This window comes from Andrographis paniculata, unplaced genomic scaffold (assembly GCF_009805555.1).
Source record: "Andrographis paniculata isolate CXL003 unplaced genomic scaffold, ASM980555v1 Contig77END, whole genome shotgun sequence".
Taxonomy (NCBI): domain Eukaryota; kingdom Viridiplantae; phylum Streptophyta; class Magnoliopsida; order Lamiales; family Acanthaceae; genus Andrographis; species Andrographis paniculata.
Genome location: NW_026137614.1, coordinates 2983130 through 3055218, shown reverse-complemented (window position 1 = coordinate 3055218; position 72089 = coordinate 2983130). Strand labels below are relative to the sequence as shown.

Genomic DNA, 72089 nt, shown 5'->3' with positions numbered 1-72089 from the left:
GAATGGAAACAGAAAAAGGCAGCAGGAGAAAAGCAAGAAGAACCATATGCCAAAAAAAGTTGGAGAAAAATATTGTTCCAACATTCTCCCCCTTTTTGGCATATGGGACTTCGCCCAATGTGCAGGAGAATCACTCCCACACCAAACCAATCAATCCAAACAAAAACAGCAGTAAGTTATCAATTTGTTACAGGCCAGCAGAAAACAAACACAGGCTACAGGCAGCCTGGCAAACAAAATGAAATAGTCAGTAGCAGGAAACAGTAGCAAAGCAGCAAACACACCAACACCATGCACATCTCATGCACATCTCTCCCCCTCGAGAGCAGATGCCAAAAAGGGATGGACGAGCAGATCAGAGAAGCGAAGGGTCCTCCCCTTCATCAGCAAGTACAGAACCAATCTTCGGCATGAGGTTGACCGCACGGATGATTTTCTGACGATGCTCTCCCAGAGTGATGCGGATGGCCGCTTGTTCTTGCACCACTTCTTGAAGAATTCGTCGGGCTTCAAGAAGCTGTTCGGTCGCATTTCGGGGGATGTCGTCAGTAATGTCGTTGTGCAGACTGAGAATATTCGGTTTGGGCTGAAACACCTCCAGGTTGATGACGTCTTCGGCAGGATCCGGAACAATGCCGTTCTTTTTCAACAACAGTGTGATCAAGGCAGGATACGGTAGGTTCGTACCTTCCGTTTTCTGACCGCGAGAGAACTTGACCATTTTTGACATCACAATAAAACCAAAGTTAATGTTAGGACAAAAGCGATCAATGGAATACATTAGTTTACCCATTTCAGAACCAATAGTGGTTCCATTGCTGGTTGGAAGAATGTTCTTGGCGCAGAGACGGAAAAGACATTGAAATCTCAGTGAAAGCTCAGAGGCACTGAGTCCTTTTCTACCAAAGTCCACTGACTTGCGTGAGGACAGAAACAGGGCAACATCTTTCGTGGAGTCTTTCAGAAGATCAGAGGGAAGCTCTTCAGGATTGTCAAGAGGGAGCTTTAACAGCTTGTTGATGACCCGCGGGCTTAGCTCAAAAACCTTGCCACGCACATAAACTTTATGAAACCAGGGAGAGTCTTGATCTAAGACATGAGCAGAAAGGTTAGCGTAAAACTCCTTGACCAATTTTGGACAGTACTTCCGCAATTTGACAGCCCAGTGAAACAATCCTTTCCGGCGCAGATAATCGGAAAAACCAACCTCCACATGCTCATTGCTCGTGAATTTCTTTTCAATCACAAATTTTCGGTCGGCGAGAATGTCGTACTCAAACACTTCAGCAAGATCATCAAAGTGTGTAGTATCCATAGCTTGTTGTGCAGTAACAGAATGAGATCCGAGAGCCTTCTGACGAGTTTTGGACTTCTTTCCCTTTATGACTTTCTTTGAAAAAGATCGTTTGAGCCTTTTTCGAAAAGACCCGGGAACACCAGCAGACGACTTCCTCTTTTTGGAGGGTTGTCTCTTTGACGAGGATGGAGTAAACTCAGCCTCCATTGCCTGTTCTGCAGAAGGTTGTTGTTCTGATGTCGCAACAACCTCTTCACTACCTTCCATCATTTTTCCAAGTAACGGAGAATCAGGGACTGTGTTTGGTCCAGACGTTTCGGAAGATGACTCCTTATCTTGAGAAGGAAGCTGACTCACGACCTTGTCAATGAGAGCATCAAGATCTTCAGAAGAAGAACGAGGCTCAAGATTTGTACCTTCTGTTTCAACACCATGAACAACTTGTTCCGTAGGAACTTCTTCTTCAGCAACCACTTCATCTATCTGTGTGTTAGGGACCTCATGTTCAGCGACGTGTGGTGGAACAACTTCCTCAGCATCACCAGCATTTTGAACTTCTTCAGTAACCAGGGGCTCCTCAGCAACCTTTTCGAGTTCTTCAATGGGGGCTTCGCCAGCGACAGTTGGAGGCTCTTCTTCAACAGAAACTTCATTTCCAATGATGATACCTTCATTTGGACAGACATTTTCCTCTAGAACCTTCGATTGTTCGTTCAAGGACTGTAGGGTTTGAATAACAGTGTCGTCCTCTGCTTCCTTCAGATTTCCTTCGGCCAGTGGCGGAGGATTATTAATCGATTCAGAAACCTCCATGGGTTCGGGAGAGGGACTAACAGTTTCACTTCGACGACCACGACCTCTGCCTCGAGTCCCAGCACGCCCACGTCTACCACCTTCGGCTCCGGCGCGACGAACATTCCCAAAACGTGTTCGAGCCATGATTTTTCGCAAGAGAGAAAAGAATGAGGGAAAACCTTGTGACTGGAGGAGGTTATCTCCACAAACGACAACTGCCAAAGGAAATAGCCAGGGTAGAGAGACGATCAGAACACGCCTTTGAATATTCAATTACGAATTCTCCCCCTTAGTCAATCAATTCCCCAAAAAGCTGTCTTGACACAGTAGCTGCAGCGTTGCAGACAACTTTAGGTCACTTCATCTTCTGCAATTTAAATCCCTCTCTCTGGAATGATCCTTATCACCACGATTCCCAAAATCCTATTTCCAGAGTATTTAATTTCTCCCCTTACATATATAAATACATATATATATATATCTATATATCTCCAATATTCATCGATGAAAACATAATAAATTGGAGATAAATAATTTTTCACTTATGCAGTGAAATTCAGAGAGGGCATGAACACATACCCAAGTTCCTCCTTAACTTCTCGAATCGGTCTCCATCCAGAGGCTTTGTGAGAATATCTGCTTTCTGTTCGATTGTTCCAATGTGTTGCAGATCACACACCCCATTTTCTACCAATCTCGAATAAAATGATATCGAATGTCGATATGCTTTGTCCTCCCATGCTGAACTGGATTCTTGGAAATATTAATAGCACTTGTGTTGTCACAGAATAGAGTGAATGAATCCTGAATAATTCCATAATCATGCAGCATCTGTCGAATCCACAACAATTGAGCACAACAGCTTCCTGCAGCAATGTACTCAGCCTCAGCAGTGGATAGAGCAATTGAATTTTGTTTCTTCGAACTCCAACTCACAATATTGTCCCCGATATAGAAACATCCACCAGTTGTGCTTTTCCTATCATCGCAACATCCAGCCCAATCTGAGTCCGTGAATCCAATAAGATCAAGACTAGATCTGTTCGAATACCACAGTCCAAGTTCAGTCGTCCCTTTGACATATCTGAGAATCCTCTTAGCAGCCTTCAAATGAGATTCCTTAGGAGCTGATTGGAACCTTGCACATACGCCAACACTGAAAGAAATATCAGGGCGACTAGCAGTCAGATACAGCAAACTCCCGATTATACTTCTGTACAATTTCTGATCAACAATCTTCCCATCATCATCCTTGGATAGCTTATCCTGTTGTCCTAAAGGAGTCCGGACAACCTTTGAATCACGAAGGCCAAATTTCTCAACCATATTCTGAGCATACTTCGATTGACTCAAGAAAGTTCCATCTGCTAGCTGCTTAACTTGTAATCCCAGAAAGAAATTGAGCTGACCAATCATACTCATCTCAAATTCAGCTTCCATGAATCTCACAAATTCGTTCTTCAACGATTCAGCAGTTGATCCAAACACGATATCATCTACATATACTTGAGCAATCATAAGATCTTTTCCTTGCAGCTTGATAAATAGGGTCTTGTCTGTTGATCCTCGAACATACTTCTTTTCAAGCAGGAAATTGGACAGCCTCTCATACCAGGCTCTTGGTGCTTGCTTAAGACCATAAAGCGCTTTCCTCAGTCTGTACACATGATCTGGATGAAAAGGATCCTCGAATCCCTTTGGTTGTTCAACATAGATTTCTTCTTTAATCCATCCATTCAAAAATGCTGTCTTGACGTCCATCTGGTAGAGAGTAAATCCCAAGGAACATGCAACAGATACCAGTAATCTCACTGCTTCAATACGTGCAACAGGAGCAAATGTTTCATCGTAGTCAATGCCTTCGATCTGTGTGTACCCCTGTGCAACTAACCTCGCCTTATTTCTGGTAACATTCCCTTTTTCATCAGATTTGTTCTTGAAGATCCACTTAGTTCCAATGACATTCACATCAGTTGGTCTTTCAACCAGATACCATACTCGATTCCTTGTGAACTGATTCAGCTCATCTTGCATTGCATTAATCCAATATTCATCCTTGAGGGCATCGTCTACTGTCTTTGGCTCAACTGTGGAAATAAAGCAATTCATCCCAGACAAATTCTTAAAGTCAATTTGTTTACCTCGAGTTAATCTTCCTCCTTTTGGATCACCAATGACTGCATCAATTGGATGGTTTTGTGGAACTCTGGAACCATATCTTCTTGTTTCAGTATCAGATTCACTCTCTGCAGGTTGTAAGTTGGTTGTGGCAATATCGGTTGAACACTCTGGTTCTGACCAATCAAATCTGACTGAGCTCTCTGCAGCATTGTCACCAGTCTGAGGCACATCATTCTGAGTCTGAGGAACATTCTGAACATCTGGATGACTCTGAATTACTTTGGTGGGAGTGGCTTCATCATCATCATCATCACTCGGATGTATGGATTTCTTTTCCGAGAGGGCATCATCAAATATCACATTCACAGATTCCATCACCTTTTTTGTTCGATTGTTAAAAACTCTGTAGGCTCTGGAATTCAGAGAGTATCCCAAGAATATACCTTCATCTGATCTAGCATCAAACTTATGTAGTTGATCTCTGTCCTTCATAATATAGCACTTACACCCAAATGTATGAAAGTATGAGACATTTGGTTTCTTTCCAGTCCAGATTTCATACGCTGTCTTTTCTGTGTGGGGTCTGAGATACACTCGATTAATCACATAGCAAGCTGTGTTAATAGCTTCAGCCCACAAATATTTGGCAACTCCCTTGGCATGCATGATTGACCTTGCCATTTCCTGTAGGGTTCGATTCTTTCTTTCCACTACTCCGTTTTGTTGTGGAGTCTTTGGGGCAGAAAATTCATGCTTAATTCCCAATCCATTGCAGAATTCAGCAAACCTGCGATTCTCAAACTCCTTTCCATGATCAGTTCTCAACCTGTCAATCTTTGATTTCTTCTCATTCATAAGCCTTGTACTCAATTTTTCAAAGGCATTAAAGGCATCACTTTTCTCACGTAGAAAATCTACCCATGTATATCTTGAAAAGTCATCAACACAAACCAGGATATACTTCTTACCTCCAAGACTGCAGACATCGACTGGACCCATGAGATCCATATGCAACAGCTCCAGACAGTTGCTGCTGAAACGTTGTTCCAGTGAGGAATGTACAGCTCTCTTCTGTTTTCCTCTCGCACAGTCACCACACGTAGTAATCGGAATCTTTGAAAATTTGGGTAATCCTCTGATAGCTCCAATTTTGCTAATCCTCAATAGATTCTGTGGATTAACATGACCCAATCTGGTGTGCCACAGCATAGATTCATCATCTTTCAATATCAATGCTTCCATTTGAGGATAGTCCAGCAGGTAACAATTGTTCTTTGATCGAACTCCAGTCATCACGCATTTTTGTTCAGTATCATATACTTCACATGAATTTTTCGTGAACTTCACATGTAAGTCATCATCACAAAGTTGACTGATGCTGATCAAGTTTGTACTCAGTCCTTCAACATAGTAGACTTTCGACAACTTTGGAATCCCTACTTTTTCAAGAGCGCCATATCCACTGATTTTTCCTTTTGCACCATCACCAAAGATAACATCTCCACTTCGGTCTTCAACATAATTTTTCAGAAGTTCTTTTTGATTAGTCATATGTCGCGAGCAACCACTATCAAAATACCATCGATCTGCCCTGGTAGACTCTTGACTTGACAGAATCACATTGCATTCCTCCTGTTTCAGACTTTCCTTAGGCATCCACACCAATTTGACTTTGATGCTATGTTTCAGACCTTCTGTAGGCCATCGAATGTGTTTCCCATTGATAACATCCTTTGCCAGTTTGAAACACTTCTCAGCTGAATGACCAGGATACATGCAGTACTTGCAGTCAGTAGGCTGTAATAACGACGATCTGTCATTCTGAGTTCTTCTGCGATATCTGTTCCAATTTCTGTTTTTGCTCTTCTTTGGATTCTGTTTCTTTACAGATACTGAATTCTTCTCTGGAAATTTGACATCAGTTAACAAACCACCACGCACAAATGTAGTTGGTTTACTTTGAGAAGATTCACAGAATCCCAATCCTTTGTGATCACCAAATGGTTTACCAATCGAAAGGACTTCATCTAATTTTTCCTTTCCTTTCCGAAGTCTATCATTTTCATCCTTCAACTTCAAATTCTCTGACTTCAACTTCTGTGATTCAGCAGATTTATCATCAGCAATCTTTCTCAGTTTTTCAAGTTCATCCTCAAGTTTTTCTTTTTGATCTTCCAGACGATAGATTGTTTCCAGCATCTCCTTGTTCTTCACTACAGCTTTCTTCTGTTCGATTACCATTTCCTCATAGGCTTCAATCAACTCTTCAGCATCAAGTTCCCTTGACTCATCAGCAGCTTTCGGGTTGGATTCCTCATTTCTTTTACTGGTTTCACCAGCATTTGCCATAAATGCCACCACTTCATCACTTTCTGTCTGTTCCTCACCTCCAGCAGATTCACCATCTTCATTGTCACTCCATGTGGCTTGATAAACTCTCTTTTCCCTCTTCTTTACTGTTGGACACTCTGATTTAATATGTCCGACTCCACCACATCCATAACAGGTAGGTTCTTGAACCGTCTCTGGTTTTGCAGACACCACAAACTTCTTCTTAAATTCCCCATCGAATCTTTCTTTTGGCTTGTTGTATGTAGTTGGTTTCTGCTCAGGGTATTTTCGTTGAGAACTGGATGTTCCTCCTCCCTGATAGCTATTTCTGTTCTGAAACTTCCCAAACTTCAGCTTGGTAGCTCGTTTCTCACTAATCATTCGTGAAAGTTTACGGCTCAGCAGTGCCATTTCTTCATCAGACTCTATCATCTTCAAGTCTTCAGCATTTAGAGCCATGCTTTTGGGTGCTTCATCTTCGATATAGTTCATTTCATAGCTCACCAACGTACCATACAGTTCATCCAATGTCATATTTCTCAGCTTTGGTGGTTCATCGAGCATAATCACTTTCGGTCTGAAATTTTTTGTGAGACTTTTAAGCATTTTCCTCACCAGTCTCTTTTCTTCGAAGTGCATTCCAAGAGCTTCAGCTTGATTCACAACATCCATGAATCTGTTATGATAATCAGCAATCGTTTCATCTTCATTCATCTTCAGTCCTTCAAACAAGGTTTCAACATGATCCAGCTTTGATTCTCGAACTTGTACAGACCCTTCGAATGCATTTTCCAGGATGTCCCATGCTTCCTTAGCAACTTTGCAGTTGGATATCAACTTCGCTTGAGTTTCATCTACAGCATTAAAAATCGAAAAAAGGGCTTTCGAATTGGCGATTGCAGCCGATTTTTCATTGAGAGTCCATTCTCTTTTCGGTTTCTTCACAAGAGAGACGTTATTATCTTCATCTTGGATGGTCTTCATGGGATGAGACCATGCAGACTCAACAGCTTCAGAAACATCTTCACCTTGTTGCATCAGAAAAGCTTCCATCTTGTTTTTCCAACTTCGATAACTTGTTCCATCAAACAATGGAGGTCTCGATGTAGATCGACCTTCCTTACTCATCTTTTCAACTGTGAAAGAATCTACTCAGCAACTTAGAGAACACTGCTCTGATACCAAATGTTGGGATGGAATAAGTGCTACCCCGATAAATTCTTGTACACTTTTCAAAATGGGCCAACTCCCGAAGCGTGGTAAAATCACAGTTGTAACATTATCTTGTCAACGAAATAAGGGCAAAATCCAAAGCAATAAAAGACAAGATATTTGGTAACCCGGTTCGGTTATAACCAACCTACATCCGGGGGATTCCAATCCAGGAGAAGTTCACTAATCAAGGTTGATTATGAACTAAACAGCCCAAAACTCCTATATCCCATACTATGACGCAAACCACCTAGGAAAATCCCTCCACAGGTATAAGTTGTCACGAACTCGTACTGACAACTAGCAAATAGCAGGGTTGCTCAGACTTTGGACGAATCTCCTGATCGGATTTCCAATCTCTTCTTCCTCCGACGATGTCTCCGGCAAGTAAATGTGACAAGCACTCTTTCAATGCATGGAGAAGGGAAGGGTTGAGGTTGAGAGGATTTAACTTACTTTCTCTCACAACAGTTCTCTCTCTCTAACCTATGCAACAACCACAATACTTCCCACATAACAAACCAAGAAGCAGCCAAACAAGGCATACAGGACAAACTCAATTAAAACCCTTTGCACGAAAGTGGAATGATGTAATCCTGCATGAATTCTGTCAAAGGTTGACCACCCCAAAATTCATTCTTTTTGTCTCTTCTAAGGTTCCCAAATCGAGAAGAGTAGACCATCAGAGTTGCAGGCAGTCTGTTGAAATGACCTGAATGGAAACAGAAAAAGGCAGCAGGAGAAAAGCAAGAAGAACCATATGCCAAAAAAAGTTGGAGAAAAATATTGTTCCAACAATAGTATTTTGATAAATTAATATAAAAGTGAAGATAAACTGAAAATGAAATGGGACTACATATGAAAAATAGTTATTTACGTAGGACATCTTTAAATGGTAAGTAAGACAATACATGTAAGACGATTGAAGTATATTATTTCAATTTTGGTGTTAGCATGTAATATAATTTTATATAGGAAAATATATTATTGAGTTCATTATAATAATCATATATATAGCACAATAAATAAATTTTAAGGTACATATTTCTACATAATATATTATTATAAAATATTCTATGTACACATGCATTGTCCCATTTATTTATTGTATTGACTTTGGTCAAATTACATCATACTAATTTGATCTAAGTCTTGAAAACATCGCCCTGAAGTATATATATTGAAAATTCTAATATGGTTAATCAATCATATTTCAAAATATATATATATATATATTAATTCTATATTTTTATTTAAAAAATTATAATATTTTTTATATATGGAACACTATGCATAATACATATATACATTGAAGTATTAAATACTCAACTTTTTATTTTTTATACTTCCTCCGTCTCATAGCAAAGTATCCATTTTTTCATTTTAATATGTTCCATAACAAAGTATCTATTTCTTTTTTAGTAACTGTACTATCTAGCTAACATTACAAATACTCTTATAACTTACAATATATTACACAAATGTCATTATATTTATATCACACATATTATTAAGGTTATTTTAGTCGTATCTACTTTATTTACTGCTCCATCTCAATATAATATTAATATTTCTAAAATTACGTGCAAAAAACAAATAAATATCTAATTATTGGACGGAGAGTACTATTCTTGAAAACTCAATTTTCCAAAATCATTGTATAAACAAAGCATAATAATGTTATTGTTCGGAAGAGTTTAAGTACTTATTAGAATTAATCAATATTGTGATCAAGAATAGTTGAAATATTGATGAGGACTAGTTAGTATTGTGTTGATCAATTCTAACTGAAACCAGCCCTAAAATTTAGGACTGGCAAAATTTCAATTTTTTTTTATTTAATATTATCTTTCGATTTCTCCAAATGCAATCAAATAAACTAGAAAAAAGAAAAAAATAGCTAACAATTAAATTTTTAGAGAAATATTTAAAAAATAATTAATAAAATTCAATAATTTCTACTAAAAAAAAATTAAAAACCTAAAAGTATAATTCAACTATTATTGATTTATGATATGTATTATCCACACATATTAGTTGGATTTTCAATATAATTAATGTTCAATGTAACATAAACATTATTTCGATAATAACAGCCTATTGTCTCAATTCGACCATGCGATTAATGTTTATATTTATTTCATTATTTTATCTTTATTTATTTATTTTGTCTTTATCTTAATTTTTATTAAAATAAAGTATTTATTAAAAATAAACGGATATTAATCCGGACAATAAAAAAAAAAAAACGTATTTTATTTTCTTTATATATTTGAAGGCCGATATATATTGCCCACTGTTTTCTTTCGTCTTTTTCATATTTTATATTAATAATTAATTACCCCTTATAAAAAGAAAATAAATAAATAAAGAAAATAAATAAATAAATAAATAATGATTATGATAAGATATGATATGATAGTGATGCATGCATGAAAATGGAAGGCATATATATATATAGCTAATGGGATAAATAAAAAGTGTTGTTCAGTCACAGCAAAACCAGCACGGCTGACGCAATACCCCACTTTCCATTTTATTTTATTTTATTTTATTTTATTTACATAAATTTCTGATTTTTCTATTATACGTGCATATATATATATATATTTAGGGTAAACTGTTTTTTTAAGTATCGTAACTGACCCTTTATTATTTTAGTCCTGTAAGTGAAGCTTGACGCAAATTAGTTTTATAAGTGAAAAATTTTCGTTGTTTTAGTCCTCCGGCGCCGGAGATGCCCGCGTGGCTCGCCGGAGGTGACGTGTCAGCGACACCTGACGGACACGTGGATTTTTTTTAATTTTTTTAATTTTTTTAATTTTTTTAATTTGACCAAATAAAAAAATAGAAAAAAATACAAATAAAATTTAAAATAAATTAAAAATAAGTTTTAAAAAAATTTTAAAAAATGAAAAAATAAATAAAAAATCCACGTGTCCGCCAGGTGTGCAACACCCTGGCAGACACGTCACCTCCGGCGAGCCACGCGGGCATCTCCGGCGCCAGAGACTAAAACATCGAAAATTTTTCACTTATGGGACTAATTTGCTACATGCTCCACTTACGGGACTAAAATGATAAAGGGGTCCAGTTGCGGGAGTAGAAAAACAGTTTACCCATATATTTATGGTAAAAAGCATGAGCAGTCACTTTCCATAATAATAAGACTAAAATAGCATGGTTCGCCTAGTGTAACTTTTCTGTCGGACGTGGTTTGCAGGGTATTAGGTTCGACCGGGAGTTTACTCAATACGTACTTTCGGGTAGCGGCTATGGGTTCTCACGTCATCAAAAAAATAAAATAAAATAAAATAATAAGACTAAATGGTACAAAACTTACATGTGATTTTACAAAATTGCATTAAATCCTTCGTAGTTTTAAAATTGCATCAAACTCCATCGAGGTTTCATAAACTTTGGGTTTACTCCCTTGGCGGTTCTTATTTAATGGAATTTGACCTAAATGCTCTCAAATTTCAAAAAAATTTTAATATTAATTTTTAAACTCCTAAAATTACAAATATATTCATTTTTTCTAAAATTTAGATTAAAAAAATAGTAAATATACTCAAAATTGGTTATTTTTTTATATTTTAAGAATTTATTTTTTACTGTGCTTTCAAACTAAATATTAAGAAAATAAATATATTTATAATTTTAGTGGTTTAGAAATTGATATTAAAAAATTTATTTGCAGCTTGAGCGCATTTAAGTCAAATACAATTAAATAAGAACGGCCGAGAGAATTAAACGCAAAATTTATGAAACCACGAAAGAGTTTGACAATTTTAGAAATATGAAAAAATTTGAAGTAATTTCGTGAAACTAAATGTGAGTTTTGTGTAATAATAATAATAATAATAATAATATATTTTAATTGACCTGATTAGGAAGCTAATGGAAGGCATGTTCGAAGCCCGGCAATACCTGGTCCTGATGATAGACGTAATTATGTCCGGTGACGAGCTTAAGATATAATAGGTGGAAACCACACCCTGCTCGATCATAAGTTTTTCATATAATAATAATAATAATAATGATAATAATAATAATAATATATCTTTTATTTTTTATTTTTGTTCATTTTATATAATTTATTAATTTCTTCGTTCTATATTATATATTTGATTTACTTTAGACACATAAATAATTGTAAATTAAAATTAAGATAACTAATTAGTTTAATTAAAATTAAATAAATTTTAAATTAGAAAATTTAAATTTAGATTAAAATGTAATTATTTTTCAAAAAAATAAAATACCATAAAATGTGAGATGAACAGAGACAGTATGGATATAATAAATGAAAAGGAGAGAATATTTTTAATTATTTATTAAAATTTTTGTATTTAGAAAAATAGAATTAAAGTAATAGAGAGAAAGTAATAATAATAATAATAATAATAATGGCCATTGGTGTAAAGTTGGGAGGTGACGCAATTTGTAGGGTTTAATATAAGAGCTGATTTTTTACATTTTATTTTATTTGATCAACGGTTGACATTATAAAATTTGGAAAGAAAAAGATTCCATTTTGTTTTGTGCGTATCTGAAAGAGAGAAAGGACAAGACAACCACCATCATCATTACTGTTCAACTTTATTTACATTAAAATTAGCACATTTGGGTACAGAATTTAAATAAATAAATATTTTATTAAAAAAATACTTTTCAGATATCATGTTCACATTGTCGTTTCTGTCTGTTTCACATACCATATCACTTTTTTTTTTTTGAAAAATGATTACATACTTTAATCTCATTTTAAGTTTTTTAATTTTATTTTTAAACTAATTAGTTATCTTAATCTTAATTTATAATTATTTATATTATAGGATAATTATTTTTACTAATACATTCTTAATTATCTACTAATTACACCCCTCCTAAAATATCGTGTCTACGGTGTAGCAAACACGGTATCTAGGACGGATGGAGTAATAGATAGTTGAAGTATTTTTAAAAATATAGTTAGAAATTAAAATAAAAAAAATATATAATAAAGTTAAAGGTATTTGTTGTAAATAAATATTGAATAAAGGGTAACAATTAAATATTGATTTGTTAAATTTGTCAAAATTAATAATAAAATAAATTTAACGGACAAATTAAAAATAAATGAGAATAAAATTGGTGGAGAGAGAGTAAATAAATAATCATTCATTAGATTTACAAGGAAATCTCTTAGCTGTTAAAGTTCCTTGGATTTGCATTTTAAATTATAATTCCTCCGTCACAATTCAATATATTATTTTATTTTATACTATAAAAAATTTAAAATAATAATATTTTATTTATTAATAAAAATATGTAAATTAAATTTTTATATTCTTTTTATCTTTGAATGTTAAAAAAATAATAATATTTTTATAAAAATTATTAGTATTTTGCTATTATTTCTACTATAATTAAAAATTGATAATATGAATAAGAAATATGAAAAATAGTAAAACTAAAGTATATTGAATTGAGACAAGAGAGAATATTTTTTATCATTCAATTTATATGATTTTAAATGAAAATAGATTATTTTTATTTAAAAAAAATATAGTACAAAAATATTGCATAAATTAAATTAAAATAAAATAAAAAAAAAAATCAAGCTCAAAGAATTATCTAGGTTTCATTATATATTCACTATGTTGTTCCAACACCATTTTTTAATTATAATTCCTAAAAATAATAAAAAATATATATATAAAATACTTTATACAAATGTAAAAAAATGAATAAATATTTATTGTAAAATATTAAATATTTAAATTAAAAACAATATATTATATATTTTTGATATAATTCTCCGTACCATATAAAAAAATTATTTCATATAAAAAATATTATGTGAACAAAACCATTACTTCCTCATATATAATTATATTTTGTGAGGAGTTAACAAATATTATATTCCAATAATATTAATTGGTAAATATATTTTGTGTATAAAGATTTTTTTATTTCTATATCTTTTAATTTAATTTAATAGTATTTGTGTAAATAAATATAAACTTGAATTTATTTATAATATTTAGTATTAATTTTTTATTTGATAGATACAAATGACAAAATAATATACATTTAGTGATATTCTTTAGTGAGAAGATCATTTCATCATATAACAATATATATTTATTTATTTTGGACATGTAAACTTAAGATTGAACAATTTTAAGAAATAATTATATATATAATATAGTTTTGAAAATTTGAAAATATTTTAATAGTAAAAAATTAAGTAAATTATGTATTGAATATATAATAGTAGTATTATATATATATATAAACGGAATCGTGACGATTATCTGAATTAGTACATATAAAAAAATACAAATAGCATATATTTATATTTCACAGTAACATGCTAAGTGAAATAAGAATATGTGTTATATGTTCATACTTAAAATATATGTTGTATGAAAGTATGTCATATGATGAAATCAACTGTTACGTATCTTGTGTGAGACTATATTATGTGTTGTTATTTTATATGTTATAGTTATATTATATTAATATAAATGATATATTATACTCCCTCTGTCCCAACTCAAAGTATCAGTAATCATACATCAATAACAAAATACCTTTAACTTTTACCTAAATTACAAACGTATCATTACACATACAATTACTTTTTACATAAAGTCAAAAGGCAAAAATGTCAACACCTCTTACACACTTTCACTAACTAATAAAATACTATTATTTCTTGGTTCAAACCTCCGATGTCTCAAGTCACCTGCCACACATGGTTCGCCTAGTGTGACTTTCCCGTCGGGCCTGGTTTGCAGGGTATTAGGTTCGACCGGAGGTTTACCCAGTGCGCACTTTCGGGTAGCGGCTACGGATTCCCAAGTCATCAAAAAAAAAATACTATTATTTCTTAATATACTATAAAATTCCAAATGGCCCATTTAAATCGGAACAAAGAAAATATATAATAATACCGTCTGTTATTTGTTAGTCCAAAGTGAGCTATCGGTATTACTTTTCACTAATAGTTGAAAGTTAAAACATTTATCAATCAATCATGAACAAATTAGTCTGTAGATTCTTAAAATAAAGTTAAAAGTCCAAAGAAGATTTGGACAATAAAAGGTTTTTAAATATTTTCTTTTAACACTTTAATTCCTTACAATCATTTTTGTCTATCTAATTTAAATATATATATATATATATATATTTTTAGTAAAAGTAATTTTTGTTTTGATAAAAAATATTTTTGACATTTTATGCAATATTACAAATAATTTTATTAAATAGCAAACAAATATTATTAAATGACTCGGACAGATGGAGTAGAATACATATTTTTATTGTAATATTTTTACTTATAAAATATTACTCTCTCCGTCTCATGTAATATGAATGTATTACTGTAGACACGAGAATTTAGGTAAAGTATAATTAGTAAGTAATTAAGAAGTGTATTAGTAAAAATAATTATTATTTAGTAAAAATAATTATAGATTAAGATTAAAATAAGTAAATAGTTTAATTAAAATTAAGAAAATTATAAAATGCGATTAAAGTGTATAATTATATTTTCAAAAATAGAAATGACAAGTTACATGGGACGGACGAAAATAAAAAATAGAGATAAATTATGTGTAACGAATGGAGTATTATACTAAAATTCATATAAAAAATAAAAAATAAAATAAATGGATATATATGATTCGAGTAGTATACGTATTTATTTGAATTAATTAATAATTAAAGACAGGATAAGATAGGGTTCGAATGAAAGGCGACAAATTCATTGCTCAACTTTTTAAAAATTTCATCACTCTTATCTCTTCAAAGAGGAATGGTTAGGTTGACTAATTGTGTTCATTAGCTAATGAAATATTAATATGTTTTTTCTTTTTTATTATTTTTATTAAAAATAAGTTTTTTTGTATTTTAAATAAATATATATATTTTTTTAAATATACTTAACAAATATAAATCAATTTAATTAAATTTCTAACCTATCACACATGAGACCTGCTCAAAATATCTTTATTTCTATTTTTCTCATCACTAAATAAATATTTTTATCTATATTTAAAGTTTTTGTTTTTATAAAATTAGTTTTAAGTTAATTATAAATAAAAAAAATATATATATATTTTTATGTATTTGTATTATATAAAATTTTATTGTCTACAAGATAATATTTATATTGTATATATTTATTGAGATATAATACTAAAAATATTTAAAATATCAACAACACTATTCATATAAAAAAATAATAGTAAGATCATAAGTTATTATTAATAACTTACTAATCTATATTATCTAAAATACCGTATTTTTAACCAAATGGGTTATCTTACTCTGGACGGAGGGTTCTATTTTATAATATATTATATTAACATATATATATATATATGTTGTTTATTGAGATTTATTATAGTATATGTTGGATGAACTATTGTAATATATTGTGATACCTCGACCCGCAAGTCGCGCAAAACAAAGTTCTTTCAATAGGACTTTCGAAAAAGAATGTGCACATTGTTGACATGAGTAGTCTATTCAATCCATTAAACTTATATTCAACATCGGATGGCCTGACACTGACCCATCCACGGGAGTTGGCCTAGCACCGGCCCAACTCCGGAGGTATTACATCATCCCTACTTAAGAATGCAACGTCCACGTTGCACCCTAACGATCATCAACTGCTAGGCCCGCCACCAGTCTGGTCAACGAGCAAGCTGTCGCAGGTCGGCTCTGATACCAACTGTGACACCCCGGCCCTAGAGCCCTACTGAAAGAACTTTAGAGTTAAGCATGTTTACCTAAAATAATTTGAGGATGGGTGACCCCATCCATAGGAAGTCTCCCAGTGTACGCGTGAGTGAGTACAAAAACGCGCTGGAAGGACTCGTATTGACCTATGGGGCCAGTCTGCAATCCTGACACGCTCTGCTTTGCGTGGCTTGCGGGCCGGGGTGTCACAACTGCTCCGACATTAGAGCCTCTGCACGGCTTCTAGCCTTAACGACTGAATTTGAGAAAATTCGACTAAAATATACTAGAATTTGGATAAAGCAATCATGAAAATATAAAATGCTTTGAAATTAACAAGAGAAAAAAAAAAAAAACTAAGACGTAATTAAATAAAACTAAAAATCTACTGATAAACTACAAGATAAAATTTGATTTTTGAATAAGATATTGTGTTTTTTTTTTTTTTCCTCGAGATATGATATTGTGTTGTGTGTTCTTATTGTGATTAAATTCTAGCAAAGGTGGTTGTTTACTCTTCCAAACTGATTTCTTTCAATTACTCCATGTTTTGTTCTTTCTAAATTGATCACAATTTGCTTTGGCTTTGTTGCTACACGGCTCCGTGAACTGGGGTGTCGGCTCCATCTTTGTTTTCGAGCCTCCTCACCCGAAGCCTCTAAAGTCTCCTTTAAAACTTTGTTGTTTAACAATTGGTTTTTGAATTCATATCCAACAATTTTTTAAATTGAAAAGACTTTACATTTAAACACTAATAATTTTCCTCAAAAAATTTTAGTACTAAATATATAAACATAAACAAGTGACCAAAGCAACAATCTCTTCAAAATTATATACTGTAGGATATTTAACAATTCATGTATGCATGGGCGGATGTATGCCGGGGCAAGGGGGCTCCAGCCCCTCCTCCCTCACCCCACCTCTTTGTAATTTTTAATTTTTATTTTATAATATGTAATATAAAAAATAATAAATAAATTAAAAAATTGTAAAAAATTGATAAAATATTTATATAAAAATTTAAATTTTAAATAATAACATATAATTTTTTTGATAATATAAAAATAGATATGAACAAAAAAGTAATAAATAATAATTAAAAAAATTTTCAAAATTTTTTTAACCAAATACACAGAAAATGATATTTTTAACATCTTTTTTTTTAATAAATGTTTTTATTATTTATCAATTCCATATAATACAAAATTCATCTTGTAATATGCAGTTGTCAATATAGATTGATATTTTCAAGATTTTCGAAATATGATAACTCTATTGATAAAATTATTGGATAACAAATAGATAATGATCGTTTCAAAATTTTAAAAATTAACCCCCCCTTTCATCTTGATCTGGTTCCGCCTCTATATATATATATATATATGCATGTATATTTTGCAGAGTGTCATCTTATTCTCCTTTCTTCTTTTTCTTCTGCTCTTTTTGTCATTATATTATATAATATAATATATATATATTAAAAATATATGGCAATTGGTGTGTAGAAATTTAAAAAATAGTAAATTTTGAGAGAGAATTGCAGAGTAGGCACGAGGAAGACGAAGATGGGGAAGATCGATGGCCTTTCCAGAGATGAAAGGACATAAACAGGAATAGGGGTGGACACTTACATAGGGCTGGGGATTTTTATTTAATTTTTAAATATAGAGCCGATAAAAACTGACCCGACACGACATCCCGACGTGATCCGATACGAAATAATTGAGTTTGAGTTAAATATTTCAATCCGATTATGTATACGGGTTGATACGAACCCGATACGATAGTAAACGAGTCGGATTAGGGTTGAGGTTCTCAACTCGAACCCAACACGACAACCCGATTATATTATATTAATATTTATTAATATATTTATTATATATGTAAAATAATCATAATTTAATAATTTTCTCATAAATTAATTTAAATTAAGTTTAATTTTAAATAATTCAACCTAATTTAGGCTCAAACCAATAAAAACTAACATAACACGACAACATAACAAAAAATTATTTAATTTGAATCAAGAAATTCGACTTAATTATATATACGGGTCAACACGAGTCAACCCGAACCCGACACGATAATAAACGGGTCAACACGAACCCGACATGATAATAAATTGGTCGGGTTAGGGTTGAGTAATTTAATCCGTTTAAATATTCAACCCAATACAAATTCGACACGAATCGACCAATTACCAGCTCTAATATATATATATATATATAACGAAGTATATAAAAATCTTTGAAATTAATAATTAAATAATAAAAATACAATTTTCGTGTTGAATTTTCTAAATAAGTGATTATATTAGTTTTTATTTTTAAAAATTAAAAATTAAATATTTATTGCACATATAGTTATTGATATAATTTTAGTTTGTTATTTTGCAATAAAATAAAAATAAAAATATTATTTTATAAATAAAAAATATTTAAATATTTTAAAAATAAAATATTTTCTCCCCTCTAATTTGATCCTGGTTCGCCACTGAACCGGAATATATATATATATATATATAATGGTTAATTAAATCAACGGCTGGGGTTTAGTGATCTCATCCACCCCAATTCAAATTCCATTAACATTATTAATTTAATTTCAAACCTTCAAACCACACACCTTTTATTATTATTATTATTATTATTATTATTATTATTATTTATTTGTTTCTTATTGCATCCCACTCTAATGTTTTATGTGACACCAATTTAGCAAAGATGTCATAGATACAAGAATGATATAAATAAGTGTTGATATTATATTTTAAATTTAAAATTAATTTTGACTATAGTATCAAAAATAAAAAATAAATATTTTTTCTGTCTATTAATAAATTTTTTATTTTATAGTTTTAGGTTGTTCAAATCAATTTTTTTTTAATAAAAGTAAATTTTAATTAAATACCAAAATACTTCTATTTTTTATTTTTACATTACTTTTATTGCTTTAATTTGAAGGGTAAAATAAACATTACACTACTTATTATATTATATATTATATACCTACGAAATACTAATTTTTTTTTTAATTAACGTGCAAAAGTCAAATAAAAAACTTACTTGTGGATGAAAGGAGTATTTGATTTGATTGTTTTTTTTCTTTAAATGTTGAATAATATAAATTTGACAAAAAAATCTTCCAAACTAACACAGTAATGTTTTTCACTTTGTGGTTTTTTTTTTTTTGTTTTTTTTTTAATGTATGTATTCTTTTATATTATATACTTTATCGGTCCCGGAATTAAATATTCATTTGCTTTTTGCACGTAGTTTTAGAAATATTAGTATTATATTAGGATATAGTAGGAATTAAGTAGAAATGACTAAAATAAACCTTATTAGTATGTGTGATATAAAGGTAATGACATATGTGTAATATATTGTAGTTGTAAGGGTATTTGTAATGTTAAGTAGATATTACAGTTACTAAAAAAAGAAATGAATACTTTACTATGTGACAGACTAAAATGAAAAAATGAATATTTTGTTATGGGACGGAGGGAGTATATATATGAGAATCTTATTAGTAATATAAACATAATACTTCCCCGTTTGCGTCATTGTATTTAACATTATAAATATTTTTATATTTGAATAATTTTTTCTACAAATGTCCTTCTATTAATATTATAAAACACTAATTAAAGTATTTTTGCAATTTTTTCTTAATTTGTACTATATTTTGATATAATAATTAATATTTAAGTATCAACATGCAAAAAGTAAATAAAACTCTTAGAGCTGGACGGAAATAATATTTTGTATTAATACTGACTTTTTTTAAATAAATAAAATATACTTATGTTATATATTGCGTAAATGTATATAAATAATATATATTTTTATATTATTTATCGATGAACAAACTCCATATTTTTTAGCATTTGATTTTAATTTTTTATTATATTATTTTTGCAATTTCTTATAAAAATATATTGTAATGTGTTTGGTTATTTTTTTTAATTAAATGTGTTTTTTTAATTTTAAATTTGTGAAAGCGTGTTTTTATATAAAAATAATATTTTATATTAAATTTTCAATTTTTGTAAATAAATAAAATATATGAGTGTTCATTTTCATGATTTAATTGATTTCTACTAATATATATATTTTTTTTCAGAAACATCAAATTAAATACATATTTTTTAGTTTTTATATTAGTAAATTTACATTCAAGACATTATATCTATTTCCATTATAACATATCAAATAACTATTTAAATTTAAAATTTTACCGTTCAAATCAAAACTAAAAATCCAAACCCGCAAATAAAGATAAAATATATACTCCCTCCACTTGAGAAAATTATGTAATAATGGTAGGGTACAAAATCTAAGAAATGATATAGCTCTCTTCGTCTCACTTAAATGGTTCACTTTAGGTTTGACACAGAATTTTAGGTATTGAATAATTAGTAAGTAATTAATAAATATATTAGTAAAAATAATTATAAATTAAGATTAAGATGACTATATAGTTTAATTAAAATTTGAAAATTATAAATTATAAATTTTAAAATCTGATTAAAGTGTATAATTATATTTTCAAAAAAGAAAATGATAAATTATGTGACCCAAAAATAGAAATAATAGACAAATTAAGTAGGACAGATAAGTATTATATTATTAAAATGTGATTGATAAAAAGTAAAGTGTAAGATTATAAAAAATTTATTAATGAATTGATAAAATAAAAAAAATATAAAGTAAATAGACATGACGAGTCTTGGAAAATATTTCAAGATCCTCTCCATCCATCACCACTTGGTGACCTTTTTTAAGTTGTTCGAGACTAACTATATTAATAGAGAGAAGGTAATAAACTTCCTTGAGTAGCTGTTAGTCACCATTTTTGCATTCGAAAAGAATAGCTCATTTTTCTTGAATTTGAACTGTTAAGCCATCATCGAACCTCAACTTCCCGGTGATTTTTTCGTCTAATTTGAAGAACTTGTTTTTGTCACCAGTCATGTGCTTGGTAGCACCGTTATCCAAGAACCAAACATCATAAGGGTGTGTTTGTTTCGGAGTTTGGATTTTGAGTTTGAGATTTGAATAATAAATATTTTGAATTGAAATTGTTATATAACGTGATATAAATAGATATTGATGTGATATTTTGAATGTAAACATTAATTTTTAATAGAATATAAAAAATAAAAATAAGTGTTTGATTTTATGTTTTTGGAAAAAAAAAATTAGGGTTTGTTTGTTCGAGGGATTGGATTTTGAGTAGGAATTTGAATAGTAAAAAATTTGAATCGTAATAGTTGTATGATGTGATATAAATAGATGTTGATATGATGTTTTGAATGTAAAATTAAATAATATAAAAATGAAAAAGAATGTTTGGTTTGATATTTTTAGGGAAAAAAATTGGATATATAGTAGGATTTTGGATAAATCCTTTAAACGAACACACCCTTAATGAATAGTAAAATTTTAGTAAAATCTTATAAAGGAAGTTTGAACATGTGTAACTCTTCGAAATTCTGGGGTTGTCTTCCCTTCATCAAACATGTTGAATTCATCGATTGAAGTCTCCTGTATTGCCACCATTAATGCTAGTTCACTATTTTCAGTATGAGCAAGATGTGTTTCATCTTTCTTCTTTGGTATTCGATATTGTGACGCATAGTGGCCTATATTGTGGCAATTGAAGTAATGGATATGGATTTTTGTCTGGATCGGCTGCACTCAAGCCACCTGCTCCATCTTTTTTAGGTTGTGCTCCTTGTCCACTTATCCTTCGACTTCTGTCTCGGATCCTTCCTCCTTGTCCACGGTGTCCACCATCTACCGGAAGCGTTTTTTATTGCATCAATGATGACTCTCTATTGTCCTTCTTGAACCGTAATTCCCACTCAGTTTGAGTAGTACTCGGTCATCTTTCCTCCCAATGCTTATGTTCTTTTTGCGTGTGCATTCTTCGAAAGCCTCGAGACTTCCAATAGCTTCCTCGAACATAAGTGTCCCCAATTTGTAGAACTGTTCGATGCCATCTATCACACTAATAAATCTTTTTGACACCATGTCAAATAATTTCTTCACTGATGGAGTCGCTTAGGGTGTGTTTGTTTGGGGGTTTGGATTTTGAGTTGAGATTTGAATAGTAAAAATTTTGAATTTAAATAGTTGTATGATGTGATATAAATAGGTGTTGATGTGATGTTTTGAATGTAAAATTAATTTTTAGTATAATATAAAAAATAAAAAATAGGTGTTTAATTTGATGTTTTTGGGGTAAAATTTTGGATAAATAGTAGAATTTTGTGAAAATCCTACAAACGAACACACCTTTAGTGTTTCTCCAAGGCTCGAGTAGTTGACAAATATTATAGTGAGTCGACCAACATAGAGGATCGAGGGATTCATTATCGCTCATAATCATCGAGTCAAACTCACTCTTTATTGTCTGCAACCTTGCCTTCTTTACTCGATCTACCCCAACGAACTTTGTCTTTAGGCAGTCCTATACTTGCTTTGTTGTAGCCTTTTTGGCCACTTGCACGAGGAGGTCTTCAAGAAGTGCTTGTAGAAGGTGGAATCTTGCCTTCCTGTCTGACCGGGCGTCAATTTCCGCCGGCTCAACTGTTTCACACATACCTTGATCCTCCATCATAGCTTGAACATGAATAACCCAACTGGTGTAGTTTGTGTTGTCGGATACTGTATGATTTTTGGCGTAAGCGATAAGTTCCAATACCACTTATTGGTCCTAAGCGCAACAAAGCTAACAAAAGGTGATCAAAATTTTTTTGGAATTCAATTTCTTGATAATAAAAAAAAAATTGCTGCAAAAATTTTAGTCTCACCCCTTGCTATTCTAAATGTTACCAAGTCGCATCAATTTATAAAACTAGAAACGATGATTAACTATCCATTAGTTCCATTTTTTAGTTTCAATCATTAATTCACTTATTTGTAATTCTTGTAATCGAAGGCAGGAGTAACTCTACAACAATATATGTATATGGTGGTAGTCTTGTGTGGAGAACACATAACATGGCACTTTGAGCAGTAGCAGCTGACTGAGTGAGCGAGCGAGAGATATAGCGAAATAAAATAAAATAAAATAAATAAATAATAATAATAATAATAATAATAGAAATATAGAACGAATGGAGGTAAGCGAGCCCCCCATCAATGTCACCCACTTAACGCTGCTACACCGCACCCACACCATCACTACACGCACACATCTTCTTCGAGAATTTATGAATAAAAATCAAAAGAGATAAATATAATATATATATATATATATATTGGTGGGGATGGAGAAATAAATAAAATAAATAAATAGATAAAATAAAGAAGATAAAATGGACAGGCACTTATGCGAGAGTCGCATCGGCCTATCACCACACTTATCTTGCCAATGCCAAATTCCCAATGGCCCCAATCTCTATCATCAATCATATATATATATATATATATTATATAGCCATTTTGTCGTATCATGATCACATTCACACACCTGTAGGGCTACCTGCAGTGCAATACATTCTCATTCTTATTCTAATTATTATTCAAAATGGCTACAGCAACAAAGAACAAAGAAAACATATTATAGTCTCAACAGCACATCGTGGGCGGTTGTATATATTAATATAATACAAATACAACACATGAACTAACAACACATGTTATAGTCTCATACAGCACACACAAGACATACTCTCGTACAGTTATTATAAAAAAAGAGCACGTACCTTTATTATAATAATATTGTATCCTTCCCCTATTTTCAAATATATAATAGAATGAATGTATCCTTCCTCTCTCTCTCTCTCTCTATATCCTCCACTATATATATCATCACTATATTCCATTCCACCCATATGAGATAGATAGACATAGAGAGAGAGAGAGAGAGAAAGCCCTAATAACGAAGAAGAAGAAGAAGAAGAGGAAGTAGAAGGAGGAGGAGGCAAGAATATTTATTTATTTATTAATAGTAATAGATGATGAAGGAGACGATGATGAGAAAGGGTCCATGGACAGAAGAGGAAGACGTACAGCTGGCGTTCTACGTTGACCTGTTCGGCGACCGTCGTTGGGACTTCATAGCCAAAGTTTCAGGTTTGAAGGTGGCGGGAGACAGCCCTCTATAGGTAGGCCTGTTTTGGGCATGGACATCCCTTCTTCCTCGGCCAAGAAATACCTTAAATCGAATTCATTTACCTTATTCAGGTCTGAACCGGACCGGCAAGAGCTGCCGACTCCGCTGGGTCAACTACCTCCACCCCGGCCTCAAACGTGGCAAAATGGCCCCCCACGAAGAACGCCTCGTCCTCGACCTCCACAACAAATGGGGCAACAGGTCTCTTAGAACATTCGTTACAAATATTACCTTTACTTTATTATCTCTTATTATTTAAATTAACTTTTTTATAGCTTGTTATAGGGTTTGTTTCTTTATTTCAATTTTATTATTTTGATTCTATATTTTTTGAAATATCTTATAAAACATTATTTTAATATAAATTCAAACCAAATTTTTCTCAAACTCAACCAAAAGAAACACACCTATAGTAATGCCTTCAACACATTACTTTTACTATTTTATAGGATCTACACTAATTTATTTATTTCTATATATTTTGATTGTTTAATAATACTTTTATAAAATATTATATTAAATTTTTATATTTTAACTCTATATAAATTTTAATATATTGAAACATATAAATTATTACTTTAAATATTAAAATTATTCGAATAAATCAACATATATATTAGATAATTTTTGTTAATTTTAAAATTTAAAATTTTTTGAATAATATTTAAATTTTTTTTAATTTTTTATTAAACGTAACCAATTTTTGACAAAAGTAATAAATAGTAAATAATTGTATAACTAGTTACTATAGTAAAAACTGAAAAAGTAATCATAAATGTAATAAGAAAGAGATGCTCTAATTAAATTAAAATTAATATTAATATTAATTAAATTAATCAATTTTTAGATGGTCGAGGATTGCCCGGAAACTTCCTGGCAGGACCGACAACGAGATCAAAAACTACTGGAGGACTCATATGAGGAAGAAGGCACAAGAGAGAAAGAAAAGCAACAACAACAACACCAACACGCCCGTGTCGCCATCATTTTCTTCTTCGTCGTCTTCCTGCAACTCTTCTTCTTCCTCGTCATCGACTATGGCCTTCGGGAAAACAGTGTCGGAGAACAAAGGCAGGAGCTTTTATGACACAGGTGGAATGAAGCATCACAATTCTGAAACCTTGGAAGAAAGCAGCAAAGTTTACTCCATGGATGAAATCTGGAAGGACATCGAAGATGACACCAGTACAGACCCTTTATGGGATTTTTGCCCCCCGGCCCCCGTCGGATACCCAAACTCGATGATCTGGTCTATCCACGACGAAGAACTAATCATGCACCAAATTAACAATTCATTTTAACACAAATGAGATCCATCTATCCATATTTGTCCGAATAAGACAAGTTCCATAGGCAGTCAGGCAGACATATCTAGTCTAGGTTCAGAAATTTCTGTATAGATTTAGGGTTTCTGCAGGTTTGAGTTGAGCAGCTTGTTAAATTAATCCCCTACCCCTACCCTACCCTACCCTACCCTACCCTACCCTACTGTGTGTGCACTGTGGTGTAAAATACCTGTATTTGTGAAAGCAGCTTAATTTCAGCATCTTTATATATATATATATATATATGCACCAATTATTTTTTAATAAAGCTGTACAGGTAATTTTAATTATACTATAAAAAGTATTTGCAATTTGGTACACTGAATATTTAATATAAATATAAAGCGAGTGATGATCATTGCAGCATCTAATATGATTCCAAATTCTACATTTGAAAAATGATCTCTTTTCTTCATTTCTATATGTAATAAAAAAAGGTCACACATAGAGAGTGCATCTTGACCGTTGATGATGCAGGATCGATCAACGGTGGGGATGGCAGGATCCAAGAACCCTTGTTGGATTGGATATACATATTACATTTACATATACTCGTTGGAACCACGTAGCAAAGATGATCACCGCACATATATATATATATATATATACAGTACACTCTCCGACTTACATTGTAGTCTTAATTACGATAGACACGAGAATTTAGGATAAATATAATTAGTAGATAATTAAGAATATATTAGTAAAATAATTAATTCATAATATAAATTATTATAAATTAAAATTAAAATAATTAATTATTTTAATTAAAATTTAAAAAAAATTAAATTAAAAAATTAAAAATGTGATTTAGCTAGATAACGAACAGGACATGGTAGGTTTGACTGAGGGAGTGATATTTTAACTAGATTCTATCAACCTTAGCCATGTTGCAAATTAAAACCAATTATTAAATGTTATTGGTTTTGCAATGATAATTTGATAAAAATTAATTAAAGAAGAAAATGATGTGAGAATATATATACAAAAATGGCAAGGGCATCGGAGTAAAGTGAGCAACCGCTCAGGTCAGGGTCATATTTTAAAATATTATTAATTATTATTATTAAATTTTAAATTTTAAAATTAAATTTTAATTTTTTAATTTATATTTTTTCTTTTCATAATTATTTAATTTTATTTTAAAATTAAATTTTAAATTCTAATTATATATTCTTTTATATCTTTTCTTTCTAACCATACTTCACCTCATCTTTCCAAATTCAAGCATCATCGTCATCGCCTGTCTTTCATATTTTTTTCTCAAATCAATATTGCCCAGGCCGTAAGGTTCAAGGCGTGTTTGGCAATTAGCTGTTAGCTGATTCAATTAGCTGATAGTTGTTAGCTGATTCAATTAGTTGGTTTGACTAGGTTATTCGATTAGTTGTTTGTATTAAAATGTTTGGTAAAACAACTGTTTGATATTAGCTGTTTATACGTAAAATGACAATTGAGGACATTTCTATTTTATTTTTGTTTATAATATACTCAATTATATTCTTTTGAGTTTAGAATGTTTAAAATTTTTTGTTATTAGTTATTGAAAATTGTAAAAGTGTTATAAAAGTATTTATTTTTATTACAGTTAAATTTAAAAAAATAATATATTTTTATTAAAATATATAAATAGTTTTTTCTATTGAAAATAATGTAAAATATAAAATAATAAATTTTTCGTGTATATATTTATTATGTTAGTTATCGATTAGTTCATTATATTTGTAATTTTCAATAAATTTAATTTATTTAATTTATTTTTAGTATAAAATTTATATAATGTAATTTTAATATAAAAATAAATTATTAATATTTATATTTTATGTTGATTTTAATAAATTTATATATTTTACAATTAAAATAATTTATATATATAAATTCATTATTTTAAATTGATAAAAGTAAAATTATATTATAATAAAATATTCTAATATAATCAAAAATATATTTATTTGTGTAAAATGCATAATAAATTTGTAAGGGCATATAAGGAATAAAAGAATTTTTACAAAAAAAGCTATTTCAAAACGCTTGGTAAGTTAGCTTCTTTTTGGGTTCAAAAAGCTATTCCAAAAAACTAATTTATCAAACACCTAAATTAGTTTTTTGACTGGTCAAACAACTAAAAGCTCTTCAAAAACTATTTGTCAAACACCCCCTCAATCTTTTGTCCAATTGACGGTAATTAGTAATATTATTTTAAAATATATTTTAATCGTATCTATAATTTATTCTTACTCAAAGCCCAAAAAAATTCGAAGCGGTCCTGAAAAATATCGATGACGTAAGGTTATTAGGGGGAATGGTTTTAAAGTGTTTGGGCAAGTGGTGGTTGTCCCTCCAGGCTGCCACTCACAGCCACCCACCCACCCAACTTTGTCGACGTGTATAAGATTTATTTAATTGTGCCATACTAGTTTTTTTTTTTTTTTTTTTTTTTTTTTTTTTTTTTTTTTTTTTTAGTTTTTTGGTGTTAAAATTTCATTGGAGGTATTTTAGTTAATTAATTAGACCACTATAACTTGTATTTAAATTCATCAAGTTCTTGTACTTTAATTTAAATTTGATATGGACTGGTCCCTCCCACGAGTAGCAATTATTATGACATGTGTAATAAAAAAACAGCACTAGTTAATGTGACAAATAATTTAGGATGAATTCGATTATTACCAGATATGTAACACTAGTTGTTAGTTGATATTATGATTTCAAATTTTTGTCGGGCTCAAAATAATACTCAAGCCAATCCCAAGACAGATAAAACTTTTGTCAACATTGATGGGATTTTATAGGTCGTATATAGGTCGGTATGATTTTTTTTATATAGAAATGTATTTAAAAAAAAAAATTATAATAAGCAATTATAATACATTAAATCATAAATATAATTAATTTTAAGAATATATAATATTGAAGAAAATATATTATATCTATAATAAATTAAAATTTAAAATAGATAATATTCCAACCAAATTAGTACATATACATATTCATGTAAATGCTAAATTTTATAATTTGTATAATTATTGCTATTATACTAACAAATTTATTTTAATAAAAATATTGTATATATTATATCAGTCAATGTCGAGATTTCATTTATATCATTTGTATTACATATAAGGATATATTCAACCTATCGCCATTAATGTTGTTGGGTTGGTGAATTTGGCCAAATTTCACGTCATTTTTTGGCGTTGTTACATTATAATGCCAATTTTGGCGTAATACCAAAAAAATAGGGTTAAAATTGTGGGTTTTTAATTTATTTTTTATTTTTAAAATTTTTTAATACATAATGTGAATTATAAATATAATTTTTTTAAGATTAATATATAAAATAAAAAATATATAAAAATAAAGTTACGATTAAAGTAAAACTAATTGTATTTTTTAAGGTAAAAGCTGTATAAATAGAGTTTATGAATTAAGCGATGATCTAAATAATAATAATGTAAAATTAAAATACCAAAATAAAATTTTAATACTCCCTCCGTCCCATAACAAACTATTCATTTTTTCATTTTGGTCTATCCCATAACAAAGTATTTATTTTCCTTTTTTAGTAATTGTACTATTTATCTAACATTACAAATACCTTTACAACTTACAATATATTACACAATGCTATTACATTTATATCACACAATATTAATAAGGTTATTTTAGTCATTTCTACTTTATTCCTACTACATCATAATATGATACTAATATTTCTAAAATTCTGTGCAAAAAACAAACGGACACATATTTATGAGACGGAAGGAATATATTTACAAAATTTGGATTAATTGGGCTACTAACATAATTAATTTAGGTCATTACCCAAATTTCGTCATCTTACTACAAACTTATAAAACACTGTAATGTCAGTGTTAGATGTATTTTTTTCAACAAAACAAAAGTAAAATCCAAAAATAGGAAATATCTTCGAATTTGATAAAATAAATGTCTGAGATTAGGAATCTCTAAACACTGTAGAATACATAAATAAACTAAGAAAATAAAAACTACAGACTAAAAAATAAAGTGGTGATCCCCAAAAGCAATTTTCTTGAATTTGATGTCGATTGAAGATGATTGAAGATAATAAATCCAAATCCTTAAATATTCCTTCAAGAAAAACGTTTTAGAACCGTCGTCTGGTTGGTTACAGCAACCGCCCACTAATTCCTCCTTGATTGACACATGTCTTCAACCGTCTCACCAACCGCATAACCCAACCGACCAATCCAAAGACTAACTGGTCACTAGACCAAACGACTCATTGGCCGCCCCATCAAGCGACCACTATCTGGTCTCTTTAATCAGCTGAACAATGAACCATCAGACAAGTCATTGGTTGCCCCAATCAAGCGACTGAACTACTGTTCACTTAAGTAGGCGACCAATTAACAGACATTCTTCGCTTGGTCCAACCTCCGTATTGGCCGACTTAACCGACCGCCTTACCTTGGCCCGACCGTGGGCCAACCGACCAACTTCCTTTGGTCCGACTGCAGACCAACCGACCTGCTTATCCGACTGCGAACCATCCGACCTGCTTATCCGACTGCGGGCCATCCGACCTGCTTATCCGACTGCGGGCCATCCGACCGCGGATCATCCGACCTACTCAACCGACTGCGAACCAACCGACTGCAAACCACCCGACGGCCATATCAGCCGACCTCCGTATCTTCCATCTTATCTTTCTTCGTCCGACCTCTTCTTGTCCGACCTCCTTTAAGACCCTGTTACTATTACCATTATTATTATTATTATTTTTTGTGCTCAACAATATGCCTCCTCCCGCCCGACTCCTAAGCGTCACTTCTTGGGACGTTTAGGAGTTTGCAAGCCATCATCCGAGGCCACGTCAGCCTCAGATCTGACCTCCATCTATCGGGGACTGGTGGTGGCCTGTGCGTTGGTCAATCTCGCCCTATAATTCCAGCCGCCATTTCTTCAGCACCTTCCCTTATTTCATCGTCTGGTGTATACATCTCTCTAAGAAGAGATTCTAACCTTCCTACCTTGGATGCTAAACTGGCCAGATCTTGAACATCGTGGGCCGTTAAAGCCTCCCGCAGTTGTGTATGCATATTCATGACCACCAAATTGGTCATCTCGCTCTCCTCAATGATTGTCGGGTAATGTCCCTTCATCAGTCGTACCCTTTCGATGAACTGTGAGGCGGATTCTTCTGGAAATTGCTTTATTTCCCACAATTCGGTAAGAGAAGCAGTTGGCAAAGGGTTGAAGAATCTAACACGGAACGCTATCTCTAAACCTTCCCAGGTTTGTATTTGCCCAGGTGGCAGATTTACAAACCACGAAAAAGCTGTTCTGGTAAGAGACAAACCAAAGAGTTGCAGTTTATAAAAAAGGTTATTACCGATTTCCCCTAACTGTGCTGTGAACCGATCCACATGCTCTATGGTGGAGGATCCGTCTTCTCCTGAGAAAACATGAAAGTCTGGCGGTTGATAATTCATCGGGAGAGGATAATCGTTGATGATTCTCTCTGGAAATGGCCTCTGATACGCCGGTCGGTTCACCGTGTGCGGATTCATTCCGAAATGTACCCGCAAAACTTGAGCGATGTTCTTCGGATCTATCCTGGGTGGAACTGGGTCGAACACCGGAATAGGATTATGGACCAGTCCCCAAGCGAAGGCTTGCTCGGCTGGAATATTATGAATCTGATCTCCCAATCTTTCTTCTCTGGGGACGGTTGGCTCGGCTGGGATGGGATTATGATCCTGTCCCCCCAACTTCTCTTCCCTTACGATATTCGGCTGAACGTTGTCAACTCTTGGTCCCAAAGGAACATTATCGGGGAAAGTTAGAGGAGTCTTCTCCCTATCTGTTCGGTTGAAAGTTGTGGCGTTTGGAAATGTACTATCAACGTATGTTGGCTTTGCAAACGTCGATCCTAGAAAAGTTGCTTGAAACCGAGAAGGTGACAAGGCTGGAGGCATGTTTGAATGTAGTGTGATTTTGGAGAACGCCTGATCCAACATGTTTTGCATTAGATTTTGTTGCTCACGCAACATGTTCTGCATTAAATTTTGTTGCTTACGCAACGTGTTTTGCATAGCCAGAGTATGCTGATTGTTCAATTGTTGAACATAAGTTAACCATTTAGGTTGCACTTGAGATGTTCCTCCTGTAGTCTGAACAACTGTGGTCGGATTTGATGTTGTTGTAGAAACTCCAACACCGGTGGTGTTTTTCTGAGATTGAGTGTCTGTCATTGTGTTTCTGCTGATGATCCGCCCAGAGTGTAAACGCATGAAATCGTTACTGGAAGTAGGATTAGCAATCTTGCTTTCTTCTCCCACCGTGGTCGCCAATTTGTTGATGTATTTTTCAACAAATAAAAAGTAAAATTCGAAAATAGGAAATATCTTCGAATTTGATACAATTAGTGCCTGAGATTAGGAATCTCTAGACACTATAGAATACATAAATAAACTAAGAAAATAAAACTACGGACTGAAAAATAAAGTGGTGATCCCCAAAAGTAATTCTTTGATTTGATGTCGATTGAAGATGATTTAAGATAATAAATCCAAATCCTTAAATATTTCTTCAAGAAAAACGTTTCAGAACCGTCGCCTGGTTGGTTACAGCAACCGCCCACTAATTCCTCCTTGATTGACACATGTCTTCAACCATCTCACCAACCGCATAACCCAACCGACCAATCCAAAGACTAATTGGTCGCTAGACCAAACTGCTCATTGGCCGCCCCATCAAGCGACCACTATCTGGTCTATTTAATCGGCTAAACAATGAACCATCAGACAAGTCATTGGTCGCCCCAATCAAGCGACTGAACTACTGTTCACTTAAGTAGGCGACCAATTAACTGACCTTCTTCGCTTGGTCCAACCTCTGTATTGGCCGACTCAACCGACCGCCTTACGTTGGCCCGATCGTGGGCCAACCGACCAACTTCCCTTGGTCGGACTGCAGACCAACCGACTTGCTTATCCGACTGCGAACCATCCGACTTGCTTATCCGACTGCGGGCCATCTGACCTGCTTAACTGACTGCAGACCATCCGTCCTGCTCATCCGACCGCGGATCATCCGACCTACTCAACCGACTGCGAACCAACCGACTGCAAACCACCCGACGGCCGTATCAGCCGACCTCCGTATCTTTCATCCCATCTTTCTTCACCCGACCTCTTCTTGTTCGACCTCCTTTAAGACCCTGCTACTATTACCATTATTATTATTATTATTTTTTGTGCTCGACAGTCAGTAATAGGGAGGCTTCTTCAAGTTTTTTGGTGATCTTCGGAAGGCAATTCTAAAGCTAGCAAAAATAGGCACGGCTCGAAAATCCAATTCGAATTCGGCACGAAAAAATAATGTTTGGGCTTAGAAAATAGGCCCGGAAAATTTCGGGCCATGCCTAGCTCGGCACGAGTCTAAACCGGGCCCCTGTATTAGCAAAAAAATATACATTAAAAATAATTATGTAGTTCAATTGTTTGGTTTTTGTTTGACCAAATAATAGGTCATTAGTTCAATTTCTATATCATATAAATTTTTAAATTGAATTAATTAAAATATATATTTAGTTATAAAATAAATTCAATTAAAAAATTATTTAAAAGTATGTTATAATATATTTGAATTAAATTAATGTGATTTGTTTTAGGTAACGTAAATATTTAATGTGATTGTTTTAAATGACGTAAGTATTTATTAAAATCAAAATACAGAAAAATAATAATTTTATATACAAATATAACAGTAGATATGGTAAATTTTATATAAACTAAATCAATTATAAAAATTAATCTAATAATTTGTGTTAATTTTTTAAAATATATTTATTTGATAAAACCAATTATTAAAATTAAATACAATCATTTACAACTAAATCAATTTAAAATTATTTATTTATTTTTTAAATTATATATAATTTTATATACTCTCTCCGTCCCACATAATTTGTTCCTATTTTTTTTATTTTCGTTCGTCTCACATAACTTGTCATTTCTATTTTTGAAAATATAATTATGCACTTTAATAGTATTTTAAATTTTAAATTTTATAATTTTCTTAATTTTATTTAAACTATTTACTTATTTTAATTAAATAAGAATTATTTTTACTAATACAATTCTTAATTACTTATTAATTATACTTTACCTAAATTCCCACCGTAATAGTCCCATATTTTCTGGGACGGAAGAAGTATTAATTTTTGAAAATATTATAACTATATTTATTGCACATTTTAATTTAAAATAATTTAAAACATATAATATAATTTAAATATATGCACAATATACATTAATATTTATTCGATAATTAAAACTAAAATATATAAATATAAAATTAAAAATATTATAAAACTTTTAACAAAATACTAAAAGACTATAATAGACAATTTAAATAAAAAAAATTTAATAAAATCTCTAAACTTTTAGTATAATACTTCCTCCGTCTCACGTACTGTATCTGCTACACTTTCCTCCGTCCCACCCACGTATCGTATCTGCTACACTATAATTAATTTGTTTAATTAAAATTTTGAAAAAAATAAAATTAAAAAGTTTAAATGAGATTCAAATGTATAATCATTTTAAAAATAAAAAAAATAACATGGCATATAAGACAATAATATATTTAAAATCCAATCCTCAAACAAACAGAGCCTAAAAAAAACATAAAAAGTCAAAGCCATCTTAAAATTCAAACTCAATCCAAACACAAACCACCCAAATTTTTCTAAAACCTCAAACACACCCTAAAATAAAATACCCATAAACCCTACTAGCCTACTACACAGTCCAATTTAAAATTCTTATCCATCGCGACCGCCGTCTTCATTGTAGGCTTCATCGTCTCCGCTCCGCCTTCACCTTTTCCTATTCTCCAGCCTCGTCGCCTTCGCCTTCGCCTTCGTCTTCCTCTTTTCCGGCGTCATCCTCTTCTTCTCTCAGACAAGACCTTTTCAGAGCCCCAAGTGATGAATGGTGAGCCAGGTGCTTTTGCAGAAGTAGGCTGCTATTTGTCGGTGTAAACTTTGGCTCGCTGGGTGCCTTGGGTTCGCGCCAACATTTTGGTGCGTAAGATTATGTGAATTTAGTCAAATTTACATTTTCCTAATGATTGACTTATAGGCCTGAGATTCTGTTAATTCATGCTTTTGTTTGATGCTTTATTTTTAACTGCAATTAAAATATGTGGACGTTGATGATTAAAATCTAAAGCAATGGTGTGTTTGTGTGTTCGCGACGTGGTTAATTTAAAGTTGGAGTTGGATGTAGCAAACTTGCTGCATATTATGTCTGAGGATCTTTGGTGCTTTCACTATAAATATTTCTATAATCAAATGGGATAATTTCTGCCGCTTGGATTTTTCAAGCAATTTTCATCTATCAAGGGTGTGTTTGTTTAGGGGTTTGGATTTTAAGTTGGGATTTGAATAGTAAAAATTTTGAATTTGAATAGTTGAATGATGTGATATAAATAGGTGTTGATGTGATGTTTTGAATATAAAATTTATTTTTAGTATAATATAAAAAATAAAAAATAGGTGTTTGATTTGATGTTTTTGGGGGGAAAATGGGATGAACAGTGGAAATCTAATCCAATCTCCCAAACAAACACACCCTTGTGTGTATGTGTCAATTTGCAGTAATCATATAATCCTTATGATGAGATGATATAATATACTTTATGCCAAACTATCAGTAATTTAGAATTAGATGCAACCTAAGGAAGATGCATTTGTAGGTTGGTGAGGTTTTCGCAACCTATAAAACATAAAAACATATAGAAGACTGCAAAAGGCTGATGGATAACGGAATTACGCCGCAACCTCTGAAAAGCATCGTACCGGCAGCACAAAATAACATAAATGTCAAGTGCATAATCCTAGACAAAGGGAGAGTATCTGTGGAAGGGGAGAATAAGGCGTGCCTTGCTTTGGTGGCTGACGAGACAGCGTCAGTGCACTTTCAGTTCTGGGGCGATGAGTGCGATGCTTTCGAGCCAGGGGACATCATTCTATTGACTAGTGGTATATTTTCCTACAGTCGGAACAATCTGGTCTTGAGGGCTGGTAAAAGAGGGAGAGTGGTGAAGGTCGGGGAATTTACGTTGGCTTTTGTGGAGACCCCCAATATGAGTGAAATTAAATGGATGCCCGATCCCTCTGATCCTAAGAAGTATGTGCAACAGACTGTGATATCCTCATATTCCCGTATCTTTGCGCCGCCACAATGAAACTTTTGATTGCTTGTTGATTGTATAGCCATTGTTTTTTTGTTTGACATGGAACCTTGCAGTGGAGTTTTGGGTTTTTTTGGCTCACAGTTAAAACTTGTTTGAAGTGTCTTAGAAATGTAATTGGATCAATGAGTCAGTGGAGGGTAGTTTCTAACAGGTCATCCTTAAGCTGGAGGTGTGTAAAGTAGCTACATAGCATCGGAGCATATTAAAAGGTATCGCTTTCAGTTATTATATGATCGAATAATTGTTTGTCTTGTAATCTTATGTTTGGGGTGATTTATAAAACTCATTAATAGAATAATTCAGTTGTACATATTAATAGTGAATTAAATGTTGTGGAACAATTGTCAATATTCAATGTCCATATTTCTTGGCTTTGCTTGGTATGGTGTTATGCGTATTATTCTCAGTTAAAGATCATTGGTCTTGGTCTACAATTAGTGGTGTGTTTTCTCCTTCTCTTCATTATTAGAATTTACCCTCTTTTATTATTATTATTATTATTATTATTATTATTATTATTATTATTATTATTATTATTATTATTATTATTATTTGATGTTTTCCATTATGTAGCATGAATGATTGCTTTGTGAGAAGGAAAAATCTGGTGAGAAAAAAACAAAGGGGAGGGGGGGGGGTCAGGGTGTGACAGAGTAGTATTGCTAGAATGGCAGAAACATGACTGAGGAAGCAATTCATCCATACTAGCACAAAGTTTGAATTGAATTTTCAAGAAATTAATCTTATAAGGAGGTCTTCTAAAAAGTAAGATTGGTTAAGAACCCAATGACCAGAATCCTTTGTCTTGCTAATCGTTTTCAGTGCTGCTATATCTCATCTTCATGTTCACCATTTTGGCGAAGCGCGAATTAGCTGCTGTGTGGGAACTCAATTAGTCTTTGCTAGTGCTATTGCTTGAAGTGTTTGTTGCATTCTGCCATCCTAATCTCCTCGTACTGAAGTGTTTCCGGGTGGAATTTACAGGAGTTTTCCCCTTCATCTAAAGGTGTTTGTTATTGAGCTTCATTTTTTTTTTTCTATTTTAGGTTTGAGGTCTTTAGTTACTTCCATGCGCAAGATTCGTCCTTGGTGAATTTTAATTGGTTGAGGTTAAAGTAACAACTTGAAAATCGGTTGTAAATTGTTCGGTGTGATGAAATCAAATACTTATTATGGCTTCAAGTTAATATGAAGGATGGCATTAAATTGGTTGGATGACATGTTGTTTCTTTTAGTGAACACTGTTAGTTGAGTTTGGCGTAGTTTCTCTTATTTTGTAATGGAGTTGGTTTGTTTCAAAGGTCAAGAGCTGTTTACTCTCTTATGGTACTTCAATTTTAATTTTGAAGAGTGCCTTCTAGTAGGTTCTTTTATTTTTATTTTTTTTTTCATGGGAAGTATGTAGATAAATGTTTTATGTGCAATGTGTTTAAGAATCAATTAATCTATTTTGCATGATATTTGGGATATAGGTGAAAAGCTTTTTTTTTAGTTATACATTTGTTGGGAAGGATAAATTGAGCATTGGTAGAGCAATTCATTGACTTTAATCTCATGTTTTATGATATTAATAATATATCTTTTGATTAAGTTCTATATCTTGGTTAAGCAAGTTGGATATTTGGTAATTTCAAAACATGTCATGAAATGCAGGTTGTACATTGATATGTGGGTTCAAGTTCCATGAATATCCATTAAATGCTGGAGTGGATTCTAAATAGTTACTGTTTCCTCATGAATTTCTCTTATAAATTCTTCTTTTTTGTAGAGGACCCGTGGCCAACAAAGAAATTTTGTTTTGGGTGACATACCCTTGAACTTAAAAATATTCCCCAATGCAGCTGTGATTGGTGTTTCTTATAAATTTTTACGCTACACTTTTACACACCAGATATGGTTATCTCAATACTGCAGCCATCCTGCATGTTCGCCTGTTACCACAACGAGCAGGTTAGTCTCTTTCCTTTCCTCTTTCCTCAACTACATAAACAGAACAGTGTACATAGGGTGCTAATCAACCTTCATTAATTTGCAGCGCTACAGGAGTCCTTCAGTGGTGTCTTCCTCTAGGCTAAATCAATACAGAAGAAAGCTTGGCAGAGTAGCTACGGCCACTTTGTTTACTGATGGAGAGACATCTACTAATGATTCATCTTCAGCTTCAGTTTCTGCTTCTACATTCCCACTCTTTGAATCCCCTCCCCCTCCCGAACCTACCCCTGCTTCTGAGGTACCTCCACTGTTTTCTAATATTGGATATATTCTTTCGTCTACTGAGACTTAGTGTAAATAATAACATTCAGTGTTACTGATTTGTACCTTCGTGTAGTTGGAGCCAGCAGATCCAGATTTCTACAAGATAGGATACATTCGGAGCATGCGAGCTTATGGAATTGAATTCAAAGAAGGACCTGAAGGTTTTGGAGTATATGCTTCAAAAGATATTGCGCCTCTTCGTCGTGCCAGGGTATTCTCTTCTCTTGCAGGAACATAAGTAACTACTTTTAACAAAGCTTTACTAGCTTTTGTATCTGGTTCTCACAAATATCAATTTCAAAATGTTCTGCAGTTGGATTTGTTTCAGTTGAAATCTTTTGTTGGTCATGCAGATGATAATGGAGATCCCATTAGAATTGATGTTAACTATTAGTCAGAAACTTCCTTGGATGTTTTTCCCTGATATCATACCGGTGGGTCATCCTATCTTTGATATTATCAACTCAACCAACCCTGAGGTAAATGTTTCGGCAATCAGTTTGCTTTTTGATTATTAGGTTCTTATGTTAACTTATTCTCAAGTAAGTTAACCTTTTTTATGTTGACCATTTTGTGAATTCCATGTTGTTAAGACATACTTTGTAGTTTCTTATGTTTTTTTTACATTGTTATCTATGTCAGACGGACTGGGACCTGAGATTGGCGTGCCTTCTTTTGTATTCATTTGATTGCAAGGATAATTTTTGGCAGCTGTATGGTGACTTTTTACCTGGCACTGATGACTGCACTAGCTTTCTTCTTGCTACGGAGGTTTGAATCTGCTTAGGTTATACAACCCTTGGCTCCCTATGCGAGATGGACTTTTAAGATTGTCTGACAACTCTAGAAATAAAATCCAATGGTGTTAACCTATTAGGAATATATATATATATGCTTTTACCTATTTTATTTAATGATTTTTCCCATATTTTCTTCTTTCAATTACAGGAGGACCTTCTGGAGCTACAAGACGAGGAGCTGGCTTCCACCATGAGAGAACAAAAAAAGCGAGGGCTGGAATTTTGGGAAAGAAATTGGGTATTCTCTGCTTCTGTACTCTGTTTCCTTTTATTTATTGTTATTAGCCACCTCTGCCTAATTTTAGCGGTATATTCATCTAGCACTCTGCTGTACCTCTTAAAATAAAACGCCTTGCTCAAGAACCGGAGAGATTTATGTGGGCGTTGAGTATGGCACAATCTCGATGTATCAGCAAGCAAATAAGAATTGGCGCCCTAGTTCAGGATACAAATATGTTAGTCCCTTATGCTGGTTAGTACCTCCTGATATATATATATATATATATGTATTTCACATTGATTAATACTCCCTCTGCCTTACAATGTGCTCACTTTTCATTTTGGATTCTCAAATTTCTCTTTTTAATAAAAAATTATATTACTTTTAGTAACAAAAATTACATTCATATTGAAACCCATGTCCGAAAGTTTGAGCGTATTTTTAGATGATGGAGGGAATATTTGATTTTCTATTCATGTTTGGCTTGTTTAGGTGCTGTTCACCCTTGGGGTGTGTTTGGTTCAACAAATTGAAAGGAGGGTTGGGAAATTAAAATTGTAGTAGTGTATTTGTTATATGGAATGAAGAGAAGGGGGAGGGGCGAAGGAGATAACTATTATTTTTGCATTTGATCAGGGAATGGAGTTGAAAGAAAATATATTATTTTCCTATTGTACTCCTACATTCCTGGGAAGGAACATAAACAAAAAGCTGCAATTCAGGTGAGTTCGTTTTACTATATTTCAAGGGAGATATTTATTGATAGTAAATTATAGATAAATATGTTTCATTTACAAAATAGTAACAAAAGAATAGATAATTTGATTATTCATGATTGGGTCTAATAATTCAATGGATAAGAGACTAAACCAATTTAATTTTATTTATATAAATATTTTATTTTGATTGTATTATATATATTTAAAATATTGTAGCTAAATTTGATTAAAATTATTTAATTTAAAATATGAAAAATATATGATATAATTTTTGTATATAATTAAATATATGTATTATATAAATTATTTATTTTCAAATTGGATTATATTCATATTTGATAAAATAAAAAAAACACAATAAATAGAGAGTTTACAGGTTTGTTTGGTTTGAGTTTGTGTTTATTTTATTTTATTTTATTTATCTAATTTTGATTTAATTTTATTTCCATGTGGTGTTTTATAAGAGAAAATATTGCATTTTATTAAAAACCGACGGGTTAAATGATGTAGATTTGGGTTTCAAACCCAAATCATTATAAGAGAAAATATTGCATTTTATTAAAAACCGACGGGTTAAATGATGTAGATTTGGGTTTGAAACCCAAATCAAACATATTTTAAATTTTGGAAGGTAAAAGTGGATGTTAATATAGTGTTGAAGGTATAATAGATAATTAATTAAAAAACTTTAGTACAATTCCCTCTTCTAGGACCGCGATGGGAGTGAGGGAAATCTATTATATTTTACTTTATCTCCCGTTTGGGGAATTTGCAATGGAGTGACTTTTAGGGTGTGTTTGTTTGGGGATTTGGATTTTGAGTTGGGATTTGAATAGTAAAAATTTTGAATTGAAATAATTGTATGATGTGATATAAATGTGATATTTTGAATGTAAAATTAATTTTTACTATAATATAAAAAATGAAAAATAGGTATTTGATTTGATATTTTTAGAGGAAAAAAATTGGATGAATAGTAGATTTGAAGGAAAATCCCCAAACAAACACACCCTTAATATTTTATTTAAAATTAAGAAATTTTGATTTTATAATAAATGTATATATTATACATATATTCAATTAGATACGTATATTATATTGAATTAATAGACAATCTTAATAATCTAATTAATTTATATATTATATATTTTTCAATACTATTTTGTCAGTAAAACAACATTCATTTACAATTCACTCTCAATAAATATCTCCCTAAAAATCTTGTAAAACAAAATCACCTCCCTAAATACAAGTTATTGATGTCAACTCACTTTATTAACTACTCATTTGGATTGCAGCTTCTTGTTTATTTCAATCATCCATGTTCTTCCTTCCCAAAAATATAGAGGTAGAATTAATAAGTTTCTTTTCTTTTCCATCTCTCTCTAACCAAACACAAAAATACGAACTTCTCCTCCTCTCCCATTCATACGAACCAAACATGCCATTACAATTTCAATTTTCCCTCCCCTCCTTTCCCCTTTCCTCAGTTGAAGCAAACTCACCCTTGGACTAGAGCTGAATACATTTGGAGCAAACTATGGCCATTCAGTGTATGATATGTCCCCAGGTTTGCTTCAGTAAACAGCCAATTTAACATAAGAAAATGTTTAGGAAAAGTAACATCAACAGAATTCCAAAGGATTGTTAGCTGCTTTTCAGTTAATATTGATTCAAAGATCCACCATTGAGCCATCATATATTTGAACTTACTAGCATATATTCAATTAATTTTGATGCCTTCATTGTGTTGCTATTTGACTGCTGTTGTATTCCATGGTGGTTTATATACTCGTACTGCCACATGATCATAGCAAAAGATCTGAAGCTTATTCCTGAAACATGCTTTCCTATGCAGATATGCTGAATCATTCTTTTCAGCCAAATTGTTTCTTCCACTGGCGTTTCAAGGATCGAATGCTTGAGGTGATGATAAATCCCGGACAACAAATAAGAAAAGGAGATGAGGTCTGCAAAAGCTCATACTTGTGATGAAATCTATATTATCTGCTGAACAATCCATGTACACGAAGTAAATTGATAAAGTAATTCTGACAAAATAATGCATAATATCAATTACTCCTGGACTGCTGTTTGAAAGATACGTAGCTTCTCAAATTATGTGTTTTTGACATGTCAAGCAAGAATTTATATGTTGATCATGTATTTATGAGAACGGTGGAAAAATTTGTGCAATGAAATAATGATTTATTAACGATTAGTGGGAAATGTGAAGGATGAAACCTTAAATAAATGGTAGTTGAAAATAAGAAGGTAGGGTATCCATGGCCATGTATTTTGATTTTGGCAAACATGAAGATTTTCTTTTTCCTTTCCTTTTTTTTCATTAGATGCACATTTTGCATTTGTTGCTAAGCTATTACAACACTTATGCAGATGACTATTGATTATATGAGTGGGCAGATGAATAACTCTTTCATGCGAAGATATGGATTTTCATCACCTGTGGTAATATTTTCTTGTTTCTAACTATCATCTGTTTATAACTTCAATTCCTTCATTTATCCTATGCTTATTATTATTAACTATGTGATGACTACAACTTCATAAATCGTGATAAATGCGAACATCTAGTTCACCTAAAAAATAATTCTATTGTTTCTTTTCCAAATGTTTGTATTATTTCCCCATAGGAGATGCCTTCGGTAGCACATGCATGGGGAGAAATGGTACATTTTTTACTTGGTGAACAGTGTTGAAAACTGGCATTGTTAACCCTTAGCTAAAATATGTAAACCCTTACTGTTCTGAATACCAAGTAGCAATTTTTGGTGCACGTGCCCTTGTTTAGGTCTAGATTTTCTTGCCCACTTCATCAAATTGTCCTACTCAACCTACCGTATTAATCTACTATGTATATTCAATAACTAGTTGAATTCGGCTCTTCAACATATCTGACATTTGAAAACACCAACTAAAATCTTGCACTGATTCTTTTTTGTGTGTAACTGGGCAGTGGTAGAGAGTTTACATAGAAATTTTGCTGACACTATGTTAAAGTGAGCACCTCACTAAAATTTTTTTCAATTAACTTGGAGGTGTATGTTCTCAGTGGCCTGTCTCACAGCTGGTCTATGTTGGTTTAGTAGGATAGAAGATGGGAAGTCGAGAAAAGAAGCTACTGTGTTAAGCCTAACACATTTAAATTGTTCTTCGATTCCTAAGAGTTTCACGCGGGGAATTAAAATTGCATATCTTAAACTAGTAATTTATTTAGGAGTTGTATGGCGCTGCCATATTTCTTTTTGGTTTGCATTATACTAAATATGATTTCAATTTTTACACTACCATAGATCAATGCTATGACCTTTTTCATATCAATATTGCAGAATCCTTGGGATGTCATCCACTTTTCTGGCCGAGCACGGGTGCACTTGGATTCTTTCTTATCTGTGTTCAATATATCCGGCCTTCCTGGTGAATATTATCACAATAGTAATATTCTACATCCTCCCCTTAACTATTTTACATGTAACTAAATCGATTGAATTTCTGAAATCAATTATGCCCAATCCAATGTCAGGTAAACTGTCTTTCAATGATGATGGTTTTGTTGATGGAGCCGTCATTGCTGCTGCGAGAACATTGCCCACTTGGTCAGATGGAGACACCCCTCCGATACCAAGCATAGAAAGGAAAGCCGTGAAGGATTTGCAAGAAGAATGCCATCAAATGCTTGCAGAATATCCCACTACCACTCAGAAAGACCTCGAAATTTTAGGTACCTTTAGTCACTGCATTTAAGCTTCTAAACAGTAAACATAAACTAAGGCCTGTTTGGATTGATTTAAAAAATATAAGCAGAAACCAAAAGTAAAAGCAGTTTGGTTTTACGATAAAATCACTTTTTATACAAAACTATTTGAATATAATAAAGTTGACCAAATGCATGGTTATATAATTGTACTATTTTTTATTAAATTTTTCTAATTTCTTTCACAATTTTATAAAACACATTTAAAAATTTTACATTAGCTACATTAATTGGAAACATATTTATTAAATTTTATGTATAAATTATATTTTAAATTTTAATTTAATTTAAAATAAAAAATATAATTAAATTTAAGTAATTTTAAATTACTCTACAAATTAGTTTAAACTTTATAAATTGTATTTAAAAATATTACATTATATACTATATAATTAAATTTATATTTTTTATATTTAATATATTTTTTAAAATTTAATATAAATATAATGTATAAATTAATAGTTAAAATAAAATATAATTAAATTCTAATTTGAATATAATATATAATTTAATTATTTTAATTTTATTTGATTTAATATAATATTTATTATTATTATTATTATTATTATTATTATTAAGGATAAAATAGTAATTTAGGTGGTAAAATTGTTTCTGCATGCTTTAGAAGCACCCTCTAAGGTGCTTCTCAAAAAAGTACTTTTGGAGCTCAAAAGCTGCCTCTGCTTTTCAATAAAAGCTAATACAAACAGAAATAAATGTTTTTTTATAAGCATAAATCAAAAGCATTTTTCAGAATCCAATCCAAACGGATCCTAAGCTCACAAGGATTCGAACACCGGTAACATTTTAGTATTTCTTTATAGAGTTTGTCTTCTCCTAATCATAGAAAACATGTGAAGGTGTTTCTGAACCTAGTATCCTAAATTAAGGTCAATACACTGCTTGCTTATCTTTGTAACGAGAATTAATAAAAATCCGATTTTCACCATCGTCATTATGCTGTCCATAGAATCTAAAGAGCGGAGTCCTATAATTGACTCAGCTTGCTCATACTAATAATCTCATTGTCATCCATCCGTGTTTGCAGAGTCTATGACTGATCCGAGGAGAACGCTCGAAGCTGCAATTAAGTATGCAGTTGTCATTATTACGGCTTCACTACATCATTCGTTGAGATACATCCTAGGACATCATTACAGCTAACTTGTTCAATAACTAATCTTTTTTCGCAGGTATAGATTGCATCGGAAACAGTTGATAGAGAAGATCATCCGGGCTCTGGATACATACCAAGAACGGATTTTGTTCTAAATCTTGAAGAAGTGCAAACAGCGACGCCACAGAGAGAAAGCTCATTTTAGCGCCAGAACACAGCCGGATTGAGCTACATCTGTCAAGGTAAGTGGTGGCTTGTTTTGTGAAAGTTTTTCCTCAGTTTTCTTGTGTGTATTAATTTTTGCAGATTGATAGGTAAGGTATATGGTCTGTCTGAATCTTAGGGCGTTGTAACATTATTGCATATAACCATGACTAATAGAGAAAGATGCTTTGGTAATGTGCTAACTGTTATGAAATAGGTACTAAAATAGGCCAAAGAAACAGGAAAAATACAATGGGGAAAATTGCACTCTTAAAGAATTAGATTCACATAATTTCAGGGGTGTGTTAGGATGTGTTTCTTGGTTTTAATTTGAATTACCTCTTTTAGGGAAAAGTTCATTTTTAGTTACAGATATTGCACAAAAAAAATTACATTATCAACTTGCTATATGCTATCTAAGGTAGAGCGGGCAATGAGCCGTAGATTAAATTTTTAAAAGGGTTTCACCCAACATAAGTTAAAAGACCTGATATGAACAACCATTATCAACAATTTGTTCAAGCAAAATATAAGAATGAGACTATTTGAAAGTCTCTAGTTGAAGTTGAACATAAAAATGCTCACCATTAGATAATAAAAATCCAAATAAAAATTTAAATCATCTACTAAATTAGAAGAAATATTGTCCAAGGTAAAAAAAACACACACTAGAAAGTTTTTATTATTTGATATGTAAGCTTTTATGATATTTTTGAATTGCCCTTGGCTTTAGGACACAAATAAGTGAAATTGATTCAAACACCTTTATACTCAAGAAGTTTGAAGAGGAAGATTGTGCACAACTATTGTGAGTAATTCATGAAAGACTTCAGATTGAAACTTAGGCTTTTTAGAATGTACTGAACTTGATGCATGCATTCGATTTCAAGATTACTTGTCCAATATCTCCAAAATATATATACTACCTTCGTCCAGCTCTAAGGGTCTTATTTACTTTTTGCATATTGATATTTGAATGTTAATTATTATATCAAAACGTAGTACAAATTAAGAAAAAATTGCAAAAATACTTCCCTTAGTGTCTTATAATACTAATAGAAGGATATTTGTAAAAAAAAAAAATTATACAAATATAAGGATATTTTTAATGTTAAGTATAATAACGCTAAATAAATGAGACTTTTAGAAGTAGAGGAAGTATTTATTTTAACAAGTCTCCATATGCTTAAGCATATTAGAGGTTTCGTGGGTACTTTCAGCAACATATTTATGATCATACATCACGATGTCCTTGAAAATCAAGTTTTATCAATAATGTGAAAAAATCTCATACGATAGAAGTAACACTTCTTCCGTTATTTATTGAAATATTTAACATAATTAAAATTATTAATAAAATAAGATTTTATGTAGAATGTTGTATGAATCATTCATAAATAGTATGAATTTCATTAAATTAAGAGTATAAATGATAAAGGGATATCTTGTTACATATCTTTAATTTATTTGGTGGCGCAGTGGACATATAATAAAATCAGCCTACATATTAATTTAAATTGAACTTAATCTTAAATAATTCAACTCAATTCATTATACACATAATGAGCCGTTACATTCAAAAATGATTTTGTAAAATATTATGATAATATTTATTAGTATTATTACTAATGTTTTTAATAAAATAACAAAAATTTCATAAATTAAAATATACTAGTAACAAATGATAATAATTTTAAAAATTAAAATATAATAGCAAATTTTTTGGACATATATTTTTTTAATTGAAATTTTAAATTAATTCTCATTCAAATAAAATTTAATTAAGTCATTTGACAATGAAACATCATTCCTCTCTATATCCATTTTATCCCATGTCATTTCACATTAAGTTTGTTAAATTAATAATACATATTCACATAATAAAATTATACTAAAATTCTAACAAATTGATATATTCAATGATAATATAATAAAAATTATAAAATTTAAAATATTAATCTATAAAAATAGTATTATGCTATAAATATTATACATCGTTAATAATATATAATATATATTCATATATACTTTATTTATAAAAAATGTAATACTCCATATATATATTACATTTTTTTATATTTTTATTTACAAATATGTTTCATATAAATTTGTACAAATTATATAAATCAATAAAAAATTATTTTACAATCCTATGAAATCTATATAAATTCATAAAAATTCAATCGAATTTATAAATATTCATTTAAACCAATACATAAAATTCATTAAACTCTACATAGACCTTGTGTGGATTTTCTAAATTCACCAAAATATCTAGACTTTTCAAAATCTAATAAAATTTAATAAAACTTCAAATGAATACACTCCCTAAGTCTATCATATACAATATAACATTAATAAAATGTTGAAATCTAATGCTTCAAATTCAGTAGATTTTGAAAAGTCTGAATTTTAGATTAAAATGTTTCATGAATTACTTGCAATAGTTATTATTAGTCACACTCTCCCTCTTTATGATGTATTTGTCTGGGGAATTTCACCAAAATTCATTATTCATTCAATTTTTTCTCTTCAAAAACATAAAATCAAACACTTATTTTTAATTTTTTATATTATATTAAAAATTAATTTTACATTCAAAACATAACATCAATACCTATTTATATCACATCATACAACTATTTAAATTCAAATTTTTTACAATTCAAATCTCAACTCAAAATCCAAACCCCCAAACAAAGACACTTTTAATTTGTTGAATATAAAGATGTTCATTTATTTATGCTATGAAGCTAAGAGTATTTCAAAAAAATAATATTCCCTCCGTCACATATCTATATATCCATTTGCTTTTTGCAGGGAATTTTATAAATATTAGTATTATATTGAGATAAAGTAGAAATAAAGGTAAAAAAACTAAATTAACTCTATTAGTATTGTATGATATAAAGATAATGACATTTGTGTAATATATTGTAAATTGGAAGGGTATTTGTAATGTTAGTTAGATAGTACAATTACTAAAAAGGAAAATAGATATTTTGTTATAGGACGGACCAAAATAGAAAAATGAATAGATTGTTAAGTGACGAAGTATAAAAACTGACATGTTAAATATGCATGTAAGAAAAAAAAAATCAAAAGTTTTTAGTGTGTTGCAACAAATTCCTAATAGTATAACACTTACTTCTAATTGTTAGACTCCTATTTTACCACATATGGCTACATTTTATTGATTGCTCACTTTTGTTAATGTTAATTGGTGTTTGCAAATAAGGATCTTGATTTTCACTTTTATGCCTCCTCCTTACACTTACACTAGTACTATTTTAGTTGAAAAAAATATGCAATCTATTTGAAAGAATTGGACATTGAAAGGAAAATTTTAAAATTGTATCTATTATCTTAAACAATACTTCATCTAATAATTTTATTTTATTTTTAATGATACGAGAATCCGCAGTCGCTGCTCGAAAATATACACCGGATAAATTCCGACCCAACCTAATACTTTGTAAACCTAATACTCTGTAATAAATTTTTTATAATGCTCTCACTTTTATTATTATTATTTTTTTATGTACCCCACGTTTATATTGTAGGTAATGTATCATAGAGAGAGAAAAGTGTAGAAGTGGGCAGATAATTTGTTTGATACAAATTCAAATTTGACACAAAGACCCTTCTAAACAAAGACCAAGAAACAAACACTGGACTGGAAGAACATACCACAACCAAATTAACACCCACGCCACCCCACCCCACCCCACCCCCACCCCCTTTTTCAAATTTAAAAGCACTTAATTAAAATTAATTACATATAATAATATAATATTAATTAATTAATTGTAATCCGTCGTGGGGAGCTGGTCGTGCCCAGTCGGCCCCCCAATAAAAAGCAGCTCGTACACCACCGCCGCAATCCCGGCCCCCACAAACGGTCCCACCCAATACACCCAGTGGCTGCCCCACGTCCAGCTCACCACCGCCGGCCCGAACGACACCGCCGGGTTCATCGACGCGCCGTCGAACGCGCCGCCGGCCAGAATATTCGCCCCCACTATGAACCCGATCGCGATCGGCGCAATGATCCCGATGTCGCCTTTTTTTGGGTCCACCGCCGTGGCGTACACCGTGTACACCAGCCCGAACGTCATCACCACCTCGAAAACCACCGCGTTCCACGGCGACACCCCCGCCGACAGCGCGAACGCCGCCGTCTCCTCCCCGCCGGTCGCCACCTTCAGGAGGAGGCACGCCGCCACCGACCCCAGCAGCTGCGCCACCCAGTAGAGGAGGCTGCGGAACAGCGAGATGTGGCCGCCGACGAAGGCGCCGAACGTCACCGCCGGGTTCACGTGACCGCCGGAGATGTTCGCCCCCACCGCCACCGCCACGAACAGGGCAAACGCGTGCGCCACAGCCGCCGCCACCAGCCCCGCCGGCGTGGTCGCGCCGCCGTCCGTCAGCTTCGCTGTATATATATATTTATATATATATATATAGTTAGAAATTTTCAATCAATTAATTACTTCCCTCCATTTCATTTATTCTTCGAAAATATACTTATTCACTTTATTGATATTTTGAAATCTATAATTTATAATTTCTTTTTTTTATCTCTTACCAAATTATCTATTTTTTTATTTTGGTCATTTTTAGTAACGATATATTACACAAATATCATTACTTTTATATCACATAATACTAATAATAAGGTTATTTTAGTCATTTCTATTTTATTTCTACTTTATCCTAATATATTTAAAATTCAATGAAAAAAAAGTAAATGGATACATAAATATGAGACGGAGGGAGTAAACTAAACTATCTATTTTTTCATTCGATCATTTTTAATAACTGTATTATCTATCTAACATTACAAATATCATTCAAACTTAAAATATAATACTAATATTTTTAAAATTCAATGCAAAAAGTAAATGGATACATAAATATGGGAGGAAGGGAGTAAACCAAACTATTTATTTTTTTCATCTAAGTCGATTTTAGTAACTGAACTATTTACTTAACATTACAAATATCCTTTCAACTTACAAGAAATTACACAAATGTCGTTACTTTTATATCATACAATACTAATAAAATCATTTTAATCTTTTTTTTTTAATTTCTATTATATCCCAATATAATACTAATAGTTTTAAAATTTAATACAAAAAGTAAATAGATACATTATAATATATTTTTTAATTATTTACTAATTATGACAATATCTAAAACTTCGTTATCCTGTTTTCCCACCAACTACAAATTAAGTGGAATGGAACGAGTGACATATATATATATTTATGTAAATTGGTTACCGAAAGCCATGCCGGAGCCTTCTCCGGCGAAGACGAAAATGAGCATGGAGATGAACTCGGCGACGGCGGCCTTGATGGCGTCGGGCTGGCTGGCCTCCGCCGGCGAACCGATGGCGATTCTTGAAATCGGCATTGCTCAAATTAATTAATTAATTGCTTTAATTTGCTAATGTATTACAGGGGTGTGTGTAGACACACTAATGGTATATATATATATACATAAGTAGAGAGAGAGAGAGAGAGAGAGAGAGAGAGAGAGAGAGAGAGAGAGAGAGAGAGAGGGGGGGCATGGGGGAGTGGTTGAAGCCATTTGCAGAAGGCGCCGTGGGGTGGGCGGTGGGGGGTGGTGCCTCCAAATGCTTAGGATTGTGCCACGTGGAACCGTGGCCCACACCACTTAGGACATAGATACATCCATGCATATGATTAGTTTAGTTAATATGGTCCTATATATATATATATATGTCTCTGTATAATTCAAATAGCCGACCAATTTCTTTTTTTTTTTATAAATATACTGTACACCTAATTCAAAATATTCATTGTAATCAAAAGTATCCCTTTTATTATTTTTAGGGAACGGCTGTTAATTTTAATTTTTAGGTAACAGCTGCGGATTGTAATCAAAAGTAATCAAAATATTCATTTTATTATTTTTGTTTATTATAATCAAAAGTATTTTTTTATTATTTTTTATTAAAAATAATTATATATTAATATTAAAATATTTTAAAATTTTTATTTAAATTACAAGTATACCATTTATTTTTAATATAAGTCAAAGAAGAAAAATATTAAAATCTCTTATTATTATTTTTAATCTATTACAAAACCACAAAATACCTATTTCAAATAAGACGAAAGAAATAATTTGAATAAATTTTCGATCAAATCTGATATTTGCTGCTAATAAGATATTATATTCACTCTTCATTCCAATTCAATATATTTTTTTTTTTTTACTATTTTTATCTGTTGCACTCAAAATTATATATATCTTTCTTATTATAATAAAAATAATTTATATATAAATATTAAAATATTCGTAATTTTTTTCTTTTTATTTATAAGAAAAAATTACCAATATTATTTTACATACTTCTATTAAAAAAAATAGTAAAATGCTATATATCTTATATATCTTTCATAAAATACTATTGTGTCTTACAATATTAAAAAAAATTGATAATAATAAATTAGTACACTTTGATTTAGGAGGGAAAAATAGTTTTTATTATATAGGATGGATTAATGGTTTAGTTTTTGTACTTTCTTCATCCCATAAATATAGTCTTAATTGGATTGAACACGAAATTTAAGAAATATTAATATTATATTGGTAGTAGATAAAAAGTATGGATAAAAGATTTTTTGCTCTTGTGAGTGTAAAAAATAGTAGCAATTGTGTAATAAAAATAAAAAAGTAGTGGTAATTTTATGGTGATATGGTCATTTATGAAAATAAGACTATTGTTTTGAGGCGAACAAAAATGGTAACTACGGAGCAGAGTAAATATTATGGAACAAATGCAATTGCTGCTATCCATATCTGTTCATTTACTCAAATCCCATTTTACCCACTTAATTAACCAACATGTGTTTAAAAGTTCTTAGACATTTTTTTTTTCAATGCCAAGTTTAAGAATTTGTTTTACTCCTATTATTTTTTGAAAAATACATATGAATAGTTACTGCACTTTTAGGAGTTTATCGTGTCTTGATTTAGGTTTAACTAAATTGTGTAATTATATGTGTATATAATTGAATTAAGGGTAAACTGTTTTTTTTAGTCTGTAGCTGAACTCCTTTATCATTTTAATCCCATAAGTGGAGCCTGTCGCAAACTAGTTCCATAAGTGAAAATGTTTATGTTATTTTAGTCCTCCGGCGCCGGAGACGCTCGCGTGGCTCGCCGGAGGCCACGTGTCCGCCAGGTCAGTGACACCTGGCGGACACGTGAATTTTATTATTATTTTTATTATTTTTAATTTTATTTGCCCTTTTTAATTTTTTTATTTGATCCAATTAAATAAAAATTAAAAAAAGTGAAAAATAAATAAAATCCACGTGTCCGCGCCAGGTGTCGCTGACCTGACGGGACACCTGACGGACACGTGGTCTTCGACGAGCCACGGGGCATCTCCGGCGCCGAAGTACTAAAACAACGAAAATTTTCTACTTATGGAACTAGTTTGCGACAGACTCCATTTATGAGACTAAAATGATAAGAGTGTTCAGTTACGAGACTTAAAAAAAAGAGTTTAATAATGGGAACATCAACAAATTTGTAAAATTAAATCCAGTAGAACGATTGATCAATTTCAATTTCAATTTCAATTTGAGAATACTATTATTATTATTATTATTTAGAAAAAGAAAAAGCATATATATATATATATATTCCTCATCATAATTAAATTAAATTAAAGTATCACCGGCCATGCACAAGTAGACAGTGACACCAAACTTACTTTCTAATATTAATTCTACAAATTCCAAATTTATATGTATTCAGACAAATATTCAATCACCGCCACAAATATTATTATTTATTTAATTTAGGTAAAATTTACTATATAATTTATCATCATGCAGCTAATTAATTAATAAAAAACATTAGATTGTAATGATCTTTCCTATACGAGTTATATTAGAAATTATAATAAAGTTTTTATATTAAAATTCAATTTATATAAGTGTCTTTAGTCATTATCATATATACTTTTTCATATGATGATTAGATTGTCTATTCTAATTTATTCTTCATCAGTGGATTAAATTCTAAATTTATGTTTTAATTGTACTATTATAAATGATAATTGTGTTTAATTATATACTCTCTCCCTCCTGGAACTATAGTCTTAGTCGAGTTGGACACGGGATTTAAAGAATATTGATATTATATTGATAATGGGTAAAAAGTACAGATAAAAGATATTTTTGTCCTTTATTGTGTATTAGTGTAAAATGTAGTGACAATTGTGTAATAATAATGAAATAGTAAGGATAGTTCATATATACTATTCAATGAGTTATATCATCTAATTTTGATTAGATTTCTTTTTTCTTAAAAAAAAAAATTAATTAATAGTTGAAATTGCATTTTTAAACCTCTACCATTCTAAAATTATATTCCCCTAGTTTCAAATTGCTTGCAATTAATCTATTTGAGATGTTCAAGAATAATTTTAATATTTTAAAATCTTATTTTCTCTTTTATCTTTATCAATATAGTTTATAAAATCATCGCAAATAAAATTAAGGAAATGATAAAATAATAATAATAAATAAATAAATAAGTATCAAAATTATATTATCTAAAATGTCAGTTATTGAGAAAAATAAAACAAAAAATTGGGACGGCTATACTATTATTTAACTATTATCTATAAATGTTACTTAAATAATGGTCGAAATTATGTTTAGTATCACTACAAAAAAATAAAAAATAAAAATAAAAATAAAATAATAATAATAATAATAATAATAACATATTTGTAACAAAAATTAAGAACAGTTAGCATTAGCTATGTGAATTTTATGGACAAAATTTTAATAAAATATGTTCTTAATGTTATTAATAACAGAAAAAATTGAATTTTGGAACAAAAAAATTTGTTACAAAAATTTTATTTTCTTGTAGTGCATTACACATACTTTGTTATTGATTAAATAATTATTTTTTTAAAATATACTCCCTCCGTCCTAATACAATAATCTTATTTATTATTTGTGTCTGTCTTAAAACAATAGTCTTATTTTTATAAATAACCGTATCACTATAAAACTACCCTTATTCTGTCATTATTATTACACAATTGTCACTACCTTTTACACTAATAAACTCATCTAATCAAAATTAGATGATATAACTCATTGAATAGTATATATGAAAAAAAATAAAAATTATTGAACCAATTATAAAATTTATTCGTTAACCATTTAAATTTTTTATAAAAAATATTAAAAAGTACCTCCCAATAAATCATTATATTCATTTTACCTCTACGTGTAGTTATAAGTTGGAGTTGACATCGGCAATACAAGTCTCTTTGGTTACTATTTCAATTTCGATTCACACTATGTTATTAATTTTTTAAAATTTAATTATTAAAATAATCAATTATATATTTTTTAATTTTTATTTTTAATCTTATATTTATTATACTACCTCCGTCAAGCCGGAAAGTAAACACATGTTTATTGTACTTAACATTAAAAATATTTTTATATTTATATAATTTACTTTATAAATATCATTGTATTTGTATTACAAGCGACTAATAGATATATTTTTGTCTTTTTCTCTTTATTTGTACTACGTTTTGATATAATAATTAATATTTAAAGATAAAAAAAAAGAAAAACGATTGTATACTTTGTAGCTGGACGGATAGAATACTATAAATCAAATACTATTAATTTGAGAAACATAAAAATAAATTGTATATAAAGATTGGATGTATGTAATGGTCGTTATAGTGGACTTTAGTTGGTCCAATTATGTAATTAGTTTCTTAAGTTATCTTCTTAATTGTTTAATTTGGGCGGCTATAAACAAACTCATCGAGTCTTTGTAATAAAATAAGTGAAAGCACTAATGACATAATTTTATCCTCAAATGATTTCAAAGAAATATTTTTTTTATATATATAATTATATTAATTTGCCTCTCTCCTTAAATACTAATATTTATCACCTTTTTATATATATATTTTTTCTTTTCACTTATTGTTTTTGGGGCAAAGTGAATAAAAAAGAAATAGTATTGAATCGATATATCTATTGTACGAGCTATTATTATTGATGTCACTTGTGCATGATTCGCACGTGATTACTTGAATCGTTTCACGCCGCCTCGCCGTCGTTCGCTCTCTGTCTGGTCTCCGAACTAGCGTTCCTACACTTCACACTTCATCTTCCTCGTACTCATGGTTTAGAGTATGATGAATGTGATATGTTTTGTTTGACGATTTTGTTGCTTATATTTTTTATGAAAAGAGTGGTGAGCTAAAAGTAGGAGATGAGTTAATTGGGTATGGTACATTAGAGCTAGAGGAAGAGGGGCAAGTTCATAAGGTAGGTGAAAGAGAAGACATTAAACGGGAAGAACATGAGTGATAGAAGATGTATTGGAGACGGATAACAAGCTTGCAGAGTTTGTTGAGTTTGATGAGGATAAGAAAAAGGATAATCCATCTCCCAGTTTCAATGAAATCGGTTTGTTTTAACCGAATTTGAAATTGGAATGACTTTTTTAAGCAGAAATAAATAAAGGATATTGTTAACTTGTATGTCGTTGTCAACAAAAGGTAAATTAAATTCACAAAAGTTGTCAAAAGAATAGTGTACGTTGTTTGTGGAGACACCAATTGTAACTGGAAAACTCATGCGCGTGTGAAGAAATTCAAGTTTCACCCAAAAAGAGTACTGGAAGGATTTAAAGTGGATACTATAAATGAACTGCAAATCAATGTATTGAATAATATGACCTATAGAAAAAAAAAAAAAAAGGAGAATTGATATAGTTTGAAAAAGATGTGACATAACAATATGGTATGCTTTGAGATTACACACATGCACTTTTCACTTCCTCACACTATGATGTTCATGTTTCATGTGTCATTGGGTATAGGTAGCATCACAATCTTGCATCTATATGATTTGCTTTATATTTTTTAATTATTGAATAAACACTTGAGTAAGTTATTGTTTACGTGTATGTTTTACTATCCGCAACAATGGACCAACTTTGTTACTTCTTATTATAGTTTTCATTGTTCTTTTGATTGTGTCAGCTTTGTTCTTTTTTCACACTATGAGCGTACTGATTTATAACTTATTGCGTGTCTGTGTTGTTTTTTGGGTATGAAGTAGAGCATAAGAATTATTGTTGTTGGAATCTTATCTCCAATTGGTACGTATTTCTCAGCATATTACATTCTAGGAGGATATTGGACTTGCTTAACTGTTCAAATTTTATGTTCTCTATTCGACAGTCCATCTCCTTTCTTTATTTTATGCTCACCTTCATTATTCCTTTCCGACAATATGACCCTGCTTACAATATCTGATGTTGTCCCTATTGTGCCTCATGAACAGAAACTAACCCATGAGCCTGATCCAACACCACTACTTAAGCTCGATACTGATACGCCATATGTCATTGATTCTAATCTTGGTCTTCGGCGCTCCACTCATGTTAGTCACTCCATACTTTATGATTATTATTATTATTATTATTATTGTTACTGTCTCACTTTGTCGTATCATGAACCGAGGTCTTTCCATGAGGTATATGCAGATCCTTTGTGATGCCAAACTATGTTTGAAGAGTACATGCTTTGGAGAAAATACATACATAGGATATAATTGATCTTTGACTCGGGAAAAAACCTATTGATTGTAAGTGAGTATTTTAGATTAAAATTTATGCTCATGAATCTATTGAATGGTACAAGGCCCGTTTAGTAGCTAAGGGCTACAAACAGGAGTATGATATCGATAATGAGGAGGCTTTTGCCCCGACTGTGCATCTTACCTTTGTTTGTTGTATGTTAGCTATTACTTCTGTTCATCGTTGACTACTTTTTCAGCTATATTTCCTTGTAAATAGCTTTACCAAGCTCCCCATTCTAGATTATTTTGAATCATTCATGAGCAAACTAAGTTAGTTCCTATGACTACACCTTGAGTTTGAGGAGATATTGATATATATTTATACATACATATATATATATATACTTGTATATTTTATTGTATATTTTTGTTTGTTGAGGATTTTGGCCTTTCGAAATCTAATCCAACTCATCCCTCGATAATATATAAAGTTAGCTAATTCCTTAGTGCACATTACTGGATTTAGTCCAATCTCTTATTCCATATAATCCAAACGAAAACAAAAAACCTTTAACCCATTCCTAATCCAATTTTGAGAGTTAGTTAGGGTGTTAACTCAAACCCATGTTTACTAATTTCAATGTCGCTATATGATCGTCTTCCTATAATTACAGTCATGTTGTATACTCAAATTTGGCCAACAGGTCAGGATTGAGTTTTGTGCGCGAAGTCCACGTATTCATCGACAAACCATAAAAAAAAAAAAAACAACTCATCTAAATGCCATATTGTAAAAATTGAAGAAGATTAAAAAGAAATAATTACAAACATAGTGTTTAAAAATAAATTAGGAAAAATTACAAAAATATCTAAAAACACTCTGGAATACAAGCAAAACACATCATCCTTATACAATTACACTACAAGAAATTATCAATTTTGTAACGAAGTTTTTTCGTTTCTAAATTCACTTTTTCCGTTACTAATGATATTAGAGACTGAATTAAAGATGAAATTACATTAGCTACATGAACTTTAGGAATGGAATTCCGTTACTAATATACTATTTTTTTTTGTAGTGTTAGTACAAAATCGAAGTACAATTACAATGCAATATTATCTAAATACAAAATCAATAGGCATGTTTTTACCTAAACACAAAATCAAATCAATATACATAATTATTCGACATACAAAGATCATAAATACCTCCACAACATCAAATTCGACCATAATCCAAGACAAGGAACAAAACAAAATTCAATATTTTTTTTTTTTTTTTTTTTAAAAAAAAATCACTTACTGGTATTCTTACGTGAGAGGCGTAAAAATAAATAAACAGAATTGAAGCTAACATCAAATCAGCATGGCCCACATATTCGGGCAGGCAGTTGTGGCGATCAACATAATCCAATACTGTTACATAATTCTATTTAATATGAGTTTTTGGCATTATTTTAATATTTATTTGCTATTTAATATGATTTTTTTGGCATTATTTTAATATTTATTTGCTAAGGTCTAATATTGGTTGAATTAATTTAAAAAGGAAAAAAATAAAAATTATAACATATTGTAATATATTTAATTAATCCACTACAATTATTTTCTTGTAAATCAAAATATCCTCCGCCACGTCAAATATTTCTAGTCAACCAGCCACACATTCAAATTCATATAAAACATGCAATAATATCTTGAAAAGAAAAATCATTCGACATATTTTATTCTACAATTTCACAACAACAAATGATTATTGTGACAAATAATTAACTTATATGCATCCTTCAATGAAATCAAATAAAATCAACAACACCACAATGCACTTCTCACACGTACACACACAAAAACCGCCTAGTTTCCGATCGGACGAAAGGTTTTCCCAGTGCGCACTTTTGAGTAGCGACTGCGAATTCTCATGTCATAAAAAAAAAAAAAAAAAATCATTTCTATACTGGCTCGGATGCTCAACCCAAAATTTACAAAGTTATGCATTATACCTACCCACAAAAACAAAAAAGTAGCGAAAACAACATAAAATGGACGAAATCTCCCATTTTTAAAAAATTGAATCAGATTTCCTTATAGTTTGAATAACCTTACATTTAAACTCCATTCGTCATTAGTTAACAGTGACACTGTAATTACAGAATTTTTACATTACCTTGGCAGTTAAGGTGTATATAGAACAATCACCGTTAACTAATAACAAAAAAGGATTTAAATGCAATATTTTTGAAACTATAACGAAGTCTAAGTTAATTTTTAAGTTATAGAAAATTTTGTGCAATTTTCATAAAACAGAAATAAATTTTATCTTGTTTTACCTACAACTTAGCCAATTTTAAGTGTGAGGATCCTTTGCCATTTCTATACACACAAGATTCAATAACGTTGTAATTTCTTCATCACATGTCCTTTTCTTCCCCATCTCGATTCGTTCGAAAGAACTCTGTCATCGATCCCTGTAAATCCGATCCATATACATGTCCCATTTTCAACCTCTTTGTCTCCAAGTACTGTTTGTTATCCTCTGTGATCGGAGTCATCACCGGAACGCGGCCGACCACCGCTAGCCCGTACCCTTTAAGGCCGGAAAACTTCGCCGGATTGTTCGTCATCAGCCGCATCGTGTGAACTCCGATGTCGCGCAAAATCTGCCGGAGGAGAAAGGATCGTAATAACCTAGCTCGAACAATGTTAGAAAAAGCGTCATTTGAGTCGATCAAAATACCTGAGCCCCAATACCGTATTCGCGCGCATCCGCAGCGAACCCAAGCTCAAGGTTAGCCTCGACGGTGTCGTGTCCCTTGTCTTGAAGATTATATGCTTGCAATTTGTGTCCGAGCCCGATGCCGCGCCCCTCGTGCCCTCTAAGGTACACGACGACGCCTCTCCCGGCTTGCTCGATCAGCTGCATTGCTAGATCCAATTGGTTTCCGCAGTCGCATCGCCGTGATCCGAAAATGTCGCCGGTCAAACACTCGGAATGAACTCTCACTAGAACATCTTGTCCGTTCCCAATCTCGCCCTGGCATGTTTTAAACTATACACAGCGTTAAACGACTGACTTACCTAAAAGCTTAAACTGATCATTTTATCGATCTTTTACCTTGACAATGGCGATGTGTTCGATCCCGTCGAGCTTTGAACGGTAGCAATGCGCTTGAAACAATCCCCATTTAGTCGGCAAGCGCGACACCGCGGTTCTCTCCACGACTTTTTCCCGTTTCCTTCGATACCTAATCGAAACACAATGTACATTATGTTTCGAGGTTTAAACTTCGATTTGATTATGATTCGTTTATCTATAATCTTATGTGTACCTTATAATATCGGTGATCGAAATGATTGGGATGCCGTGATCCGAGGCTATTGTTTTCAAAGCATCCAACGAGGCGATTGAGCCGTCTTCCTTGTCGACAATAGTCGATAAAATAGAGACGGGATGTAGACCTGCTAGCATCACTAGATCAACCGATGCCTCGGTGTGCCCGACTCTACGTAAAACGCCTCCGACCGTGTACTTTAGGGGAAAAACATGGCCGGGTCGTCGAAAATCCTCCGCCCTCGATTGAGTCGAGGCAAGAGCTAGAACGGTTTTCGCCCTATCCGAAGCCGAGACACCTGAGGATGTCCCGGCTTTTACATCCTAAATAAAATTATTGTAAATTCAATTACACTTACATTGTAATACGACAATCCCTATCTCTGTTGCTGGCTTAAACTTTTAGGTGAAATAATCGTTACCACTGTCACTGTGAACAATGGCGACGACGAGGCATCGTCTTCCTTCGACATCAATGGAAGTTGTAACCTTTCGAGATCGTCCCCGGCCATGCCGACCGAAACGATACCCGATCCGTGCTTGATCATGAATGCGACGGCCTCCGGGCTCGCATGCGCTGCCGCCATGACAAGATTCCCTTCGACAGCGCCGCCGTCTGCGACGTCCTCTTCGACAACAATCACAAACTTCAAAAAAACAAAAATCAAATGAATGACCATTATCAATAACTGAAGCATCTAACAACAAAAAATTTCGATCGATTATAAACCTTCCGTTGCCGCAACGCAGCGAGTGCTTGCTCGACGGAGGAGTACCCCGGCGACGGACGGTCAGGATCGCCCTCGGCATCACTGACGAAGAAATCAACGGTTTCCTGTGTAATCTCAGCTTCCAGAGTTCTGAAGGGCAAACCATTCAGGTTTGTCTTCTTCTCCAAAGAGTCCTCGTCGGAGATGTCGCTGCCGGAGAATCTGACTGCGGCGGAGCATGTCTGAAACTTCCATGGCAGCCTGTTCTTGCTCATCCCAATTCTTGCAGCAGTTTTGGTCTGGATGAAGATACGAGGAAAGATTGATTGCTGGAAAACTAAATTCTCCATTGCTCTGGAAGAGGTGCTTCGATTTGAGTCAATTTGCTTATGAAATTTGAAGGATTTCTTCTTCTTCTTCTTCAAAGAGCTTCTGAGTTTGGTGTTCTTTCAAATGTTGTTTTTGGTTTTTGGTCGATGGTATTATCCAGTTAGAAAAAGCAGTGCTGCAATGTACGTTCGAGATTTGAAGCCACAAGATCACAATGTATGAATAAATAAATAAATAAATAAATAAATATATAGAGAAAAAAAATATATATATATATATATATCGTTTATTTATTTAATAGTAGTAACAAATTAGTTTTAATTATTAATCAGAAAATTTTATATTCAATCCATATACGCAAGTAACTTTTCATTTTTTTTAATATATTTATAAAATGTATAAATTAATTTTATAATTACTCTAATATAGTCCATCGTATCAAATAAATATATTGTATTTTCTTCGTCGTCAAATCTATTATTACTTTCATTTTTTTTTATCATCTAAATTTATTATCGTTTTTTTTAGTAAAAAGAATATTATTATTATTATTTTTTTTTTACCTAAAAAAATAAAAGTTTATATTTTTTCATATTTTTTTTAAAACTCGTTTCTGTCAAATAAATATACAATTGAATGACGGAGAGAATAATATTTTAAATAAAAATAAATTTTAAATTAAATGTTTGAAAAGAAAATTGTTAATAAGTAATTTAAAAACTTAAGTTAAAAAAAGGACTTTAATATACTACAAAATGATTAAATTAAACTCCCTCTATTAGTTATAATTATTATTGTTTTTTTTTTACTATCTGTTCAATTGAATATTCTATTCATAATAAATAATTTTATTTACTTATTATTTTATTTATTTATAATTTAATTTCCTTATTTCAATAAATAATAATTAATTTATTATTTTTTTATTTATCACATTATTTTTTATCAATTCTTTTATATAATACATTATTTTGATTTTTTCCTATCCATTTTATATTAAACTATCATTACTTTTTAATCAATCTGCCGAAGTAAAGTGACGTAATTAGTTTGGATAGAGTAACTAATATCAAACTAATTATAGAATTTGTTTTGAAATAAAAAAAAAAAATAGTCCATAACAAGAATTTTAATAAATAATATATTGATTGATTGAAACATAAGATATAGTTATTTTGAAAATTATATGAATATACTAATAAAATAATTCTTTTTTATGTAAATTAAGTACGTAAGTAGTTATAATATTTTTATAAATAAATATAATATATAAGTGGATAAATTAGAAAATGTGTAAAAATTATGTACTATAAAAATAAAAAAAAAAACTTATTTTTTTTACCAATCATAAATTTGATAAATAAACACATCCATCATTTTCTAATAAAGCTAGACGGAAGGTGCTAGCGGGCCCTACTATTCCAATGCACGTTACTTTTTTGTCTGTTCGAATATAGGATGAAAGGTTTAGGTTGGATACCATAAATATTACTACTCCGTCTCCAATTGGGTCTCTTTTTACTGTAAACACGAGAATAGATAATTAAAAATATATTAGTAAAAATAATTAATTTATAATATAAATTATTATAGATTAATATTACGATAACTAATAAGTTCAATTAAAATTAAAAAAATTTAAATTAGAAAATTTAAAATAAAATTAACATAGCTAATTATTTTTCAAAAAAGGAGAGTGATTTGAGATGAGACGTTGGACGGACAGAAACGGTAACATGGACATAATAAGTGGCAGAGAGGGAGGGAGTACTTAATAATATTAAAAATTTATATAAAAATACATTAATTTCTATATTACATCCGTACACCTCTAAGAGTTCCATTTATATTTTTGGCTGTTGATCTTTGAATATTAATTATTATATCAAAATGTAAGTACAAATTAAAAAAAAAAATTGTAAAAATATTTTCATTAATGTCGTATAATATTAATAGAAAGACGTTTGTACAAAAAAAATTATATAAATATAAGAATATTTTTAATATTAAGTACAATAACGCAAAAGATAAATATGACGGTTAGAGGCGGACGGAGGGAGTATAAAATATTATTCAATAACTATTCTATTTAAAACTAATATAAATTTTAAAATAAAAACAAATATAAAATAAAAGAATAAAATATTTGTTAGTCATTCTATTGAAGTATGTATAAAATGTTTTTTCATACCATAATATTGTCTAGCATAACATTGCAAAAGTTAGGGTGGACATGTCTCAAATATTTATAAATATACAAGTATTTGGTATCTTAATAGAATCGAAGAAATATCCGAAACTATGAACTGTATTCAAACTGAACAGTTTGATTAACCGAATTTTCGATTAACTAAAAATATATACAATATTTATAAATAATTCAAATCGAATTAAAATTAAAAAATACATTAAAAATAACTAAACTTTCAATTAAGTAAAAATATTTGCAAATATTTCAAACTGAACCGAATATAATATAATTATAAATATAGATTTAAAATATAATAATATAAATATATTTGGTTTAGTTCGATTAAACATATAAAATATCAAAAATCAAAACTGAATCGAACATATATCAAATATGCAATATTTGTATTTTAATCAAATTTATTCAGTTAACCAAAATATCAGTTTGATTCAATGATTTGATTTAATTTTTTTTTCTTACCCTAGCAAAAGCTTACATAAACTAACATGTGGCAATTTCTAACATTATGATGATATGAATTTAATTTTGTATATTTATTTGAAAATTAAATTAATATTAATATTTGAATTTAGAAATTGTCATGTGACTAGTTTATGTAAATTGTCACGATATTATATTAGCATAAATAATACTTTCTTCGTCCAGTAAAATCATATATGTTTAGTTGTATACGAAAATTAAAAAATAATAATATTTTAATATTAATGTGGAATAAGTAAAAATAAAGTGGAGGCATTATAAGAAAGTTATTACGTAATTGATAAAATAATAGTACAGAAAGTAAAAAAATAGTAGAAAAATGATTATTATTTGTTAAAGTAAGAATAATAAAATTGTAAACAGGTAAAATTTAATGGGCAAAAATAAAATAAAATAATGACATAATTTTGACGGTCGAATTAAATATTATTCTAATACCAAATAACTTCTCCTTCGACTATAGATTAAACATAAAATTATTTCTATACAAATTTTAGGATAAAAAAATTAAAATAATAAAGAATATTATGTACAAATCCAAAAATACATTTATTCTCAAATTAAACAAACCCCATAGTTAGTAAATAAATTTAGTATGTGTTAGGTTTGCTTTCGAATGCATGTTGACATTATGCTTTTAAAATATTATATTATTGCGATTTACTTAAAATTCGTTAATTTTTTATTTTTATCTGTCTTCAATATATAAATATATTTATATACATTCAAAACTTTTTATTTATTTGTAAAATAATTTATATTATTTATAAATATATGTTTATATTTTTTTGTTTATTTGTATTATATAAAATTTTATTATCTGAAAATAATATTTATATTGTATATATTTTATTAAAATATAATTAATAAAATATTTAAATACATAGTTTTAATTTTTTTTAATCATATACTCCCTCCGTTTACTTTGAAAATTTATATTTCATTTTTGCATGTTGATCTTTGATTATTAATTATTGGATAAACTGTTTTTTTGTACTGTAACTGGACCCCTTTATCATTTTAGTCTTGTAAGTGGAACTTGTCGCAAACTAGTCTCATAAGTAGAATTTTTTCGCTGTTTTAGTCCTCCGGCGCCGGAGACGCCCGCGTGGCTCGCTGGAGGTGACGTGTCCGCCAGGTGTCCCGCCAGGTCAGCGACACCTGATGGACACGTGGATGTATTATTATTTTTTTATTTTTTTTAATTTTTAATTTTTTTAATTGGACCAAATAAAAAAAAATTAAAATAAATTAAAAATAAAATTTTAAAAAAAATTAAAAAAATGAAAAAAAAAATTCACGTGTCCGCCAGGTCTGCGACACCTGGCGGACACGTCACCTCCGGCGAGCCACGCGGGCATCTCCGGCGCCGGAGGACTAAAATAGCGAAAATTTTTCACTTATGGGACTAGTTTGCGACAGGCTCCACTTACAGGACTAAAATGATAAGGGGGTCCAGTTACGGGACTAAAAAAATAATTTACCCTTAATTATTACATGAAACGAAGTACAAATTAAGGAAAAATGACAAAAATACTTCTATTAGTGTCTTATAATACAAATACAATGACATTGTATAAAAAAATTATATAAATATAATGATATTTTTAATGTTAAGTACAATGACAGAAAAAGTAAATGTAAACTTATTAAATGAGCGGATAGAATATATATTACATTATAAATCAAATATTAATTAAATAAATCTCTTTCAACTCAACTCATTTGATTTGGTTGATTTCTACTTGTACGAAAAAGTTAAATACGGTTAAATGTAATATTGGAAAATTTGATTGTAAAATTTATTTGGGCAATTGAAAATCTATTAGGCCATATATTATATTTTAGGATCTTTTGTTAAGTAGTGGAATTTTCGTGTATTTACTTATGCATACTTAGATCGTTGGTTGGTCAAATGAATTGGTCATTTAGAAATCTATTATGTCACATATCGTATTTTGAGATCTCTTGTTAAGTAATGAAATTTTTTCTATTTTTACATGTGTATGTAACAATTTATTCCGAATAATGTAAATAATTTTGATTTAATCTTTCTCATTACCTTCGGATTAAAATTTTGTTATACCCATATTTTAATTATCAAAACTAAAAAATAAATTGTATTAAAGTTATTGATTTCGTTAGGATTGTTAGCATGTGATTTATTTAAATATTTAAATTCTTGCATTGTTGGAACTTGACTAATTTGATTGCTCTAAAAAGAGGAAACAAACTTTTTGTTTTGACCTTTATCAATTCAAGTTATGTAAAAATTTGTTGTTATGTGGCTTGATAATGAAATCAAATTCAGTCCAATCCAAAAATTAAACTTAGTGTTTAATTAGAGTTTATAAAATAAGTATACTTCATCCGTCTCATAAGAAGGGTTCCATTTTTCATTTTCGTCCATCCCAAAACAAAGATATTATTTTAAATTTAGTAATTGTACTATCTAACAATCATAGTAAATACACTTCCAACTTACAATATATTACACAAATGCTACCACCTTTATATTACACAATGTTAATAAGGATATTTTCGTCTTTTTTACAACTCAATATAATAATAATATCAAAAAATTTACGTTCAAAAAGTAAATATTGCTCTTTATATGAGACAGATAGAGTATGTATATATTGAGATTTCGGGAGATATGCACACAAATGCACAATGATGTAGAGACGCAAAGACACAACTATTGTTTGTCTTTGCCCGTACCGACATCAACATAAAATAAAATTTTGACTTATTGTAAGATTTATTTGATTGCTATTATATGTTTGCTTGTTTTTGTTGTAGTGTCTTTCCATTATTGATTAATATAGATGCAATGTAGAAAATAAAAGTTATTCTATATTGTCTATTGTTGTTCATATTTGTTTGACTGATTGTTACTTGACATTTTAGAAATATCTGATTGTTGTTTGACACTTTTTGATTTGTCTGGTTGCTTTAAATTTGTTTGATTTGCTAGAATGTTCCCAATTATTCGGTAAGTATTGCATTGATAATTAATTTGTAGCAGTATATCACATTGTAGATAATTAAGTTATTATTTACTCAAATTTTTTGACTATTTGAAATTTTGTTTGACCATTTGTTATATTTGAAATTTTACTAAATAACGGAAAATTTACCATCTCATTTATAGATATGGGTATAAAAATTTATCTCAAACCATACAAATTACTCCATCCATCCCACCTATTGTGTCTATATTGTCGTTTATGTCTGTTCCACATCTCGTGTCATTTTTTTTTTTGAAAAATTATTACACACTTTATATCATTTTAAATTTGTTTATTTTATAATTATTAAATTTTAATTAGACTAATTAGTTATCTTAATCTTAATCTATAATTATTTATATTATAAGATAATTATTTTCACTAATACATTTTTAATTATCTACTAATTATATTTATTATAAATTTTTGTATCTACAGTAACCCGAACACGCTACTTGGGACGAAGGAAGTATATCTTTTAAGTTTTTGTATTATTTTTAAATTAAGAATTCAAAATTTATGGTATTCATGCTTTAAATTTCACAACACAATCGTTACAAATTTGTGGATGCAAAGTGTAGTCTCATACTTAAAATGTAAGAATATATCACATTTTATTTTATGGTTTCGAATAGGACAATGGATTATTATTACAAAACATTAGTTGCAAGACAAGATCTATATAATAATATTAATTATTAGTCAAGTTTTCAATAATAATAATAATAATAACAATAATAATAATAATAATAATAATAATAACTAGTTTATATAATTTTGAATATACCCAACTTTAAGATATTGAATCATATTAAATATTTTTTATTAAATTATAATATAAATATATTCAACATTTATGCACCAACATAAATAAAATAAAGGATGAAATTATAACTACAATTATGATTCGGATTATTTTATGGATTTTCACTAAATGATAGAGATATGATTATCTATGTAGTTGAATTTCGTACTCCAATAACATTTCAACATTTAAAATTTTAAAAAGGTAAATTATATATTTTTCACATGTATTTTTAGTTTTTTCTGTGTAATACCCCCTATAATTAAAAAAAAAGTTAGCTCGAATCACTCTATGTTAAAAAATAAGTATACACGCCTCCACTTAACAGATAAATATAATAATGTTAAGGATATTTATAATTGAACCGTTATAAATATAAGTTAGCTCGAATCACCCGTTCGTTTATTCTACCGTCGTCCAATATACTTAATATTTCACTAATTCTCAGGAATCGAACATTCAACTGTTGGCCGCCGGAGAATTGTCACCCTTTCAAGTTAGCGTTTCTTCATCTTTGTATTTTTGTTTCTCGTTCACTACTGGACATGCAATTTGCTGGTAAGAGTCACTCTATCTATTTTGCAGTTAAAGCTTGGTCTTTATTGCAATTTTTTCGTCTATGATATAAGTTAGGGCAACACATTGATTCGTAGTAACAAATTTGTGGTTTCTTTGTATTATGTTTTTGGGGCTTGGATGCCCTCTGAATTTTGATATTTGGCACTCCATAAATTATTAAGTTTGCTACAGGTTCATTTGAATATCCTAATAATCATGTGGGGTTGAAAATGTTGAGTTAGTTGGAAGGTGTTTATAGGAACCGTGAATCTTATCTGTCAAATTTGTTCAAATATTCTAAATTGAAAATATTTTCTTATGTTACATAGGCATGGGAAACAATGTTGATGCGATAAATGGGGAAGCCAAACATGTGAATGATAATATGGCAACGGGTGATGGAGTGAGAGAGAATGTTAATCATTATATGGAAGATTATATTAGTGATACAATGGAATATGGATGGGCAGTGTTCGAGAGGATGACATTGCGGAGAGAGTGAATGCAACACCCAGACAAACCGTTGGGGCAGGAAGTTTTTATGATAAATGTTTAGAGCATTCTAATTATGATCATAGTGACTTTGAGGAGGATTCCGAGGAGGAGGATGCCAAGGAGTCAGACGATCCCTCTTTGATGTACAATAAATTTGATGATCCAGATAAATGATGACATCTATACTTAAGTAGGCACAAGAACAACAAGATAAGTGAAGCAAAATTAAATAGTTATTGACGGAGGTGCCCTCTTTTAAAAGAGAATGGAAAAAACGTAATCGAGAAGAGAAACAACATCACAATAAGTCAAATATGGAAATAAATGGGGACAAATGGTACAACGAAGCAAGCTTGGATTGTAATTTTGAAGGAGGAAGAATGTCCGATGAGGAAAATATATTGCCTAAGTATGACAAGTTGTACAAATCTATGAATATGGGGAGTAATGATTTTTCCATAGGTATAAAGTTCTCTTCTCGAGAAGGTTAAATTTTTTTTTGAAGGATTAGGAGATCTGTAAAGATTGAGACTTGAGATACTGAAAATGGAAAAAACACGTTGTTATAGTTGTTTGTAGACATGGTTGTGATTATACTTTAAGAGCATCATCTGTAATGTGATGAACTTTACCTTTGGCTTATATAGTTTCGATGAACTTTACTTAAAATGCAAATTAGAAATTTACCTTTAGCTTACATAGTTTCATTTTTATATATCCTTCTAATTGCAAATAAAAAATATTCATAAAAGGAATTACTGCAATGGATTTTCAAAAATCACATAATCCTACATTTTCAAAATCAAACACAAACCAATTAACATAAGAAACAATTGAAAGTCTAATGCCGAATTGACTAATTTCAAGCAAATTTAGCATGAAGATCACTCGAAATCCACCAATACTTACATTCCCATATACGAATTCCCAATCGTTTCTCTTAACAGGATGCATTCACAAAAAACTCGATTCGCAAACAAAAACTTAGATTAAACTATGTGAAGTTTAGATCTAGGAACAAAAACTTACATCTTACTTTGTATCGTCTACCGTTGCGAATTTTAGAGAAGCCCATCGTCGTCGTGAACTCACAACCGAAATGAACCACGATGCCAAACTCAATCTTGGATTCTTTAAGAGTATAAAGTGAGAGTTTACATTAATTTAGTGTTTTTCTCTTAATTCAAAAAAACACAGATATATTTAGTGTATTTTTAAAATATAGGAAGTTTCGCGCTCTTAAAGTAAATCACACGGGGAGATGATTTTACCTATTTGAAATATATTAATAGAATAAACAAAAATGTCTCATGAGAATTGCATATATTTAATTTTAAAATAAATTGATCCGTAAGTATCTTAGGGTGTGTTTCTCCGGACCTAGTTTGGGGCTGTTTACTATGCACATCCCCAAACCAAGGCTGCCCTGCATAGCCGACACATCTACAAATGGTAGCTTTATGGCTGTGCTTGTTTGTGTTTTTTTTTTTTTGTTTTAATTTAAAATATCCAAATAATAATTTATTTATAATAATATTAGGTTAAAAATATACATATATACAATATATATGTCATTTGTAGAGAATAAATTTTTTTTATAATACAAATAAATAAAAATTTAAAAATATTTATGCTGGATATAATATAAGTTCATAATCAAATTATACTACTATTAATTTTATCAATTAAATTTAATACACATTTGTATTATGATATTAATTACCCATCAAATCAATACATATCAAAACTCTTCAAGCCCAAACCAAACCTACACACAAAATAAACACAAAAACTCAAATCTATTTTAAAATTCAAATAAAAATTAAACTAAAACCCAAATTTTCCCAAATCAGCCTAAATAAACACACCCTTAATTTTATTTATTTATTTATTTATTTATTTTTTGGGTAAATTGCATATACCACATTTGTATTTTAATAAATGTGCATACAATCCTCTATGTTAAAACAATCAAATAAAAACCATATGTATTACAAATATATTGTAGATGCTACATAATTTCTACGGAGTAAATTTATTTTTTAAGTGACCATTATGTCTCTTTGTTTTCAAACTCATTAATAATTTTTTATTAAATAAATGGAATAAAATTTTCACCAAAAGTCTAGAACAATTTCACATCCGTATTCGATTATAGGGTTTGATTCTCCATTCTCCTATCCTCTCAACGTAGCGAGACAACTAGGATTTTCGATCTTATTTTCGATTATTGTTCTCATAGCCTTTGGTGGTCGATCTTAGTCTCTGTTGTAGTCAACGGTGGAGAGGTTTTTTTTTTCTTTTTTTTTTTTTTTTTCTATCGGAGGGTATAGGGTTTTTAAAGGTACGAATATGCATTAGTGAACTTCTATAATTTTGTTAGATTTTTTTTCAATGTTTTTTTTTTCATTTTAGAAATCTTAAAAAAAAAATTACCCGATGTCATGTTTGGATAAATATTGAGGCATCCTTTTGGGTTTGGAGATTTTTATTTGCGATTTGTTTTATTTTTTATTATGACATCGGTTTGGAAGGAGGGAGTTTTCTAATTTTGGGGGGTATGGTAAACATATTATTTTTTTATTGGGATTTAAAAGGATTTGATTATGAACTTTTATTTTTTGTCAAGATTTGTATGTCATTTCATTTCTTAGAAGATTAATTATAATACTTCTTTTATTGATGAAATTAATTTTTTTTCTGCTAAATTTATTATGACCCTATATATACACATAATATTTGTATAATATATTATATTTTAAACATATTTTGCATTAATGGTTGATATTATTGTATAAAAATTAATATATATGAATAATTATATACTATATATTTATTTTATTGAGATTTTATTTTCTCCCAAAATATATGATATTTAATTGCATTTAAATAGTTATTTTTAATGTCTAAAATGTCATAACAACGTAACAATTCAATCCCCGAATAACATAAAATATTATTCTAAATACAACATTGAAAAATATAAACACCTATTTACACACTACCATAATTGCAAGAACTGCAATAATAAAAACACAAAGATATGTAATCCTATTTGTATTCTTTTCAAAACACTTCATGTTGAAATCTACCACTTTAGCAATGTTGTCCATTTTAACGCTCCCAATGGCACCATGACATGCATTCATACTCATTTCAGATTTTGACATTGCTTCATCTTTTTTGTCAGAGTTAATGACATCAAACATTAATCTTTCCTTCTCTTGTGCATTCAAGGGTTTAAGTC

General features: G+C 30.7%; 5 protein-coding genes across 11 annotated transcripts; 3 read left to right on the top strand and 2 right to left on the bottom strand.

Annotated features, from left to right (window-relative positions):
• The first annotated feature begins 24312 nt into the window (after positions 1–24312).
• Positions 24313–26168, top strand: LOC127239491 (transcription factor MYB48-like). Its single transcript, XM_051257673.1, has 3 exons — positions 24313–24582; positions 24694–24823; positions 25470–26168. Exons 1-3 carry the CDS (start codon positions 24465–24467, stop codon positions 25921–25923), a joined length of 702 nt encoding a protein of 233 aa, XP_051113630.1. The 5' UTR covers positions 24313–24464; the 3' UTR covers positions 25924–26168.
• An 8712-nt stretch (positions 26169–34880) lies between these two features.
• LOC127239293 (protein PLASTID TRANSCRIPTIONALLY ACTIVE 14) lies at positions 34881–45483 on the top strand. Of its 6 annotated transcripts, none has more exons than XM_051257374.1 (14): positions 34881–35020; positions 37964–38145; positions 38231–38425; positions 38525–38662; positions 38805–38930; positions 39094–39222; positions 39400–39489; positions 39573–39723; positions 42049–42158; positions 42588–42659; positions 43541–43646; positions 43735–43932; positions 45014–45056; positions 45159–45483. In XM_051257374.1, exons 2-14 carry the CDS (start codon positions 38089–38091, stop codon positions 45235–45237), a joined length of 1494 nt encoding a protein of 497 aa, XP_051113331.1. In that variant the 5' UTR covers positions 34881–35020; positions 37964–38088; the 3' UTR covers positions 45238–45483. The 6 variants fall into 6 exon arrangements, with proteins under 6 accessions (XP_051113331.1, XP_051113335.1, XP_051113334.1 ...); XM_051257378.1 differs by having other exon boundaries at positions 34911–35020; positions 38087–38145; XM_051257377.1 differs by lacking the exon at positions 34881–35020 and adding an exon at positions 36033–36128.
• Positions 34886–36214, top strand: LOC127239295 (uncharacterized). The gene is made up of 2 exons (XM_051257381.1): positions 34886–35020; positions 35695–36214. The coding sequence occupies exon 2, from the start codon at positions 35755–35757 to the stop codon at positions 36184–36186; it is 432 nt and encodes a 143-aa protein (XP_051113338.1). The 5' UTR covers positions 34886–35020; positions 35695–35754; the 3' UTR covers positions 36187–36214.
• Positions 45484–48723: 3240 nt separating the features above from the next.
• LOC127266674 (probable aquaporin TIP1-2) lies at positions 48724–50768 on the bottom strand. Its single transcript, XM_051297015.1, has 2 exons — positions 50575–50768; positions 48724–49721 (listed from the first exon to the last, which is right to left on the bottom strand). The coding sequence occupies exons 1-2, from the start codon at positions 50705–50707 to the stop codon at positions 49090–49092; spliced, it is 765 nt and encodes a 254-aa protein (XP_051152972.1). The 5' UTR covers positions 50708–50768; the 3' UTR covers positions 48724–49089.
• Positions 50769–58719: 7951 nt separating this feature from the next.
• On the bottom strand, positions 58720–61466 carry LOC127266717 (monofunctional riboflavin biosynthesis protein RIBA 3, chloroplastic). 2 transcript variants are annotated; one of them, XM_051297074.1, is made up of 6 exons: positions 60972–61466; positions 60664–60888; positions 60240–60565; positions 60026–60155; positions 59648–59959; positions 58720–59570 (listed from the first exon to the last, which is right to left on the bottom strand). In XM_051297074.1, exons 1-6 carry the CDS (start codon positions 61299–61301, stop codon positions 59322–59324), a joined length of 1572 nt encoding a protein of 523 aa, XP_051153031.1. In that variant the 5' UTR covers positions 61302–61466; the 3' UTR covers positions 58720–59321. The 2 variants fall into 2 exon arrangements, with proteins under 2 accessions (XP_051153031.1, XP_051153032.1); XM_051297075.1 differs by having other exon boundaries at positions 58722–59570; positions 59648–59944.
• Between the last annotated feature and the right edge of the window lie 10623 nt (positions 61467–72089).

Bases quoted from the DNA above. Each gene is read 5' to 3' on its own strand.
- LOC127266674 (XM_051297015.1), bottom strand. From the start codon at position 50,707: ATGCCGATTTCAAGAATCGCCATCGGTTCGCCGGCGGAGGCCAGCCAG. The intron at 49,722-50,574 runs GTAACCAATTTA...ATATATATACAG, and splicing joins AGGCTCCGGCATGGCTTTCG to CGAAGCTGACGGACGGCGGC.
- LOC127239293 (XM_051257374.1), top strand. From the start codon at position 38,089: ATGGTTATCTCAATACTGCAGCCATCCTGCATGTTCGCCTGTTACCAC. The intron at 38,663-38,804 runs GTATTCTCTTCT...TTGGTCATGCAG, and splicing joins CGCCTCTTCGTCGTGCCAGG to ATGATAATGGAGATCCCATT. The intron at 42,660-43,540 runs GTAATATTTTCT...TCAATATTGCAG, and splicing joins ATGGATTTTCATCACCTGTG to AATCCTTGGGATGTCATCCA.
- LOC127266717 (XM_051297074.1), bottom strand. From the start codon at position 61,301: ATGGAGAATTTAGTTTTCCAGCAATCAATCTTTCCTCGTATCTTCATC. The intron at 60,889-60,971 runs GTTTATAATCGA...GTTTTTTTGAAG, and splicing joins CTGCGTTGCGGCAACGGAAG to TTTGTGATTGTTGTCGAAGA. The intron at 60,566-60,663 runs GTAACGATTATT...AATTTTATTTAG, and splicing joins CATTGTTCACAGTGACAGTG to GATGTAAAAGCCGGGACATC.
- LOC127239295 (XM_051257381.1), top strand. From the start codon at position 35,755: ATGGATAACGGAATTACGCCGCAACCTCTGAAAAGCATCGTACCGGCA.
- LOC127239491 (XM_051257673.1), top strand. From the start codon at position 24,465: ATGATGAAGGAGACGATGATGAGAAAGGGTCCATGGACAGAAGAGGAA. The intron at 24,583-24,693 runs GTTTGAAGGTGG...TACCTTATTCAG, and splicing joins CTTCATAGCCAAAGTTTCAG to GTCTGAACCGGACCGGCAAG. The intron at 24,824-25,469 runs GTCTCTTAGAAC...ATCAATTTTTAG, and splicing joins CACAACAAATGGGGCAACAG to ATGGTCGAGGATTGCCCGGA.